This window comes from Mirounga leonina, unplaced genomic scaffold, assembly GCF_011800145.1.
Source record: "Mirounga leonina isolate KUSES-001 unplaced genomic scaffold, KU_Mleo_1.0 Mir_173, whole genome shotgun sequence".
Taxonomy (NCBI): Eukaryota; Metazoa; Chordata; class Mammalia; order Carnivora; family Phocidae; genus Mirounga; species Mirounga leonina.
The window spans coordinates 47,363,839-47,435,927 of NW_023270447.1; the positions used below are offsets into that span (position 1 = coordinate 47,363,839).

The following is a 72,089-nucleotide window of genomic DNA, read 5'->3' on the forward strand; positions in this document are numbered from 1 at the left end:
TCTTAAAAAAAAAAAAAAGAACTGGGTTTGACTCCATCTTTTCATTCAATCTTATATACAAAGAATATTTATGGAGTATCTAGTAGATACCAGGTACTGTTCTAGGTGTTGGGACGTATCGGTTAAGAAGAAAAAAGATAGAAATTCTTGCCTTCATGGAGTTGTCATTCTAGCAAAGGAAGATACACAAAGACCAGTAAAGATAGTAAACAAGGAAGGTATACTGTATAATAGACAATGTAGAGCAAGATAAGGCAGATTGGTACTGTAGAGAGAGGGAAGGGGTATGAAATTTTAAATGGAATAGCCTTCAATGAGAAGGTATTGTTCAAGCAAAGATTGGGAGGTGAGGAAGCAAGCCATGTGAATATCTGAGCTGGTGGGCCATCCAGGCTGAGGGAATGGCTAGTAAAAAAGCCCCACGCAAGAGTGTGTCTGCCATCTGCAGGACCAGCAAAAGAGCAAGAGTGACTGGCGTGGGTGAGGGAAGAGAGGAAGAGGTCACAGGGAGCAGGAGGCCCATCCTAGAGAGCCTCATGGGCCATTGGAAAAAATCTGACTTCTAAAAGAATCATTCTGTGTTGAGTGAAGATTTCAAGGGAGGGCAGGAGTAGAAGGAGGGACCAGTTAAACAGCTACTGCAGTCCTCCAAAGGAGATTAATGGTGACTTGGACCATAGTGAAAGCAGTGAAATGGTGAGAAGGGGTAGAATCTGGACACATTTGACAGACTGGATGTGGGGTATGACAGATGCCTGGGATAAAGACTTCATTTTCCAGTCTCTCCCGATGGTAGGTAGAGTCATCTAATTCTAAGTTTTGGCTCTTGGGACATAAGCAAAAGGAGGTGGACAACTTCTTAAAGGAAGGGGCATACCCTCCGCTTTGCCTCTTACCTCTCCTTGCTGGCGACAGTCAGCTGTAATACTGGTAGCCATCTTGCACGTTGCCATCTTGGATCCCCCCAAGGGAGCCAGGGAGTGACCCAGGGAGGAGCTTTCATAGCAGTCCCAGTCTGCCCATGCGTGGCTTCTTGTGACATGAGAAAGGAAGACACTGCTGCATATCTGAGCCCTTTTACTTTAAATCTCTGCACAAGAGGTCAATGTCCACCACACCTAAGAGCATGGATGTGTGATCTTTATCTCACACGTGTCAACAGGACTTTATCTTGCACATGAAAGTCTAGGCCAACCCAAGGGAAATATTGTAATGGCAGAAATTAAACCTTTTAGAAGTTACAAAAAGGAAGTTGGAAGTGTGAATACCTTACTTCTCATAATGAACTATGTCATTCACAAAATGTTTTTTTTTTTATTTGAATAATAGTTGACATACGATGTTATATTCATCTCAGGTTTACAACATAGTGGTGTGACAATTCTATGCCTTCACAAAATACTTTTAACTACACTACTTTTTTTAATTCTTGAAACAACACTGTGAGTAGAGTATTATTCTCCACTTTATTGTGATCACCCAGTGGGTAGGGACTGTGTTTTAATCATTTTTGTATCCACATCCTCTGTGTCTTCAGTCCAGGGTCTAACATCCAAATGTGTTTAGTAGATATCTGATTAATAAATACATTTGCAGGGCACCTGGGTGGCTCAGTCAGTTGAGTGTCTGCCTTCGGCTCAGGTCATGATCCCTGGGTCCTGGGATCGAGTCCCGCATCCCACTCCCTGCTAAGTGGGGTGTCTGCTTCACCCTCTCCCTCTGCTGCTCCCCCTGCTTGTGCTCTGTCTCTCTCTCTCTCTGTCTCAAATAAATAAATAAAATCCTTTTAAAAATTAAAAAAATAGGGGCGCCGGGACAGTCGTTAAGCATCTGCCTTCAGCTCAGGTCATGATCCTAGGGTCCTGGGATCGAGGCTGGCATCGGGCTCCCTGCTGGGCTGGAAGCCTGCTTCTCCCTCCCCCACTTCCCCTGCTTGTTTTCCCTATCTCGCTGTGTCTCTATCTGTCAAATAAATAAATAAAATCTTTAAAAAAAAAATTAAAAAATAAATGCATTTGCAAATGCTTGGATATGAGAAAAATATGGTTCCCCTATTTTCAAGATATTCAAGAACATACCAAGATGTTAAGTGACTTGCTCCAGGTCATAAGAGATAAAGTCAGAAAGCTATGTCCTCTGAGGTGACACTTTGCTTCCAGATTTTACCCAAAGAAGAAAGGGGGCAGGAGCAAGATGGAGAAAGGGGATTGAGAGCTGAGGGAAAATAGAGAAAGGGAGAAGATGGGGTATAAGCAGAGACCTTACCCATTGACGGGGACATATTGCCTGAAGGGAAGGAAACAAAGGAACTAAGGATTTCCTCACTTGGATTCCTGGGGTGGCACCCAGCGATATGCTAAAGGCACATCAAAAGCTGGCCTCTCAGCTCTCTGAACCCCAGAGCTGCTCTGAGTCACTTTCCCGCTGGCAGATTCTGGACACAGATACTCTCTCTGGGTGATGGATCCTTCTACAAGTAAAGATCGTTTAAGAAAACCAGACCCACTAGCTGCTTATGTTTGCTGGGAATAGAAACGAGTATGCCTTTTTCCGTTAAATCCTTCTTGTGTGATTTAAACCCTTCCTGCTTGCACAACCTGCAAGGGAATTATTAGACCCCAAATTATTTTTTTAATCATTCTGCAGCTTTAAAGTTTGCCTGCCTTACTCATTTAGTGAGGAGGATGTGGGCAGGGCCGCATGATGTAAAGTAAGCAACAGGACCATGATATTCATCTCAGGCTGCAACCGACAGCACAGAATCTTGATGACCAGAAATCACAGAGCCCTCCTCCCTGGGCCGGTGGCCAAGGCTGGTCCCTGCTGGTCTTAGGCACACCTCGAAGGCAGGCTAGTGCCCATTTGAAGGAGGAGGTGTTTTGAACACAGACCTACAGCAGATGCTAGGGTCAAAACCAGTCCAGTGTGTATGGAGTGCGCGATAACCTCGACCAGCTGTAGCCTGAGGTAGCAAGATTTGTTAAGTACCTACCACATGCCAGACTCTGGCGAGGCGGGTCACTTCCTTTATCTTTATTTCATTTTGTTTCAGATCATTTCATCCATCCAGCAGCCCTCTGAGGTAGGGATCTTTACCCACCATTACAGATGGCGAAACGGGGACCCGGTAACAAGTACCTTTCAGATGCACCACGCTAGTAAATGCAAAGCTGCAATTTCCTCCTGTTCACTTTCTAACTCCACCGTTCACTGTCTACTCCAGCAAACATCACCTCTGCCATTCAGAGAATCCACCTAAACTCTTCAGTGAGCAGACAAAGGAGAAATAAAGACAAAATCCCTGTGGAGGGGAGCACAGGGTGGGTGTGCATCTCTCTGTACTCTCCTGGGAAGCACCTCAGTGACTCTGGGCTGCCTTCCTGAGGCCCCACAGCCAGAATGGGAAGATGTAGACCACAGGGGACCATGGGGAAGACAGCCCCTGCTCTGGGGCTAATGAGGTGTAACCACTGCACCCCAGGCACTGGAGCCATCCAAGGTCTCTGAAACCTTTTATGGCAGGTCCACTAAGCCTGCAAATCCTAGTGGCCATAGTATATTTTCAAAGGCTTAACCAGCTCAGTAAGAAGAATGCCCTGGAATCTTCACTAATTCAGTGAGGTCTGTTTCCAAGACGTGGGGGTTAGAGTCCAAGAATCTTACTGAGTATCATCTGGGCTGCTTAACAGAGGAAAATCACAGCAAGTTCAAGGTGTTGGTGACTGTGATGGAAATGGGCTCTAGTGAGCATGAAATTAAATCAAATAAAAGCATGGAAAACCTTGAAAAACCCCTTCCTGTCTTAAATGAAAACCACAGCAAATGTATATGAATAATTCCTTGATGTCCAGTTTTTTTCTAACAAAGTAAATCTTTTCAAAGTGTTAGAAGAGTTAGGGACAGCATGTGGCCTTTCAAACACACCCTTACATGTAAATAATTAATGCAATATCTGTACTGTCAAAATTATTTTACCACCACGTTTAACTAAACAATTTTTTTAAAAAGGTCCTTGGTTTTCTTATGAATGTGATAGAAAATAATCCATGGCATGGAAACACACATAGATGAAACACATTGTGGAAAATCACACACGATAAGTTCTCCAGTCAGTATGAACAAAACGACGGTAATATGATATTTTTGTTGATACTTAACTATAGTGGGTCTATTTCATGATACTTTGCAGGGTTCTGAAATGGATGATGAAATTCTTATCCCATGAAATATCCTATGTCAAAGCGGGTGAAGATACATAGAAATCTGTTCAGTTTAATTCAACAAACATTAGCTGAACACATTATCAACCATACATGTACCAGGAACTCTATCAAGTATTAGAAAGAGTCAAAGTTGAACTATTTCCCACTCCCCCTACTCCAGAGCTGTTGCGGGGGGCCGGTGGGGGGGAGATGAAATTGCAGGCATCAATTTCAAGTGATATATTTTCTCAAAGCTCTGAAAACAGGATGCATCTTACAATCAACAACATGTCAAAATGTAATTGGCAGCACTTTTTCTTTTTTAATGGCACATAAAATAATGGAATAACTTACTATCCATGTAAATGAAGTTTAGATTCAATGAACTATGGTAATTATTGTGTAAGACAGAACATAGTGCTAAAACAAAGAGGTCCAAAATTTCCTTTCAAACCTAAACATACCATCCCTTCAGAACTTAAGTCCTTAATGGGTAATGGTAAATAAGGTAGGAATGATTACACAAAAGCACTTACAAATTATTTTGTTCATAATAATAAAACACTGAAAATGCACTGCTATTTTATATAACTTTAATTAATAGTAATGGATATTATATAGTTCATTTCTATTTACTTTGCTTCCTCTCTTCTGGTCACTATAAATTTTGTTTTACATACCTGCTGATAATATGCACACTAAGAGCAGTTTTGTTTTCCAGAATTTGGTCTTTCACCCAAATATTCAATTTCGTCTTGAGTGCATGGCTCACAGTTACTACTCAGTCCATGGGACATTGATTTCCCAGAAATGAGAACAATGTGAATGCTTTTTTTTTTAATAGCATTTTATTTTATTTTTAAGTAGGCTTCGTGCCCAATGTGGGGCTTGAATTCATGATCCTGAGATCAAGAGTTGCATGCTTTACTGGCTGAGCCAGCCAGGTGCCCCTAAAACAATGTCAATGTTTATGATGAGAAACAAACAACAAACAAAACTTTGGGGGAAGATTTTTTCAATATTTTCAGCTTAGTGTATCTGACAGGTATTTCTCAACGAACAAACCTTCCCACTAGTTTTCTCCTCCTCATATCGTCCATATATCCTATGCTTCAGCCACAGAAGGTCGCTGCAAATCCCCAGCCCTGCCTTATGCTGTCCATGCCTCATTGTCTTTGCTGCTGCGTTTTTTTTTTTTTTTTTTTTGGCCTGGAATGCACTTTCCCTCTCTCTACACTTGGAAAGGTCTCGTTCAACTTTCAAAACCCAAGTCTAACCTCACTGTCTTATCTTAGGCTTCCCCAGGGAAGAAGGGTCTGAGACCAGGGCTTCAGACACTAATTTATTTGGGAAGTAGTCCCAAGGATTATGAAGGAGGAATGGAAAGAGCATGCCAGTAAAGGAGGGAAAGTCAATTCAAGAGTAAGTTATTGCTTTATTCCATTCTGTGAACAAAGGGGCTCCATGCTACAGGAATTTGCTCCCCATTGGTCATCCATTGTCTTGTGGGGTGTTAACACCCTTGCTTTCCCAGATTGTGCACGAATGCACTTTCTGCTGCAGAAAGTAGGAGACGTGTGGTGCTGTCAGGTTACACCTGCGTGAAGCTGGTTGCCATGGCAATCACTGGAGCAAAAGGTGACCTAGAGAGGATGAAAGGCAGAGCATAGAGGGGCACAGAATTAGCCTTGCCCCATCAGTCCTCCATGGTGCCAGGCACAGACCTCTGCTTCACGGCCTTTGTTCTGTTGCTTCTAATGATCCATTTATATATTGAGTATGAATTTCTTTTTTTTTTTAAGATTTTATTTTATTTGACAGAGAAAGACAAAGCGAGAGAAGGAACACAAGCAGGGGGAGTGGGAGAGGGAGAAGCAGGCTCCCGACTGAGCAGGGAGCCCGATGCGAAGCTCGATCCCAGGACCCTGGGATCATGACCCGAGCTGAAGGCAGACACTTAATGACTGAACCACCCAGGCGCCCCTTGAGTATGAATTCCTTATCAGTGGTGACAAGATCTTGTTCACATCAGAGGCTACTGAACCCAGCAGAGTCAACAGCAAGCAGCATATGGACTTAGGACCCCTCAATGTGGCAAAAACACACGTTTTAAATGAATGGGAAATGTTATGGCAGCCAGTCTATTTCTCAAGTAGTCGATATGACTGTTCAAATGAGAAGTTAGGATGCAGTGTGAAAAAAGGAGAAATATGTCAGGTGAATTCAACACAAAAACCAGAGTAGACAAAGATGTACTCATCCACCATACTGGGGAAAAGGAATTATTTTAACAAAAGTATCAGTTCTCTTTTGTGGGATTTTTTTCCTCAGGAAACCTGACAAAAAGAAACATCATATGGGTCATGTTATCAACCACTCGGTATATAATCCTAAATAAGTTTCAGTGAACTCGTATTGCTAATATCTACCTTTAATCTCAACGGATTCCCGGCAATGACTCCCTGATTCACTCAGAATGAAAACTAAAGTCCTTACAATGACACCTCAAGCTCTACAAACTGTGGTCCTGTTACCTGTCTGGCCTCCTCCCCTCCTGCTCTCCCTCTGCTCACCTTCCTCCACCGTGCTGGCCACCAACAGACACACTCCCACCCAGAGCCTTTACACTGGCTGTTTCTTCCACCTGAACACTTTCTCCTGACATCAGCTTGGCAACTCCCTCAGCTTGGCAAGACTCTGCTCAAATGCCACCTTCCCAACAAGTCCTATGCTGAGCCCCCTTTTTAAAACCTGCACCCCTCCACCACGCTGAACTCTCGGGATCCATATCCTGCTCTATAGTAGGTACTCAGTAAACACTTATTGAACTGAACGAAATGTCTTGAAGCTTTGAGATAATATGCTTCCTAATATAGAGGACATATTGTTCATCCAAACATTGGTTAAGGCATCTACTACGTGCTAGATGTGGATAACATGGACATGATCCCTGTCCTCAAGGAGGTCCCAGGCTAGTGTGGAGGCAATTACCGGCCAGTGTTGGGCTCTCTGACATAAGCATGCACTGTGGCTCTAGGGTCGCAGAGAAGGGGGTTTGTGCGAATGGGCAGGAAGATAAGCAAGGGCACAATGCTGAAGCTGACTTTTCACATAGAAAGGGAGCTACCTAGACAACAAAGGGAAGGACACTGGGCAGGATTTTGTGCATACATACTCGATCATGTGTGAGCTCTAGAACTGAGAGTCAGCGCAGGTTTACATTTCGTCTTACACAGCCCTTCAGAATCAATACAGACTGAATTTTTCCCTCAAGTTGGAGACTTGTCTTCTGCCTCCCCTGAATCCCCTCCAAAACAATAAAGAGGCAGGCAAAAAAACATCATACATCTCTCCTTCACTAATGAGAAGGGACTTTGGGACTCTATTTAGGTTTGTAATTGTTCCTTTCTCTATTGGGTTGTGTATTTTTTGTCAGGATCATAATGCAACTGTTATATACATGTGTGTATATTTATATTTATATTTATATAGTTATCATTTAAAATATCCATTGATTATGTGTTTATAAAGTAAGTTTTCTATACTCAATTAAAAAAAAACTGGCTTTATTTTTTTCTAGTTGATCCACTCATTCCTTCGACGAACAATTATTTTTTTTTAATAAATTTTTTTTTAAGATTTTATTTATTTATTTGAGACAGAATGAGAGAGAGAGAGCGAGAGCACATGAGGGGGGGAGGGTCAGAGGAAGAAGCAGGCTCGCTGCCGAGCAGGGAGCCCGATGTGGGACTCGATCCAGGGACTCCAGGATCATGACCTGAGCCGAAGGCAGTCACTTAACCAACTGAGCCACCCAGGCGCCCTCGACGAACAATTATTAAGTGATTATAATGTACCAGGCATTGTAGCTAGATGCTGTGGATACACAGAGGAACAGAAACACATTCCCTGCCCTGAAGAAGACTTCAGTAGTGCCGTAGGCAGAACTGTGAAAAACTAAGAACATGGAAGTGTTACATGTAGTAGGAGAGAAGGATTTAGGGCAATAGTCCCGAACTGCAGGTCAGATGTAGCCCACATAATTGTGTGTTCGGTTCAACAGTGTTTGTTTGTTTTTTTAAAGATTTTATTTATTCATTCATGAGAGACAGAGAGAGAGAGAGACGCAGAGGGAGAAGCAAGCTTCCCGCGGAGCGGGGAGCCTGATGCGGGACTCGATCCCAGGACCCTGGGATCATGACTTGAGCCAAGGCAGACGCTTAACCATCTGAGCCACCCAGGTGCCCTCAACAGTGTTTTTTAAAACTTTGAATGGTTTTTTACAAATTAATCCTGATTTCTGGCTTGTCTTAAAAGAAAAATCAAAAGACCTGGCCACTCTGAGCCTGAGATCCAAAATGGCAACAGTTGACCACAGCTGAGTCAGAACCAGCCCTTTCAGAGGGAACAAGAGGAGGGGAAAGGAGCACGGAAGGCAGAGCGCCTCTGAACGTGGAGGGGCCTGGAACATGGGAAGTGTTGCACATTCCAAGCACAAGGAATATTTTATTTATGGCCCATACTTCACTAAGCAGCCAACCATATACAAACCCATGCAAACGTCGACAATTCCATCCCCGTTTTGCCCGTGACAGTGTTCAGAAATGTCTGCGACATGAACAAGAACATGATCAAAGAATTTTACCTCTGGAGGAGATTATTTCATAGGTCATTTTCCAAGTGAAGAAGCGGCCATCTACAGGGGTTGAGTAATGTGCCTGGTGCAGTGCTAACAGGAGCCCGTAGCTGTTAATGGATTATACTAAAGGCCTGGGGGAACAGAGAGAAATGGCAACATAGAACAGTACAACGGGGCATCTGTTGTTTTCCTCACCCAGCATCCATTCTTCCTCCCTCTGGAAACAGTACCCTTATTTTGCTCTGGGGAGCCATCACACCTCCATCTTCCACGTGGTGCTGGTGGAACTGAGTCCACCTGGCTTCTTGAATGGCATGTGACCCAAGCCTGGCCACCAACACCCATCCTCCTGGAGCTCTTGAGAAAGAGGCCTAATCCTTCCACTGGGGGTTGCCGAGAAGCAATGCAATTCTGAATGATGCTATTAGAACCTAAGCTAAGACAGCATGATGTAAGGAAAACAACGATCAGCTACAGTTCCTTGGGTAAATCGCTTAACTGTTCTGAACCTCAGTTACCACATCTGTAAGTGAAAATAACAATCCCTTACCTCAAAGGGCTGTAAAGAAATAGTCTGTAAAATGCCTGGCACACAGTAGGAGCTCATTAATGTTGGCATCTTTTCTTTCCCTTCCGCATAATGTCAGATGGATGTAGCATTACTGTAATTAAAATGTAAGAAGTGCATTGGCAGACATTCCTTACAACATATTGAGAACAGCTTTTTCAGTAGCTACTTTATGTGATTTCAGGGAACTGGGGAGGGAAAATAAAATAAAATGCAGCTTGTTCTCCTGGAACAATTCAAGCCACAGCCAAGGCGTGCCAAGTGTAGCCCCTAAGTCTATGTCTGCATTCATCTATTATCTCACCTCTGCATAGATAAAAGTGGTTTTCCTCCCCACTCGCTGGCCATTTTATTTTTAAAATGGGAACTCTTGAATCCCCGGCAATCATTTAGCTGACAGTTTGGATCATAATGTAACAATAACATTAGTGAGCAGTTGTGTGACAGTTCCTGCTTTTAAAGCACTTTACAAATCTGAGCTAATTAGCATGAACGCTAACATGCCAGCTTTTTATGGATTAATATTGCAATTATACTTTGCTTTTTCAATAAAAATGCAGTGATCTTTTTTCACCAGAAATAGGGAGAAATGAAATGAATAAACTGCCTCTCCAGTGGATTCATACACAGTGCAGTTAAAATGTGAGTCAGACACTTTCTTGACTGAATGTTCCTCTATCAACATTCGTGAGGATTTACAGGTATGGCACCTCTTGCAAATTCTGTTTTAGGATCAATGAAGGAAATAAAGTGTATTAATGGGGGACCGAGAAGGAATTTGTAAACCCAAGATAAGTTTCCAACCTTTGAAATACACTTTCTACTTATTTCTAGATTTAAGCACCTCAAAAAAATCAGAAAATTATCTGATTATGATTTACTCTTACACCAAATGAGAAAAATACCAATTCATGTAGTATTGCGAAAGACCCTATTCCTTTTGTTGTGAATTAAAATATAATAGAGTAAGTATAGAGGAATAAAGACTTGGGTTGGAATTGCACTTCTAGTACTCAGCTATCTAACTGTAACTTTCTGAATTTTGGTTTCCTTACCTCTAAAATGTGGGATGGGGTGGGTTGCTAATACTTACCTTGCATGATTCTTGGGAGGTCCAAAAGGGATTCTACCTTATATAATATCCAGGATATGACAGGTGCTCATATTAGCCCTGACCCATCCTCTCTGTTTGTAATTCATCTTCCTCCCTTTCTGCTCTAAAATTATTCTGACATTCATTCAGTTTGTTTATGGTAAGCAGAGCACCATCATGAATTAAAATTTTTGTTAGGTATTATAAATAACTAAATTTAAAGGGACTAGGAATTTATGAAAGTTCATTTTGGTGGGAAAAATCTAAACATATGATCACTTGAAAACTCCTTTGAACATACTATGAGTCTACGGCCATACCACCCTGAACGCACTTGATCTCGTCTGAACATACTATGAAATTGTATAGATATCTCAGTTAAATTTCGTCATTTTGTCCTCTGTTCTTTGTATAATTTAGCAAAAAGTCATGTGAGGAGGTATAACACTGGAAAGGCTGCCTGAGACAGAAGCCTGTATGAGCACACTTAAATTGTTTCATTCATTCATCAGTTCAATATTTATTGAGCACCTCTGACGTGTCAGACACCATGCTGAATGTTGCTGGAATGAGGACTAGTATAAGGACTACCAGACAGAGCCTTTGTCCTTAAAGAATTCACAGTCTCACGGTGGAGGCAGACAAGTGAATGAACAGTTGCAATAATGTGAGCAATAAATGCTAGCATATGCTACTCAAGGCCAATATCTAATTTCTTGAGAAGTCATAAATTCTTTGAGAGAAATGGTGTTTATCCTGCCAACATGATTTGTAGAGGGTGAGCACTCAGTACGGGCAAAAGACCCAGATTCTGGTCCCAGTTCTTTGACTAGCTATATATCCTTTGATAGTCATTTCAGTTTTCTGAGCCTCAGTTTCCTCATCTGTAAAGTGTGACTGATGATAACAGTCCTCACTGGGTTATTGTAAAGATCAAAGGTCATGAGAGTGAATTTTTAATTAATTGCAAAGATCTCCTGAAGTAAGTCACATACTTAAATGTTTTTTGAATTTTAAAATAGAAGGTGTTTAGTACTTCACATAATCGCTGAATGATCCTTTTCCTTCCTTAAAACATGAAGGAAGGAAGGAAGGAAGAGAGAAAGAAAGAAAAAGAAAAGAAAGAAAAGAAAGCAAAGAAAGAAAGAGAAAAGAAAACCAGCCACCTTTCAGTCCAAAGCAGGTCTGGCTTTGATCTTTTCAGCACTCCAGGTAGATATTTACCATTATCCCCCTTTTATCAATGAGAGAAGTGAAGAGCCAAGAATCTGTCCAAGAGCACGATCTCGTCAAAGCCCAAGCCCGGGAAACTTCCCAAGGTCTTTACCAAGCCTCAGAAGACCGCGGTGATCTTTTCTCGGAAAGCCCCGCCTCCCCCTCGCGGAAGGGGCTGTACTAGGCTTCAACTCCGCCCCGTGACTCATGCGACCCCGCCCCCAAGTCTTCCACCTCTCGCGGGATCTCTCGGGAGGACGGATGGGATTAGGTCCCATCATGGCGGCTGAAGAAGCGGATGTGGATATCGAAGGGGACGTGGTGCCAGCCGCCGCACAGCCAGGGTGAGGCGTAGAGACCGAGTCTCACAGGGATGGGGAGGAGTGCGGGTGCGAGGAAAGTACCTTGGAAAGGCTGCGGGTTCAGCAAGGAACAGGGGAGAGGCAGCACATCCGCTGGGCCAGGGTCTCCTGGTGGCCGGGGAGGTGCCGCGCCCATCCTGTTGTAAGCTACTCCCGAGCCCAGGGGGCGTAGGTACCCGAGGCTGGTGTCGGATGGCTGTTTCACCTTTTACCAGGATGTTCTGAGAGCGCCGACTTCGCCGAGCACATTGCACTCTATCCAACAATTAGATTCCTTCTTCGATAATCTCAACCCCAGAATCCCCCTCCCCTTTGCCCCCTCCGGACAGTAACTGGAGCAAGAGCGGCCTCTGAACGGACCTGAGCTCAGGGATCCTTGTTCCATCGCTTGTAAGCCGTGTGACCTTGGGCGTGTCGTTTCATCCCTACTGACAGGTTTCTTATTCCACATGGGGTTAGTTGTGAAAAACTTCCTGAGAGTCAGCTTGACTTAAAGGAGAGGGACAGGACTTTAGAGTTGGACAGCTCTGGGTTCTCCAGCATTGGCCGGCCTTGTCCGTTACTAGCAGTGTGACCTTGGATCAGACAGGTAATTTACCTGAGCTTCAGACCGCTCATAGAAAACTGACAGTCATGGTTATTGTGAACATCAAATGAAGTAATTATGGGATGTGCTATAGCATACAGTAGGAGCTAGGTAAATGTTCTGTTTTTCACCATCTCCTTACCCTCGTGGAGATTATTGTGAAGACCTAGTGAGGGGTCACAGTTTATTTAATACAGATTCCTGCAGAACAGGCCAGTGTGGTTTCAGGCAGCATCCTCCAGTTTGAGAGATCTAGCCCTTTGACTGCTTGCTTTCCAAATAAGAAATTGATACCTACTATTTTTAAAATGTGCTTCCCCAGTCACCTTTTAGAATTGGAAGAGGCCTAGACTGGTCAGGAATCAAAAGACCTTAGTTCTAAACTTAGCCAGTTATGGTGCTTATAAATATGAACAACCTCTTTAGAAGTCTGTTAGGTTGAATGAACCATGTGGAATTGCCCATCTTAGACCATTTTTAACTTACAAAATGGCAATTTCATACAGTCCAACCTAATGTTAGGGACTCTGTAAATTATGGAGAACAGTACCCACCCTGCCCTGAGGGATTAAGATAGTGGGTTTAAAGTTCTACTGAACTCTAAAGCACTATAAAAATGTGAGGAGTAATTAAATTCATTTAGTCGTTCTCTCCCAGACCTTTAGACAAAGCAGTCCAAAGCTATACAGATGAGTAGGGAACTTTTATTAACAATCGTTGTTCACATTTGTGTAGATCAAGTTACCAAGTTAATCTTGACTAAGTGCTCTTACATGCATGATTTAATTTACTTTTCACAATAAGTCTATGTGTTAAGTAGGCAGGGATGCTTACCTGGAGTCCAGAGAGAAGTGAGTTGGCTTTGGAAACACAGAAGATCATCTGCGAGCATTGGCTCTGCCCCTTTTCCATAGGTTCTTCTTTATTTTTCTGATCGTGTTTAATTTTTTTTTTTTGCCTTCTCTTTTTCTTTCCTTTCTCTTACTATTGTACTCAAGCCTTAGGTCTACAGGTGATACCTATGATCATCTAACACTCATGCAAGCTGGATTACAAAGGTTATTGGTTCCTGATGGTCAGAGCCTTTGCCTTACCCAACTCCAAGGAGCATCATTAACATTATATTCTGGTGAATGGTGCCCCCTGAAGTGTGTGTAGGTAGAGCTAATGATAACATCTGTGGAAACGTTGAGGATTAACTGAAAGCACACTTTTAAGTACTTGCTAAGTTCTAGGTACCAAAGTTAGAAGGTGGCATTGAAACTTTGGTTTCCCTTTCACTTCTACCTTTCCTCCTCATCTTCCTTTTCTCCTGCTTGTCCTTTAAATCCGTGTTCCAAGGGGTTTGTCATAAGACTTCTAACTAACCACACAGTCCCTGGTTATACCATCTCTCAAGATTTAAATTTCTATCTGTTAGGCTGGATCATATACAATTTTGCCAATGTTCAACCATTTTGACCATAAGAAAAATGGCAGTTTCCTAAAATTCCACCTAATACATACTGATGTTTTCCATATCTTTCACCAACCCAAATCTCTCTCCTGAGCTTTAGATCCATTTATCTAATTCTCTGAATCTGTCTGTTCTTGGATGTTCCACAAGCACCTCAGTCTCAGCTTATAAACTTCCCACCACACCTGCCATCTGCCTTCAAGTTCCCTAGTTCAATAGATGGCACCATCCACCCAGTAACTCAGGGCACAGATAGAGACTTTATCCCTTTTCCTTACCTCTCTCCTTCCACCCCTTCTATAAGTTGCTAAAGGTCTATTGATTCTAAGTATCCTCTCAAATGTATTCACTTCTTCCTGTTTACACTGCTTGTTCCCTGGGTCTAAGTTACTGTCACCTCTCTAGTATTTATATAATCACTTCCTCTTAACTGCTCCTTATCTCTTTGGCCCCCTTCTATTCTTTACTGAAGTTAGACCAGCCTTTCTTACATCCAAATCTCATCATGTTATTCCCTTCAATCCCCGATTTGCTTTATGAGAAAATCCTCATTCCTCCTACAGACCTGGATGATCCATGTCCCACCTACCTTGTTCATTTAATCATTAAACAAATGTTGATGAGCACCTTTTCTGTGCCAAGGCCTGGGTATATAGCAGTTATCAAACTAACTCCTTGCTCTCATAGAACTAACATTCTTATTGCGTAAGACACAGTAAAACTTACAATGGGCCAGATGGGGGTAAGTGGAAAAAGATAAAGAAGGGAAAGTGGATGGCATGTTAGCTTTATCTTGGAAAAGTGGCTCTGAAACTACAGGACTTCAGAGGTCAGCATGGATATAGTGGAAGGACTGGATTTGAAAAGTGAGGAAGCCACAGAATTGGCAACCAATTGAATGTACATTGTGAGGAAAATAAGGGCAGGCCCACATTTCTGGCTTGGGCAGCTAGGGGGATGCATATCCTTTGTCTGAGATGGGGAACAATGGAAGAATAGCAGATTTGAGAGGAATTTCTCAGCTAAGGTTTAAACATGTTAATTTATGCCGCCTGTGGAGATTCAGGTAGGTGTCCAGATGCATACACCAGAGGTGTGGAAGTTGCTAATCCTTATTGAGGAACACTATAAAAAGACATTAAACCCGAAGTGAGAGGCGCCCAGGTGGCTCAGTCAGTTAAGTGTCTGCCTTCTGCTTAGGTCATGATCTTGGGGTCCTGGAATCAAGACCCATGTCGGGCTCTCTGCTCAGCAGGGAGTCAGCCTCTCCCTCTCCGTCTGTGTTCCCACCCCCACTCAAGTAAATAAATAAAATCTTAAAACAAAACAAAACAAAACATACCTGAAGTGGTACTAGTCCCCCTCTGCACTCTTGGCAGACCTCTCCATAAGCAAAGGTTTCCTTCTGCCTATGCAAGTCTCAGAATCCTTTATTTAGCATTCCTGGCAGCCTCTACCAAATCAGAGTTAACACATGAATTAAAAGCTTTTTGCCATCAGCAGCTGAGAGAAATTACTGCTTTTAGTTTATTGTAGATAGTCCACAATTTATTATAACCACTGTAGAACTAATTGAAGATTCAAAAGTATAAATCTTTTTGCAGTCTAAGAGGTACAAAATTCTTACCACTAGACTAGGTCTGGGAAAAGTCAGTAATTTTCTAGGAAACTTTATAACTTCAAGATATAAAAAAGCAAATATTGAATTTAACTATATCATTAATTCAGCCTTCCAAAACTTAACTGTTCAGCTTTTTTATGTGAGTAGTGAGCAGCGTGACTTTAGAGAGTTTTTATTAGTTCAGTGAAAAGAATGAGAATTAACAAAGTTTAATCCCCCATGGACATAGAAAGGCCCCAAATAACCCAAGTTAATTTTTTTATTAGACAAATTGTTATTAAAACATCAGATTTTCTTTTTACTTTACTGTCGAGTATTTTCCAATTTGACTCTTCGATCTATTTTTTTTTTTTTTCATTTTGAGGGCATTGCTGTTATTGATGGCTTTTATGCTTTAGATATAACTAAAAGAATTGATTATAAAGTGGAATTCCTATATACATATGGATGCTCATCAAAAAAGCTCTGGGGGCGCCTGGGTGGCTCAGTTGGTTAAGCGACTGCCTTCGGCTCAGGTCATGATCCTGGAGTCCCGGGATGGAGTCCCACATCGGGCTCCCTGCTCGGCAGGGAGTCTGCTCCTCCCTCTGACCCTCCCCCCTCTCATGTGCTCTCCCTCTCATTCTCTCTCAAATAAATAAATAAAAATCTTTATAAAAAATAAAAAAAAAAAGCTCTGAAGTGTTGGTTCATGGCTGTAGAGCATGTGTGGTTGCTGCTTTGGGGTACTTTTTTCCTCATGAAGTTATTTATTCTTGGGGAACAAAAGAAGTGAACAGACTGGCTGGTTGCAGTTGAGATCGGGTGAGCTAAAAAGGGTGGCTTAAAGCTACTCTATATTCCATAGGTTAAAGAAATAGAGTAGGCATTTCTGCAATGTTAAGTCTGTTAAGGGAAGAAGGAAATGAAACATTTGCTTAACATCCATACCCTGCCAGTTCCTGTGTTGTGTGAATGCTATTTATTAATTGGTATAATACCACTTTTTACCCATTTTCTTAATTATTACAGAAGTGATGAAAATACAGCATCTGTTTTACAAGATCACTATCTTGATTCATCGTGGAGAACTGAGAATGGTCTTATTGTAAGTATTTTATGAAAATAATCAGGTGCATAAGCTATTACTTATTGCCTGGAGTACCTCTTTTTTACTTGGTGCTAGTTCTCAGCAGTTACAGAGGTAATATACTGGAAACATTTTTCTTACTTTAAAAATAAAAGAAACTTATTTCTTTTGACTTTGAAATGGTCTGTTGGGAAACAGCTTTGGAGCCAGCTAGATTTAGGTACAAATCCTTGCTCTACGACTTATCAGATTTGTGAACCTTTGTTTCTTCATCTAAAAGACGGGGATCATTGCAGGGTTCATTTCTTTCATTTAGTGATTATTTATTGAATTCTTACTGTGCGTCAGATGCTGGACCCAGGTTTGGGGGATACAGCTACAATCGAGACAGACATAGGCTTGCTCTCAAGTTGCTTATATGCTAAAAGGGAATCAGGTAGACAAATTAAGTATAGACCATGAAGAACCCAAGATGCTGGCTCAGAGTAACAGGGTGGGGAACCTATTTTAGATAAAGTTGTCATTGAGGGAAATAGAAGGTGACAGTTCAGTTGAAAAGTAATAGAGAGGAGTAGATATGTGAAAAGCTGAGGAAAAACATTCTAGGCAGAAGGAATAGCAGCACAAAGGCTCTGTTTGAAAGCCAGTGTCTAGAATATAGTGGGAAAGTGGGGAGTGGCAGCTGTGACAGGGTTGGAGAGGCAGACCAGAGCTCTGTCATGCTTGTATGAAGCAAGAGCAGAATCAAAGAGTCCAGTTAGGAAACATTTGTGGTAATCTAAGCAAGAGTTGGTGGTAGATTGGCCAGAGGTTTTGGCAGAGATGGATAGATTTTAATTATATTTTGGATGTAGAATTGCTTGGTAGATTGGATATAGGATTGAGAAAAAAGGGAGGAATCCAGATGATTCCTAGGTTTCTAGGTGGAATAACTAGGTGACTCATAATGCTATTTACAAAGGTGGAAGCACAGGGAGAAACAGGTGAAGGTATGTGTTAGTGAGTTTTGAATATGTTAACTTTGAGAAGCCTACTGGATATCCAAGTGGACATGGAGGAGTGGGCAATTGGAAAAAACAGTCTAGATAGAGCTTAGAGAAGACACCTGAGCTGAACATTTTTAAGTTTTGAGAGTTGAAAATGAGTATGATCATTTAAGGAGAGATTGTGGCTTAAAGGGAAAAAGAAGTGTGGTGAGTTTTGGAAATAGGTGAAATATCTAGCAACATGCTTGCTACCTGATAGGTTTCATACATGCTAGCCATTATGACTTTATCGTGGGTAGGAGCCTGAGCCTTGGAATCCAGCAGTCTTGTGTGTCAAGTCTCTCCTCCTCCCCTTGAAACACTTGCGGTGCTATGACTGCATCGGTGAAGCAATAACCCCTGTCCCACAGTGTTATCCTGGCAATCAGATATGTCTGGGCATAGTAAATGGTAGCTTTATTATTCATAATCATTGTATCATGTATTTCATTTGATAAAACATAGAAGATAATTTCAAAAAGCAGTAAATAAAAAAATATACATTCTTTTTTAATAGCCTTGGACTCTGGATAGCACCATCAGTGAAGAGAACAGAGCTGTCATTGAGAAGATGTTGTTGGAAGAAGAGTATCCTTTAATGATTATGAGGAAAGTAAAGATTTCAGGGTGAAAAATCTATTAAGTGCAAGACTTACAAAAGAGATCATTGTTCTAGGGTGCCTGGGTGGCTCAGTTGGTTAAGCGACTGCCTTCAGCTCCGGTCATGATCCTGGAGTCCCGGGATCGAGTCCCTCATCGGGCTCCCTGCTTGGCAGGGAGTCTGCTTCTCCCTCTGACCCTCCTCCCTCTCATGCTGTCTCTTATTCTCTCTCTCTCTCAAATAAATAAATAAAATCTTAAAAAAAAAAGAGATCATTGTTCTTACTAGATGGGCCTTATTTGGCCCCAGACTGCAATTACATAATGTGTTAGCTACCTATGAAAAAAGCAGCATTTTATTCCTCTGTTTCTGTTTTACTGCACAGTCTAAGATCTAACTCAATATGTTTGAGTTTCTTTTTTCAGCCACCTCTATACTGTCTGAATGTTGAGTAGAAATTATAGAATGTTTTGTTTTATTTATTTATTTTTTTTAAAGATTTTATTTATTTATTTGACAGAGACAGCGAGAGCAGGAACACAAGCAGGGGGAGTGGGAGAGGGAGAAGCAGGCTTCCCGCCGAGCAGAGAGCCCGATGCGGGACTCGATCCCAGGACCCCAGGATCATGACCTGAGCCGAAGGCAGACACTTAACGACTGAGCCACCCAGGCGCCCTATAGAATGTTTTAAATCAGTGAGAACCTTTAGTCCATATCCAAGATCATTTAGTCTGAGCCTCCATCTACAGTTATAGAAGCTAAATCCCAGAGATGGTTAATTTACCCAGGGACACAATTTATCCACAGTTTAATCACTAGCTTCTTGTCCTTGTTTCTTTCATCTGTTTGATGATGGCAACTTAACCTCTTTGGGATTCCATTTTCTTGTATATAAAATGAAAGGATTGAACAAAATGATTACTGATTTTATGATTTTTTTAAAGATTATTAGTAATAGTCTAATAAATAGTGGTTTATTTTAGCTCTCTCATCTGTATTTTATGACTCTCTACCTCCTTTTTAAGCCAGAATTTCTCTGTTCCCTTTATTCCCAGTTATTGCTATGTTGATTTCAGAGTGTCTGTGTACCTTTGTCACAGGTTAACTCTTTTTAAAGGCTTTCTTACTCTCTTTCCCCAAACATACAGCTATAGCCTGCTTTTCAATAGAAAAATAGTGCAAGACTCATATATTATTTAAAATTTTCTGGTAGCCACATTTAAAACAGGTGGAATTAATTTTAATAAGATAGTTTATTTAACCCAGTATATTTAAAATAATATTTCAACATTTAATTGATAGACATTATTGAGGTATTTTACATTCTTTGTTTACATGTGGTATTGGCGAATACATTGAACAGTGCAAGTCTCAACTAATGAATACTTAAGTAGTAACGGGTTCACTTCCAGATTTAGAAGCAGAAATAATGAAGTAAGAGCTTTGTGAGCTCTTAGAGGACGGGGATCTTTTCTTATATCTTTGTCCTCAGCTCCTCGTACGTAGCATATTATCTGACATACACAATATATAGTCAATATTTGTTAAGGGAAGAACATGTGAGACTAATTAAAGAGTATTGCAGTAGGCTAGTTTTAAGAAGTTGGGAGAGGGAAGCTCTGTGGTAGATTTGACCTGAGTTATTTATATTAATGTAGGGAACACCCTGAACTCTATTACCTTTAGAACTAGGAAAACATACTCCCCAGTTAATCCTGGACAGCCAATCAAGTTCATCTACTACATTCCCCATGTTTTAGGAAAAATGATTTAAATGAAACACAGACTATTTCTTTTAACCACTTCTAGTAGGGAATACAGGAAAAGCTAACATTTATGTAGCACACATTCTGTGCAGGTGCTGTGTTCATGTGATTTCACCTGTAATATTTAATCCATATAACAGCCATGTGAGGTATAAATATTTTTATCATAATTTTTGCAGATCTGGAAAAGGTTTTAAGAAGAATTAGTTTAGCTAGGATTCAAGTATGATTTTCATGGATGTGAGTGCCTACTTAATATAAGTCACATAAAAATGATAGGATTTAATTATTATTTTAAAAGTTTCTTTAATAATTACACAGGTATTACTTATCTAAAAAATCACTTCCAGAAAAATTCTGGCTTGATCAAAAGGAAGATGATAAAAAATACATGAAGAGGTAAAATCAATTTTTAATACTTTTAGAAGTCTGAACTATATTTTTAAAAACTTGTTCACAAGTTTCCTTATTTTCTTTTTCATGTGGTGCAGTCTACAGAAAACAGCAAAAATCATGTATGTACTTATATGTTTTATATTTTAAAATTATAGGAGAATTAAAAAATTATAGTTGGCCTGTGGAAAAACTCTTGACCTTGGGTTGTACAAAAATATAAAATCAAAATTTCTTATACAGTTGTTGGAATGCCACAAGATAATTTTATGACATTATTTATATGTCAGAATTTCTTTTGTGGTCCTATATAAGCTATTCCACTGGATTATGGAAAAGATGGCTTCCTAAGGATTTGTGGGGAAATTTTTTAAAGCTGCTATCTAATATATTAGGAATTGGCTTGATTTCTATTACCTTGTCAGTTAATTTTCACTCATTTCAAACAAATTTAATTTGAATTTGTGGCTTTCAAAAATTATCTAGAGAAATCAAGTATTAACTATTTTATAAATATCCTTTCCCTATAATTGAAGAAAATTTGATGTTATTTAGTGTTAATAAACTTTCATGTTTATGATCCTTCAAAGGGTAGACTTACAGATTTACCATTGCCAAGGGTTTGAGCAGTGGGCAGACTTTGGCTTTTGCATTTTGCTGAATAAATAACAGCAAACAAGTTAATGAGAAGAGTAATGGTTTGCTTGAATTAAATTAATGAGCTTCATCACTATTTTAATTTCATAAGGACTGCATTTCAAAAGTAATAAACATAATGCCATAGTTTCTTTACTTCTTTTTTGGCTTGATATTTAACATAGATTATACGGAAGAATCAGATAATATTTCTGGAGCCAACTTAAACACTTAACATGCCTTTCAGGATTTGGAAATGTATTAACATCTGCCGCGTTGTGTCCAGTCTAAGGAAGCCTATTTGTTTGTTATCACACTGACTTCCTTTGATGTCTTTTAGTGTTATCTTCACTCAGACCCAAGGATTATGTCATTTGGGGCTCCTATCATCCTGAGCTAGAGAAGTATACAAGACAGGGTAAATCTGTCCCCCGGGTAGAGGCTGCAGCCTTTTCTTCTTTTTTAACTCTTAGACTTACAGTATTGAATTCAGCCTATGGCTATCTATAACCTTTAGCTGCATAAATACGGAATGTTCCATTTCAGTCTTTTTTTTTGCAATTCCTTTTTTTCCCCTCAGGGCACACTCTCCTACAAAAACAGCCAGTTACTCAGTAAAGTGGAAGATAGAAGAAAAAGAGCTGTTTGAACAAGGGCTGGTAAATAGACCAATTTTTAATTTATAGTAAAATAATTCTAGAAGCCAGTATTGATAGAATTATAAGGTTAATTTGTGGAGACCAGAAATTTCTTTTAATGATCACATCTTCAGTTTTTCTGTAGTAATGATGTTTGTAGTACAAGAGAATTCCTTTTAACTCATATCTAAGTTACTAAAAGATTAAAATACATTTGGATCAATATTTTAGATAATTTTCATCCCCCCCCCTTTTTTGGGAATAATAAAACCCAAGATATTAAGCTCTGTCTGTATACATCAACTACCTGGATTAAAAGGCAAAATTATTTAGTTATCTGATGTTTTCTCTTGGAAAAAAAACCCCAAAAAACAACAGGAAAAAAAAACCTTGATATTTGGAACTGTCTGCATAATCAGCTGAGTTCTTTTTTATTCAGATATTTGGCATTGTGCACACAGTCTGAATATTTTTTTAGTGGATATAGTTGAAAACCAGAAACATTTCTTTTGCATGAATGTTTCACTGAGATCTATTTAAATATCCATAAGTTACGTAATAGAAAAAAAAAACGTGCGCCCGTTTGTAATTCTGAAAATTCTCCTATTAATATGAAGAAACTTTTAAGAAAATATTCAGAATTTTTTTTTCTAATTATTAGGAGTAGGTTATATCTTTTCCTGTAAGGTACATGTTACCCAGTATTACACTAATTAATTTTGAAATTACATATAATTTATATATTACATATAGGATATTTATATAATATTTATGTGGGTTTTATGAATGCAAATCGAAATGTCATTGTTAACATTTCTTACAGATGATGGGAAATAAAATGTATTTGTATTTTTATAGATATCGCCATGACATCTATATATTCTGTGATGTCTTTATATAAATAAACTATCTTGAAGGTTTTATCTCCTCCTCAGGTTTTTCTCCTGTACTGTTGATGTTTTTTATATTGGTATTTCACTCTGTTGCATGATTGTCATTTTTATAACCTAACTTTAATTAACCAGTCACTTACTTAAGATTACTTACTACTTTGGTGTTTTGCCCCTTACCAAAGGCTATCTGTGTGTGTGTGTGTGTGTACACACACATACAAAAGTGGGTTGTGAATTTTTAGGTTATTGTTGACACTTGGAATGATGGGGCTACATCTGCATGGCTCAAACTTCAAAGGGTATTTAAAGTTATAGGTGTTAAGTCTCCCTGTCATTCCAGTCTGTGCCTTCAGTTCTCTTTGCCTCAGGTAACCATTGTTATCTGTTCTCTGCGTGTCCTTCCAAAGATATTTGTCCCTGTATATGCCAATATGTATTTATTTATATACATATGTAGGTATCTATATACATAAACAGATATTTTAAACCTAGAATGTTTTCCCACAAAACTAGAAGGAACTGTTGGTTGTATTTCCAGCCTTTTTTTTTTAATTTTTAAATTTTATTATGTTATGTTAATCACCATACATTACATCATTAGTTTTTGACGTAGTGTTCCATGATTCATTGTTTGCATATAACACCCAGTGCTCCATTCAATACGTGCCCTCTTTAATACCCATCACTGGGCTAACCCATCCCCCCACCCCCCTCCCCTCTAGAACCCTCAGTTTGTTTCTCAAGAGTCCATAGTCTCTCATGGTTCGTCTCCCCCTCCAATTTCCCCCCCTTCATTTTTCCCTTCCTACTACCTTCTTTTTTTTTTTTTTTTTTTCAACATATAATGTATTATTTGCTTCAGAGGTACAGGTCTGTGATTCAACAGTCTTAACACAATTCACACTGCTCACCATAGCACATACCCTCCCCAATGTCTATCACCCAGCCACCCCATCCCTCCCACCCCCCACCACTCCAGCAACCCTCAGTTTGTTTCCTGAGATGAATTCCTCATATCAGTGAGATCATATGTGTATTCCCAGCCTTTTTAACTTACTGATATATTTTGCTTATACACTGAGTTCTCTCAGGCTTTAGAGAAAGGAATTATCTGGTACCGAATGATGAAGGAAAATTTTTCCTTCCCTTTTGGCATAGAATTGTCTCTTTGCTCTATTTTGAAATTGGTGAGTGTTTTCTTTGCTCCTCTTGTTAGTGTACCCGCTCCAATTTTCATAATGCTCAAGCCCCTATAATCCCAACTGGTTATACTTTGTCCAGATCTTTGATGTGTCCAAAAGTGCTCCATCCTATGAAGTTACTCATTTGCCTTCATCCCACAATGAATATAATTGTTCAGTAAGTTGATCTTAGCTAGGTGTTAGTTAATAACAATCTTAATTAATTTATATTTACTAAGAATTTTCCTAGAAATGCTTTCAGTTTTAAGAAATTGTTCTCATGTCAGATATTCTCATGAATCTCAGAAATAAGTGTATAATTAATTTATCATTTGGGTCAGGTTTTGAAGATGATTTGCCACTGTAACCTGTAAATGTCATAACCTGTCGTGTAAATCTGGCCCTGGGATCAGCTTCCCTGAGTTGTGGAGATATGGTGAAGATTTATGTATCAAATAGTAGACTTGATACCCAAAAATTCCTTTTAGCTTTAAAATTATATTGCATTCCTTTCTATACTTCAGAAAACACCAGAGCTCCCTCAGGGTTTCAGTTTTTTCCCCACCACAGCTTTGTCATTAGCGGGCATAAGCCTTTAACAGTACAGGGGTATAGGAAGATGTTGGTTGCAGGTTGCTTCATTTGTGATTCATTTGTTCTTCGAAGTCGGTTTTCTGTGATACCTGTGTAGAGTAAAAGTATCTGCTATGGGACAGGTAATGGATATTGTGCCAGATGGAATCTGGGTAAAAAAAGATATTTTGAAATTAGTGTCAGAATGTAATCAGTTCATTCTATAAATGGAAAATGGAACCTGCCTCTTTTTCAGGCACTTGTTTTTTTAGATTTGGAACATCATAATGTGCAATATGAATACATACGGTTAGGAATCCATAAAAGTTGTGGATCTTCATTTAGATAGCTGTAAAAAGAAAACTAATTCCTAAATCATTTTGGTCAGTTTTCAGACGTCGAGAATCCAAAAGAGTATGGGCTTTGCTTTTAAGAGTCTTAGCTTATATATGTGGCTTCATTGTGTACTTTAGAAAATAAATAAAGATGGGTTGTTCTTTTAGGTTTTTTTTTAATGTGCAGTTGCTCGGACTATTAATGAGTAAGTTAATCAAAATCAATTTCTTTTCCATTTTGATAACTAGGCTAAATTTGGCCGAAGGTGGACCAAAATTGCAAAGCTAATTGGAAGTCGCACTGTTTTACAAGTTAAGAGTTATGCCAGGCAATACTTTAAAAATAAGGTAAGCAGGATATAAATATCCTAGTTAATAATAATATTTGTAATAAATAAAATTAGGAAGCAAAAATAGTGCTTTAATTTGGGCATTAATGTCAATTTTCAAAGTTTTCATAGTGAAAGTATTTTATATTCATAAAGTACTCAACACATGTTTATCCTCAAAAATCTCAAAGCATAGCTTAAGTGTTTTGAGTATTGCGATTAGAGGTCATTGTTTCCTGGAAAATATCTTTTCTTTTTAAAGATTTGCATTGTAGCTTTTTTTGTTTTTATTACTATTTCTTTTATTAGCAAGATGCCTATTTGTAAATTCTGAGAAGAGTTTGACTTAAAAACCAGTCTTTTCAATATGTGAGTACAAGACCCGGTCCAGAAAAACAAGCCCATGAGCTCTAGAATGGTGTATTTGAAAATGCACATTGTTAGGGTGCCTGACTGGCTCAGTTGGCAGAGTGTGCTACTCCTGATCTCGCGGTCATGAGTTCAAGCCCCATGTTGGGCACAGAGCTTACCTCTGTCCTTGCTGCAAGAGAGGTTGGGGAAGTTTCTGGATTTTACTTGGAGGTTTAAAGCTCATAGCAAAATTGACACTGGATGTTCCAGAAGCTTGGACTGGCTCCTGCTCTGTTTTGTTCCTGCTCCATTCTCATGGCGGCAGCTTCCACTACATTCTCAGGACTCCACGGTCTGTGGCTCCAGCCTACTTCTCTGCTGGGCCTCCTCCTGCAGGCACCCAGGACATCATGGTAGCCTCAGAACTTCTGTCCAAAGATTTGCATTGTAGCTTTTAGGAATGATTAGAGCTTAGGGACCATAAATGCTAACATGATGCTAAAATCTGTTTAATAACAATGAAACTTATAATTTTTATGAGGAATTATATGAAAACTTCAGTAAGTTGCAGTGTTCAGAAAAGCATAGTTATGGTCTAGTTCTTTAATCTTTCTAGTAATCTGTGCTGTGTTCAACCATGTAGTTTTGATATTTAGTAATTTTTAATGTTCTCTGCTTGAGTTCTGGGAACATAATTATATAGAATTTGACAGGGTCTTAAGTGAAATACGCTATTTTCTTTCAATGCAAATAATGGGTTTTATCCTGCATACAAGATTTATAGAACTTTGTGTCATTTGAGTATAGGAAGTAAAGAATGGAATGGATTCATTATACATCAATCATCTGCTCCCCTTTTAACCAAGCAAACGTATTTTCAAGGCAGCCTGGCAAGGTTAAGGTATTCTGGAAGAGAATAAAGCTTAACTTGGTTATTCCTGTCCCCATGCTTCTCAGACTGGAACATGCAGAGCATCTTGGGGTGTCAGTTTTACTCAAAGACTTGGGGTGAAAGGATACATCATGATGTTAAAAGAGACATTCATATGAAATATAATATGAAATCTTATCTGAATTTTTAAGGTAAAAACAAGAGACTTCAAGTAAATAGCAAGGTTGTTAAAGGCTATTCCAGGTCATATGTCCAAATCTCCTTTTCTCTCCTGCTACCCTTTCTTCTCTACATAATAAGCCAATTAACCTCAAATACTAGATCCTAGGATTCTGTTGTGATACAGGATCCATAAGTAAGCTCTTTTTAAGAGCTGTCATCCCTTGGGTATGCCAGTCACGTACAAAATTTTTCAAAAACCGTGTATGTGAAGATTTTATTTCAAATCATTTATATTCATTGATAGTCATTTTCTTCTCCATGACTAGATATTTATGCCTATAATAGTACCTATGGAAGATAATGTCATGCCTTAAATTATAAGCTGTATAATATTGGAGCTACATTAAATGAACCTTTGCAAAATAGTTTGTTTCTGTTATATCTGTATTTAAATGAAAAATGAATTTAATTTACTAAATAAAGATACGTGACATAGATTCCCTTAAATAATGGGCTGTTTCGCATTATAAAAAATAATCATCTGAGGTATCTACATTCTAAGAAATTAGCCATTAAAAATATTTTAATATCTTAAAGAATACCTTAGTATGATAGTTGTTGGTTCATTCTCTGTGGTTGATCTGAGACAGACCTGTTTTAAACAATACTGAAAAACAAATAGCAGTTGTACAATGTCATAGGTCATGATTATTTGATTAATACCATGAATGAGTCAAATATAGTGATAGAAATTTGAAATTATGACATTTTACATTTAAAATGCAGTTGTAAATCCTTAGAAGAAAAGCACAATAAAGGTGTAATACACCATTGATGTGTACTCAGTTTAATAATACAGTATTTATTATATGTGTGCCAGTGGTTAAATTTTTAAATGTTAATATGGGGATTTTATCTTGATTTTTAATAAGGTAAAATTAGATGGTCCAGAGAAGGAAACACCAAATGAGAAGAGCAGCAGTGACCTTCAGATTAAAAATGAAGATGAAGGCACAAAGGCATGGACGCCATCAGGTTTAAGGGGACGTGCTGATCCCAACTTGAATGCTGTAAAAATTGAAAAGTTATCTGATGATGAAGAAGTAGACATCACAGATGAGGCAGATGAGTTGACTTCTCAAGCTCCCCAAAAGAATCCTAGCAATGATGTCTTATTAAACATTCCTAATAGTAAAAGTCATGAAACCAGTCAAGGGGAATTTATTGCTTCCAACCAGGAAGATTCTGTACCTGAATCTTCCAAGGAGTATTTTCAGAATATAAAGCAGGGAGAAATGGAAGCACTTTCAAGCTCAGGAAGTAAATTTTGGACTGAAAAACAGAGTGTTAGTGACAAAAAATCAGCTGAGTTAAATGATCAGAAATGTAATAAACTGATGAAAAACTCTGAAAAACATGATGGAAATGGAATAATAGATGCTGCCAGGCCGTTGCCTTCTCCAGAGCCTTGTGAAGTTCAGGAAGACTTGAGTGATACTGAAGTGCTTCTTCATTCTTCCTGTCAAATGGAGGAGAGCCATGAGGAAGAAGAGCTGAAGCCACCAGAACAAGAAGTAGAAATAGATAGAAATACCGTTCAAGAAGAAGAAAAACAAGCAATTCCTGAGTTCTTTGAGGGGCGCCAAGCTAAAACACCAGAACGCTATTTGAAAATTAGGAATTACATTTTGGATCAGTGGTAAGGAAGAATTATATTTTAGATACTGTTGTAAAACTTACGATGCTCTAGAGTATTTTAATTAGGCCTATGCAGAATTTAGTGTTTTACATTGCTAGTGATGCAGAGAGCTTGAACATATGAATATATTTTAATAGGCAAGACTTAAAATTTCTCACAGTGAAATTTTCTTTGAAAGCTTTGGTAGATATTGTTATCTCTAGCTATCTCAGCCCATCTGTCTATTCATTAAGAGTATTTGGTCCTGGATTAAAAGGATAATTTGCTTTAAGAAGCAGTTTCTTAGGATAGTGTTAGGAAGATACAGAAAACACTACTGTACTGGAAAAGGGGGAGAATGTCTTTCCTAGTTTATCATGTACTTGTAAGTACAAAAAAAATTTTGGTGACAAGGGTATTTCTGTCATTAAATGTGGCTAGATTACAGAAACCATTCTAAATTGCTATAAATGCTTTCTTTCAGCTTTGATCTGGTAACATAATGTGTTAATAATCCCTTCATCCAGCTTCAGGATGCAGGAATTTTCTGATATGTGAAGTTTATCTTGTAAATTGTCAAAATTTGAATTATTTAGCATTGGATAGGGCACAAACCAAAAAACTTCCCACCTTATTAGCATAAGTGCTCTGCAGATAATTTGAATTTTTCATGACATTTTAATTAAGACATTATCAAACATTCATAATTGTTGTTACTGCTTCAGGAGATACTGAATTGTGTATCCCATTACAGAGGACTTTTGCTGTAACTTAGGAAGATTGTCCAAGCAAAACAAATAACCAGGCTTATTATATCAGTAACCTTCATTGCCCACACAATATTAATTTGGCTTTTAAAGATAGCTCTATTCTAAATGAAGGACTTTTGTTCTTGTTCTTGACTGACTGATGGTTGAGATGGCTAAAAGTAAAATTTCTGGGTAAGGGTGGTATCAAATGAAAGAAGAATTATAAGGAACAACTGATAGTTGCATAGTGCTTTACAGTTACGGAAAGCTTTTCTATGTTGCTTGATTCCTCACAACAGTCCTATAGAATAGGCAGGTGGTATTTTCTGTGTTTGATAGATTCTGCGGCCAGGAGAGGTTTAGGGGCCTGCCTTTAATTATACAACCAGCTACTGACAGAAGGACCTATGTGAAGGTCTCAACTCTGTCCATCACCCTCTCCATTATTTCACATTGCCTGTTCATTCACACTATGGAAGAAGATCAATCAAATTAGATCTCTATGGGTATCTAATTTTGTTTTTGGAAATAAGAGGATGAATGGCCAAAATTGAAGGACTACAAAATAATATCTCAAAGTTTTTTTATCTTTATGAATCATCAATAAGTGACCTAATGGTGCTTTAATTAATTTCACTTACTTGAATTTTGGATTCTCAATAAGGCAGAATAACTTATATTGATGATATAAATTATATGGCAGTAGTTTCCTAATGACATTTGCCTTAGTTCATAAAACCAGTTAAATGTTGTTTCAATATAGTGATTTAGCAAAACAGTATGAAAGCAGAAAGAAATGTTTTGAACAGGAACTCAAAACTATTCTCTTCAGAACTAGAAGAGGGGACTGGAGGTTTGTTCAGCATCATGCTAGTGCTGAGCTCTGTTTAAAGACTTTTGATTTGGGTAATCTTTAATTAAATCAGTACAGTTTTTAGATTCCTGTAAATTTTTGGTAGCTGGTTACACTGTGCTTATTCCTGTTCTCTTGGCTTCATTTGTGCAGTTTCCTTTCACACTGAAGTTGAAGTGAAAAAACACTGAAACCTCAACTTTTCAGTGGAATTTCTTTTTTTTTCCCCTAAGATTATATTTATTTATTTTAGAGAGCGCATGTGAGTGGGGGAAAGGACAGAGGCAGAGGGAGAGAATCCCAAGCTGACCCCCTGCTGAGCACCGGCCAATGTGAGACTCAGTCTCACAACCTTGAGATCTTGGTGACCTGAGTGGAAACCAAGAGTCAGATGCTTAACCGATTGAGCCACCCAGGTGCCCCTCCAACATCACAAGTTAACTTTTTGCCTTCCCTGAATGTCTGTAGAATTAATGATTTTAAATTTGGTTTCTGCTTAGACAGGCCTTCCCTGAATACCCTGTCTAAAATAGTCTGCACCTAGTTCTCTCACTCTATCCCCTATTCTTACTTTTTCTTCCTAGCACTTGTTGCTACCTGCCATTATAATATATATTATTTATTTTATGTACATATAATTCATTATATATATTCTATCAGCATGTAAGGTCAGGAACTTTATATTTATCTCTGGATCCTTAGTGCCTAAAACAGTGCCTGGTGTGTAGGATGCAAAATAAATGTTTGTAAAATAAAATAAAGATTAAATACCTTTTATATGATATATATGAATACTTGGTTTATAACGTCCGTATGAAAATCTTGACTTTAACTTCCATAAATAAGTACTTTAATCCCCCTGACTTGTTTTCTTATCTCTAAAGTAAGAATAATAAAAGCTGCTTTGTAGAGTTATGAGAATTAAGGTTGTATAACTATTAGTACTGGCGTAAGTGTTCAGTAATTGTTTGCTACTATGAGTAAGTTCTCCATTACTCTTAACCTGTATCTACTGTGGCACAATAAGTATATTCGGTAAATATGTGTTTTATTATGTAAACCTTTTAATTTTTTCATAGTCTTTGGGCATTTCTTGATTCCTTTGAAATCCCCTGTAATATCTGTTTTCCATGGAGAGTAAGCACTTGGTATTTATTGGTCTAATGTTTAAAAACCAATAAACTTTTAAGTATTTGTAAGGTAGCTTATAATTAAAAGATACTGTCCAGCAAAGTAAAAGTAGATGAACCTAAGTAATATATTAAAAAATAAGGAAAGCCTAATACTAAATACTTTAGATATATTATCAGAGTGCCCTTTTTATTCAAAGATGAGGCTTGAATTTGGATCTGTAGACAAAGCTTCTAACTTTAAAATCCTGGAATAACTGGAATTTATTACATTTCATATGGGAAAGAAATAATAATAACAATCACATTATACTCATAAGTTATTGTATCATTTAAAGATATTTAAAATTTGGGTTTTATGTATTAGCATTGTTTTTACTACACATTTACAGATTGAGGGGGGTAAATTTTTAAGATATTTCAAATATTAAAAGTTTTCCCCAGAAATCTTTTTTTCATGTTTTTATTTATCCAAAATAACTGTACTTCCATCTCTTAATTAGGGAGATATGCAAACCGAAATACTTAAATAAGACCTCAGTACGTCCTGGCCTGAAGAACTGTGGGGATGTTAATTGTATTGGACGGATTCATACATACCTCGAGTTGATAGGAGCAATCAATTTTGGATGTGGTAAAAATAAAAACCCAACAACATCTTTTACTCAACATTTTTTATCTTTAGAGCACCCATTAACTTCTTCGATGGTTAGAATTCAAGCAGATTTTAGTATAGATAGAGAATTCAGGAAGATGCTATGACATTATGAAATAAATGTATTATTGAGGTTTTTTTTTAAACAGATTTCTGTTGATTAAACTATATTTTCCGGTAACCTACAGTGAAAATTGGTGGTATGAAAGGGAAAAATATGCAGTCTAAGTAGTAGAAATAATTTAACAGTGCTGCTCTTTGTCAAGTAAAAGTAAAGTCATTTTAAGAAAAATGTAGTAATAGCCCATTTAATTTGCAAAATCTGTATTAATGCTAGAAATACTGTCTAGCAGTGTTTAAATAAAGGAAATAATTTATGAGCCCCTACACTTAAATGTAATAAAAGTGCCAAAATATTTTTCATGGAAGAAAGTTTCTTTCACCCTAGTTTTTCTCAAATTTAAAGTCAATGAATATGCATGATTTTAAATGTTTTCTTCACTTCTATTGAATTAATGTGACACAAACATTTTGAAGAAAGATAACAGTAGTTGCAAAGTGATAAGGTAATTAGAACTTTGTAACCCATGGTTTCAGAGGAGTATATTGTATATTGTATGTGTATGGGAAGACAGCTAACCAGAATGTTTCCTTTCAGAGATTATTTCATAGAGAGAGAGAATTCACAGTCTGCCCTGTGGTCTGTCCTTCATTTCAGTGTCTTTGTTTCCCCAAGCACTGTATATGGGACTGACTGGTCAAGAAAGCTAAGGTGTCACAGCTTCCTCAGCCACAAAAGAAAAATCATGTTTTCAGTATTAGATCTTTGAATTCGGCAAAGTGGCCTTAGCACTCAGTTAATTAGAAATTAAATTACCCATCTCACGAATACCCCATTTTACTGGGATTTCCTTAAGAGTCTTTTACGTGAGAACTTCCAAGTGATTGTAGATTAAGATAGATGCTCAGGTGTAACAGAACTTAGACATTGGCTTACAACTTACAGTCAGTGTAGATGTGTCTTCCTAGGTAAGAAATGAGTTTCAGAAAGTAATAGAGTGTTTTGTTTTTCCTGAATTCCAATAGAACAGGCTGTGTACAACAGGCCACAACCAGTTGACAAAGGACGAGTCAGAGACCGAAAAGCTACAGGGGAAGCGTACCGGCTTGCACGGCGCCTGCAGTCTGCGGTAAGCAACCACCCTTGCCAACACAGCGCTCCAGATTGCTCCTTGCCCTGTTAAGTGAGGCGTGCTTCCTTCTCGCCAGCTGCTTAACAAGTGGACATTTAGTGGACAAACTGGTTTTCTCTTGTATTTCACCTTAGCCGTTCACTTTCCTGGTTCCCATTCAGTTCCATGTTAGTTTAAAAGTCAAAAACCAAAAAAACCTCACGGGTCACTGGCCGACTTGACACAGAAGCATTGTGCTTTGCTAGCGTGGTCTTAGACTGCTGGTTCTGGTTTCTGTATCTAGTGTGTCTTTTATAACCATACAGTTAAACTCTTTTTGTCCTCCTCAGTTACTTTGTTAGTTTAAAAGTCTTACCTTTGAGAGTCAGCTTTTTGGAATAGCTATTCGAACTATTGTAAGCTTTCTTTGTTAATTCTTGAGGTTAGTGAGTTTTAAAATTTCTTACAATTCATGAGTCTTATTTTTTTTTTAAAGATTTTATTTATTTATTTGGCAGAGAGACACAGCAAGAGAGGGAACACAAGCAGGGGGAGTGGGAGAGGGAGAAGCAGGCCTCCCGTGGAGCCCGGAGCCCAACGCGGGGTTCGATCCCAGGACCCTGGGATCATGACCTGAGCCGAAGGCAAACACTTAACAACTGAGCCACCCAGGCGCCCCACCTGAGTCTTATTTTAAAAATGGGTAGTCCTACAAGTCCTCTAAAGGGCAGAGTCATATTGGGTTCTTGTTGGTTTTACTAATAAAATAGGTTAAATTGGTAATAGGTGAGGCAAATGAAGAAAAGTGCCGATAATAGAGTGGGTATTTTTCTCAGAGTATTTAGGCCGTAAACCATTTCTACCTAGATTTACTGTAGTAAAAAAGGATGTTTTTAGATATGGTTGCTGGAAAGGGTGCTTTTTATATGCTGGCTTCTGAGCCAGTGCATTTTAAAGGCTTCAGTATTGAGGTTTACAAAACTGGGTATTAGTAATTCAACTAACTTTGTACTTTTTTATTAATTATATCCACTAGGCAGTTTTTCCCTTTCTAAGGCTGAGAAATAATTAATTTGCTTCTAGTTTTCAGTAACCTACCTCTTGCTGTGGGTTCTTGCAAGTTTTCTACCACAAGTGGTTGAAAGGGAAGTCATTTTCTTGGTGGTTCTTTTGGTCTTAAAAATATCTTTTGTCCTAGTGTTTAACTCATAAAGGTGAAGAGAAATTAAACTTCAAGAAGAAATCCAAGTAAAATTCAGAAAATCATTACTGATTTATTTTTGAGCAGAGTGCTATTAAAGATAAATTAATAAAATAAAATTTTGTCAGGCATTGCCGATCAGAGATTATATTTTAATGAAGAAATTAATTGATTTTTAGAAAAATATCATTTTGGTGTTGTATATTAGTGTGCTGTGATTTCTTCGAGTTAACCTTGTTACCTTTTGCTTTATTTTAATCTTACCCCAGCGCACAAGGAGACGTAGGGTCCGAGACCCATGGGGAAATTGGTGTGATGCAAAAGACTTAGAAGGACAAACCTTTGAGGTAACTTTGACCTTTGCAAATAGCTCATTAGTGAAAGTTGTTCTCTCAATTATATTTGTATATCTTAATACCACATGTATTACACTCGTTTGTGTTGGTGTGTGTGTGTGTGTATCCTTCCCATGTTAATTTGCTTGTCTAGAAGTCACCAATAAATAACAAAATAGAGGCATTGGTACACTTAACTAGGAGTTTGATTAATTTTTTGTATTTTAATTATCTACCTCTGCATTCTGGTCTCTAGCTCAAGAATAATCTGCCAATGTGCCAGGAAGTTGGTATGCCTAATTCATTTCAGTAAACATTTATAGAATGATGTTCTGATAGACCATTTAAAATAGTGTCCCACACATTAGACATAAATTGAATTACAAATATTAAAGTATTTCTACTAATAGAAACTGGTTATAAAAAGAAACAGGCAATGAATGTGTGTGTGTGTGTGTGTGTATTCTATTTGTGAACAACTAGTGCAGTAGAATGGAAAGAATGTGCGAATGGGTGCTTATTGGCTTTGTTACCTTGAACAGTTTCTTAACCTCACTAAAATTCAGATTTTTATCTGTAGAGTGTGGGTAATATCTCTCTCAAAGAATTGTTGTGAGAATTAAGTGAAGTAAACGGGATAAAATGTGTGGAGGTCCTAGTACTAGACACTTAATAAGCCTTGCATATACCAATTAGTAAATGTTACTTTCCTCCTGGATTTCAGTGCAAAAAAAAAAAAAAGAGGTTCTCCTCTTTTTCTCTTCCCCATTCCCTGTCCTCAACCTTACACCTGAGCACCAATCTAGGTACAACATTAGTTAATGCCTGGTTTCTGCCTAGAAGGAACTTAATTTCTAGTAGGAAAGATGACCTGTGATAAGTTACATAAGATTGGTCTTAAGAAATGTCAGGTCTTCCCCAAAGGTTGTGATTAGAGGAGGTATCACAGAAAATGTGATATTTCATCTGTGACATAAAGGATGAGCCAGGAGAATTAGTACATGAGGGCATCCCAGGCTAAGGGAGCGGCATAAACAAAGGTACAGATGGGGAAAAATACCAGACATATTCTGGAAAAGATGCATAGTTCATTTGGACTAGAGTATAAGAGTGGTAGTAGAAGTGGGATGAAAGATGTGTTCTGTACTTACTATTATCAGGGTTTTATAAACATTAATCAAATCAATCATCACAATAACACCAGGACATTGTTGTTATTACTACTTGTGTTCCCATGTTAAAGGTAAGAAACTAAAGCACAGAAAGCTTCAGTAACTTGGCCAGGGTCGTCACCCAGTAAGTAGCAGAGCCAGGCATTCTATCTCCAGGATCTGTGCCATTTATCATTATGTTGCGATGTCTCCTGGTTGGGAAAGAAAACTCTTAACACAGTAGGACTTGGTGACTAGAAATGGGGAATAAGTAAGAGGAGGGACTCAGGTGATTCTGAAGTTTTTGAACCTGGGTGACTGGTGCCATTAATTGAAATAGGCAAAACAAGAGAAGGAATAAATTTTAAGTTTGGTGTGGCTGTAGATTTCGATTTGTTAGTAGAAAGAAGGAGACACATCTACATCAACATAGTGGATCTCATTCTCACATGCCTTTAAATATGGTTTAAAGAGTTGTTTTTGTTTTAATTCTGCCTCTCAGTGGCTGATGGACTCTGATCAACCTGTGTTTTATGTTTTAGCATCTCTCTGCTGAGGAATTGGCAAGAAGAAAAGAGGAAAAATGTAAACCTGTTAAATCCTCAAAAGTACCAAGACCAACAAAAAGGTATAGGGTTATATAACTATGATTTCTTTAATTTATCACAAATGATTAGGAAATGAATGGAAAAAATATCTGATATAACATTATATTCATATTAAGTTGAAAAATACTAAAATTTTTGAAATTTTTTATTTCACTGATTATCAATTTGGAAGACCTTGAGCAAAAGTTTTAAATTTATTTGGGTTTAGTGATCATAGGATCCAACATATGCTGTAAAGGGGCCTTAATTATGACAGGTAGTCATTCAACTCCTTAGACATTATAAATAGATAACCTCTTGAAATGACTAGTTCTTTCTTTAGTTGGTGTGGATTGTTAGCAAGGTTTCTTGTTTTTGAATAATCTGATATTTATAACCTGTAATAATAAAGGTCACCAAGTAAGTTAAATGTCTTGATTTTCTAGACCCTTACTTTCTGCAGATGCCCCATTGAATAGACTATAGTTTTGTCAGTGTCCCTTTTAAAACAAGATATCTAGGAATGGCACTAAGTCATATTCAGTGGAAAGAGCCCTGATGCTTAACCAGGGGTATGTCCCCAGGTAAGTTACATAAGGCCTTAAGCCTTCAGTCCTCATTTATAAAATAGTAACTATAATAGCTAACACTGTTAGTTAGCTAAATTTTAAGCACTTCATGTATATTAACTCATTTAATCCACATAACTACCCTATGCAGTAGTTAATATCATTCCCATTTTATAGGTGAGGAAACTGAGGCACAAAGAGCTTGAGCAACTTGCCCCCCGTGCTTGTTAGTGGCAAAGCTGTGATTTAAATCCAGGCAGTTAGGTTTAAAAATCCATACTGCTAACTATTACATTATATATCACTTCTATAAAATAAAAATTAAAACTTACAGTTGTGAGAGTAAGTTAAATGAGATAAACTATGTAAAAAAGATAGTCATCCCTAAGCTAGGACTCCTCATCTAGTATCCAGACATTGGATTTTCTGAATCTAAATGTGAGACATATTTATTGTGATTTCCAGGTCCTTGTTCCAGTTTGTCAGGATCTTTCTGAATCCAGATCCACTTTTCCCAATTAGCCTTCGTAGCTTTGAATCATCAACATTTCAATAAGCTTACCTCTTCTGTCATTGACCACTGATTAAAATGTTTAAATGAGATAAATGTAAGCCTCAGACATCATTGTTCAATCAGCTGTACATTGCTACAATTAACCTGTGTTTTTTCATCTTATGCAGAAGAAAAATCTTGGCAGGTATCTTGCTTATATTCAGATAGAATATATTTGAATCTTTATGAGTCTGCTAGTTTCTAGCAGATCAGTCGTATCAGAAATGAAATTTAGATTTACTTATCATGACATATTTTCATAGATCCATTATTATTATTCTTAGTAGTCACCTCTTCACTTGCTAAAGGCTCAAAATCACCTGTTTAATAATCTTTTCCAGAATTTTCCAATATTTACATCTAATTTCTCTGCTTCTAAAGTCTGCTTTTTTGTATGTTTTGAAAACAAGCCCAGGGCACCTGGGTGGCAGGTCATGATCTCAGGGTCATGAGATCGAGCCCCGGGTTAGAGCCCCACACTGGGCTTCGTGCTGGGCTTGGAGCCTGCTTGGGATTCTCCCCTCCACCACTCACACATGCATACATTCTTTCTCTCTCTAAAAAAATAAATAAAATGAAAACAAGCCATTGCAATAATTGCCTATTCAAAGTCCTCCACTAATTTTTCCATTCTGTACAGTTCCTCCAACAAGATCAGTGGGGTTTCACATCATGCTTCTTCAGTGCTCTGGGATGCATACACTGTCTTTCTATTCTTTTTATTCATGCACTTTTTTATTTGAGGATCTTTCCCCTTCATTCAACAAATATTCCTGAATGTTTGTTATGTATCAGGCACTGTTCTAGGCACTTGGGATGCAAAGTGTCTGACTTTTGGAACTAACAGTCTCTGGTAGAATGGGAACTGAATAGTCCTGCTGTTTTCTAGTCCTATTAACATGAACATATTCCTTGTTTGTTTGGGTTTTTTCTTTCTCTGAACATAGCCTAAAAAAACTTATTAATCATTCTTAATATCTTTCTCAAACCTCAGTTCTTCACTGGTAAAAGCCTTTCTAACATTTCTCTCGGATTTATACGTGCTTTTGTATTCTACCCTTGCTTATGTGCCCCTCTTTTTGTCTTTTTTTTTTTTAACTCTTTCATTTTAAAATAAGTTTATCATAGAGCTTTTTATATACATTAATTTCTTTAGCAGAACTGCTTCTTGTTTATTCATTCAGCAAAAATTTATTGAGTACCTACTCTATGCTAATATGGTACTTACAAGTGTTTTTGAGAAACTTTCCTCTTTCTTGAATTTTCTTACCCATATCATGTCAGGGAGTTGGTTACATTTTCTTCAAACTTTTTGAAACCTGCTTTCAATGTAGGACACATGTGTGGGTACTTATAATGAATATTCTTCTCTGGGTGTTAAAAGAAATTAAGGCAACAGAATTACTTTCTCTCAAAGGTCCTGTCATTTCCCATCTTTTATTGAGTCCAAAAAAACAGTGCTTCTTTCAAAAGGGTTGTATGGAACGTCCTTAAGAAATTCTCCTAGTTTAGTATTTTTCTGAGAATTGGGGTTTAGATTATTGATGCACATTTTCTAATTTAAATGAATGTGATTTTCCTGATCTTGTTATTGAGATTATATTAGAAATGATTTTTTTTTTTTTTTCTTTTCCAGCTCATTTGATCCCTTCCAACTGATACCATGTAATTTTTTCAGTGAAGAAAAGCAGGTACTATTTATGCATCAGTGAATGGCCATAAATAATGCCCCCCTGTCAGACATGAAGTATTTCTTTTTCTGTGTGTGCAAGGCATATATATATATATATATATTATATATATATATGAAAGATTGGATAAAGCAGGGTACATTAAGGGTCAAATGAGTGATACAAATGGGAAATGAAAGCGCATTTCTCCATGCTAGGATTTTAAATGATAATATTTTAAAAATCTCTAGTTTGTGCTGAGCCTTGGTGGTGATGAGAACTTAGTGTAACATGTGAAGGAGGAAAGGGTGGACATTCCAGTGAGGAAGAACAAAATCTCTATTTTTATGCTCCCCCATTTTTTTTTTTTTTTTATATTTCAGGAGCCATTTCAGGTGAAAGTGGCTTCAGAAGCACTTTTAATAATGGATTTGGTAAGGATAATCTATTGTGCTTACTTACTCTGATTTCTATTCTTGTGTATTTTTATTGCAGGCTTAAGAGAGAGTATGGAAGACGTGTATTTTGGATCTTAACTATCCTCTTTTACAAGGAATCTAAAAATAACTCTTTTCTTTTGGAGAAAAGCCAAACAATTGCATGTTTCCATATTTTAGAGAAAATAAATTAATGTGAGTTTTGCAGACTGTTTATCATCATTAACCCTATATTCATTTCCTGGTATCCTTTGTCTGCTGCCTTCTAGATAACTGCAACAAAGCACAGCTACAATTTGGAGGCTCCTTGTTTGCACTAAATTCCAGAGACCTCCAACAGTTGTGTCTGTTTAGGGCGTTCTTCTATTATATCCATTATGATACCTTTCCTGAGTAAGGAAAACAAATGGTATCTTCATTTTGTAAATTTAAAAATAGCATCTTGAAGTGTTTGAATGTTTGGTTCAAAGCTTCTCAGCTGGCAGTGAAGATAAATCTGAAATCCTAAATTTCTTTGCACTGAGCCTAGCATCTGATTCCTCCACTATGCTACTTTATTTTAGAAAAGCATAGTTACCGTACTTATAAATGACTCTCGTGTGATAAGTGAGTTTTATTCTGATTTTTTTGTCAGATGGATTTGTATGTTTGGGCTAAGTCTATTTTGTATTTCTTTTTAGCATGCTCATGTTTCTATAGCAGAAGTGATTGGTCTATTAGGAGGAAGATACTCAGAAGTTGATAAGATAGTTGAAGTAAGTTCTCACCTTTAAAAAATTTTTTTAATTATTTAGTACTGCTGCCATACCAAATATTTTTATAGATTTCAGTGGATATAATTAAAATACAGACTTTTACCCGTGATGTAAATGAGACTATGCAAATGTGGGTTAGATATTCCCAGGTGTAAATTAGCATTCTGTATATTGAGCACCAGTTTCCTTAGAAAGAGGGAGCACTGCCAGCCAGGCCTCCTCATTGCCCTCACCAATAAAAAGCTACAACTACTTTAAAGCCAGGAAACATGCACCTACCCTATAGTTGAAACTTCTCTGTTGCAATTATTATCATAAATAATGGGAGTCATTGGAAGACTGTGTTTGTACAGATATTATATGGGCTAACTTGGAGAACTAACAATTATTATGGCCTTGTTTGAGTAGAAACATGGATTCTGAGTTTCTATATACAACTGCACTTTTAGAGTGTCATTCATTGCAGGTTAAAGGCTGCTTGTGATACTGTCAAGTACTTTCATTAGCTTAAAGAAGTTTCTGTATCTACGTATGAAGAACTAAAACTTTAAGTAATAGAATTAACAGGATTTCAGTGTAACCGTATAAGGATTAATCTTTTCATAGGTCTGTGCAGCAGAGCCATGTAATAGTCTGAGTACAGGACTGCAGTGTGAGATGGATCCTGTCTCACAAACACAGGCCTCAGAGACCTTGGCTGTGAGAGGTTATAGTGTTATTGGATGGTATCATTCTCATCCTGCCTTTGATCCAAATCCTTCCTTACGAGATATTGACACTCAAGCCAAATACCAGGTGGGCTTCTAGGTCTTATGTGTACGTTGTGTGTAAATAATTGTACTTTTTCTCCTCCTTCATTGCTTTCTATTAAATAAATGTATTTTTAACATTTCTAGCAAAGTATTGCATTTCTAATATTATTTACATCTGGAGTTTTGAAATAACTTTGCATTTTTTCTGATCACAAGAGTAATATGTGTTTATTTAAACATTTGGGAGATCAGCTATTTGTTTAGTTCAGACAAACCATCTAAGTAACAGTGATAAGTACTGCCAGAGCCTTTAAAAATTTATGGGAACTGGGCACCTGGGTAGCTCAGTCGGTTCAGTGTCTGGCTCTTGATTTTGGCTCAGGTAATGATCTCAGCGTCCTCAGATGAGCCCCACATCAGGCTCCGCCCTCATCGTGGAGTCTACTTGGGATTCTTTTCCTCTTTGTCTCCTTCCCCCTCAACACCTCCCCCTGCTCAAGCTCTCGCTCTCTCTCTAAAGTAAATAAAATCTTCAAAAAAAAATTGATGGGAACAACTAGGATAGGGACTGGGTATGAGTGAAATAATCATTACCAGTCTATTTTACATCTCTGGGAAAGATGAAGTTTTGTTTGATTCTAACAGTTTATGTTAAATAGATGAATGTTTTTGCTGTCAGCAGCTGTTAATAAATTATTACCATATTGATAAAGATTATAGCTGAAGCGTAGTGAAAATAATTTGTAAACATGTTCATGGCAAATATAGATTTTGCAGGCCAGGTGATGACCCTTAAAAGGGGTCATTTCTGGTCACTTCTGGTTGGGTTGAGCACATTTTGGCCTAAAAAATTTAGAGTGTGGAATGATACATATTTCATTTAGTTGCTTTTTGGATGTGAAGTTTTTAACACACCTTTTGTCCCTTTTTCCCGAACCATTAGGTGTTTAAGATGTTGGTATGGGTAAATACTGATTTTTAAATTTATGCAGTCGAGACTAATTATATTTTTCTTTTAATTGTAGAGTTACTTCTCCAGAGGCGGTGCAAAGTTCATTGGAATGATTGTTAGTCCTTATAATCAGAGCAATCCTTTACCTTATTCCCAGATTACCTGCCTGGTTATAAGTGATGAAATTAGCTCAGATGGCTCTTACCGTAAGTTTTCAACAAAAACAACTTCACCTGATTTCTTTTTTTTTTTTTTAAAGATTTTATTTATTTATTTGAGAGAGAGAGAATGAGAGAGAGAACACATGAGAGGGGATAGGGTCAGAGGGCGAAGCAGACTCCCCGCCAAGCAGGGAGCCCGATGCGGGACTCGATCCCAGGACTCCGGGATCATGACCTGAGCCGAAGGCAGTCGCTTAACCAACTGAGCCACCCAGGCGCCCCTTCACCTGATTTCTGCCATCATTTCTTTGAATCTTACATATTAAAGAATTTATAATTATGCGAAACTATGTGATGGAAAAGTTTGTACCCTCAACTAGGGATCACTGTTTGCACACCATGTAATGCAGCCATCCTCTTCCCTTTGGTGATATCCTTCTAGATTCAAGCCCCTACTCTGTTACCATGGCCACTGGGCAAAAGGATTACAACGTGGAGAAAAGTTTGGGCCAAGCAATGTCCATGTTAAGTACAGGCCTACCTCCGAGATATTGCAGGTTTGGCTCCATATTGTAAATATCACAATAAAGTTAGTCAGATGAATTTTTTGGTTTCCCAGTGTATATAAAAGTTATGTTTACTCTGTACTATGGTTAAAAAATACTTTTGCTAAAAAATGCTAACCATCTGAGCTTTCAGTGAGTCATAATCACTAATCACAAATCACCATAACAAATATAACAATAATGAAAATTTTTAAATATTGCACGAATTGCCAAAATGTGACACAGAGACACGAAGTCAGCAAATGCTGTTGGAAAAATGTTGCTGGTAGACTTGTTTGACCATAGGGTTGCCACAGACCTTCAGTTCATGAAAAAAACAATAGCTGTGAAATGAAGTGCAGTAAAGTGAAGCATAATAACCTGAGGTATGCCTGTATTAGAGATGCTCCTGTAAGCAAAATACACAGAGTCTCTGTTTTCAGGAAATTTCTTATGAATGCAGGCTGACTTTCTCTGCAATGGCATTCAAATGGGGAAAAAAATGAAAAATGACCACCCTGTCACCAGCTCTCCATGGCCTCTCAGTTTTAGGCTTAACAGTGCCTGACTAGTTTCCTTCTCTTAGTTTCCATTCTGTCCCAAGAAAGACTGTGCTTTCTTGGGCTTAGGCCATCGTATGGTTGGGTTCATTTGGGAATTAGGTTCACTTGTGGTCCAGTCAGCTCTGGCTGGACAGGGAATAGATGTGGCAGACTAGGGAAGGGAGGGGAAAGGAAGAGGCGAGTGTGCACAGAAAGGAAAAGACTAGAAGGAACAGTGACTTCTGTAGGCTGTTTATTCTCTCTTCTCTGTCCACCACCACGGCTCTCGTTCTCTGTCCTCCCTTGATGCTGTCACTGCACACTGTACCCTTAAAGGTAGACGTGATACCAGACTTGTTTTTCTGTCCTCGGTCTCTAGCACGAGACCTGGCATAAAGCAGGTACTGAGTGAGTGTTTGTTTAACAAATTAATTTTGGTTTTCATAATGTCACTTAGACCCCGTCTCTTTGGTAAAGACCCTACCATTATCCCCATGTCATTGCAAGTAGTTGCTCTGCTCTTTGTACACCTGCAACACTTGTTTCATGCCTTCACGGTGCTTTTGTCCTTTAATGTATCTCTTCAGCATGTCTCACTAAAATGTGAACCTCAGAGAGCCCAAACTGTCTTTGTCTGTGTAGCCCCAGCAACACCTAATCAATTGCCTTGAACTTAGGAAGTGGTCAGCACTCTACTGGTTTTTATTGAATGAATAGTATTGACACTGACTTCAGTTCAAAATGCCCATTTTGAACATAACATTTGTATACAATATTCTTAAGCCCAATATAAAAAGTTACAAAAGGAGTAATCACAATTAATTTATTCTCAATTTAAGTCATCTTTTTAATCTCACAGTCTGCTAGATTTAGGGAGTGAGCCTGTACTCTGATGGTATCAGAGTATACAGAGAATATAGTAGCTACCAGTTACATAAGACTATTTAATTAGAATTAAATGAAATTTAAAATTCAGTTCCTAGAATTCCGCTTCTGGCCCAAAGGAAGTAACAAAACCTCCCTGAAACAACCACAAAACTGGACAAATGTATAAGACAATGGTGTTGAGGTCATAACGTCAGGCAGTGAGGGGATATGATTGCTGAGAGACGGGAAACAAATGAGGAGAGCCCCCGAATTACCCTAGCTTGCTTACCAACTTAACAGAGTTTCCAGGTATGACACAAGGAGGAGAACCCTACCCAGAGGCTGGCAGCCTGAGTTGAGGTGACAGACAGACAAATGCAACTAAATTTGCAGGACAGGGGACCCGAGAGCAGAAAAGTACATGGAGAGCCCGACTCTGGAGATTTGACAAAGGTACGAATTTAGTATTGCAAGAAAACACAGACCAGTGCATGTGAGGAAGAAAGTACCCCAGTCAGGGGCAGGAACCACTTGAAAGGATGAGAGAGGACAGTACTGGACGCTCTCATAAGCTACGATTGGACAGCACACAGGATTCAGCATTATAATTGCAGAAAGTTCTGTTGAGCAGAGTTGTCACTTAAGTGCCTCTTAACACTGCTTACTCGGTCTTAGTCCTAGGCTCTTCACTTTGCTCTTCTTGGAAACATTCTGGTTCAAGAATTAAAGTTTTCTAGAAACCAGGGGATGTCTTGTGTTACTGTACTTTTAACTTAGGTTCTCTCTTCCTCGCCTTTCCTGGCGTGGCCTGTCCTTTCTTTTTTCCTGTTAGGTATATACCCAAATTCTACCTTTAAAATGTCTCTAATGGATAAGCATTTTCTATACTTGTATTAGTCAGGAAATACACTTAGTGACTAGTTTTCTTCTGATATTTTAATGGATTAAAAATATTTAGTACAAAAGGAAATTTGTACTGATTTTAGTGCCATTTTTTAACTTAGAAAAATATTCTTAATACCAAACAGAGCTGTATAGTTTGTGTATGTGCGTGTGTGTGTTTTCATGGTTTTCCACCAGCACAGACTGAAAATGCATTATTCTTTATTCTTATTTTTGGCTTTCATTAAGAGTAGGAGTTGCTTGCCTGTATTCAGACCCCAGCTCTGACATTTATTGGTTATTTTACCTTGGGCATATTACTTAGCCTTGCTCATTCCCTTTTGCCACATCTATAAAATGTGAAAAAAATTACTACCTTGCTGGGGCACCTGGGTGGCTCAGTCAGTTAAGCATCTGACTTTGGCTCAGGTCATGATCTCAGGGTCCTGGGATGGAGACCTGCGTCATCTCCACCACACTCAGCAGGGAGTCTACTTCTCCCTACTTCTCCCTCTCCCTCTGTCATGCCCCCCCCCCGCCCCCACCACTCGTGCGCTCACGCTCTCTTTAATAAAAATTACTACCTTGGAGTTGTGAAAACTGCTGGTAATATATGTCAGGTGCTTAGGAAATAATAGATCTTCAGTAGGTAGTTGTGATTATACTGTTGTCTGTGCTTTTAAGTAATCCAAGCATATCAAGTAAATTATTGATATCACCAAAAGGAGTTTGCTTAATATCTTGTGTGCTGTAATGTGTCACTCTTCTTAAGTTTTTGGAGGGAAAAAGTGAAATGGAGGAGAATTGAAAAATGAAAAAAAAGAAAAGATCCACCTGAAAAAAATGGGGGTAAAGGCCTTTTTAGAACATATTGACAAAGTATGCTTATATTGTAAGGAAGTGTAGTCGTGATGTTTTTTCCTTTCATTTTTTTCATGCCTTCTGATTTGCTGGCATTGTATTTACTTGAAAAGCCTTATATTAACAAAAACCCAGTTGAGAGGCAGTATATTGTAAAGTTAATAACAGAAACTCGAGCCAGACTGCCTGGGTTCAGATCCTGGCTCTACCTCTTCATAATTATATATATGCTGATGAACAGGTTATGTCTTTATCCCCTCCCCCCCCAAAAATGGGGGGACAATACTGGTAGCTAGTTCACTTAAGTGGCCTTACGTATATAAAGCACCTTAAGCCTGCCATGTAGTAAGCATTATGTAAGTTTTACTATTATTTTTATGGTATTGACCTTTGGTAATGAATCAGCTGAGCTTTTCTTTTAATACGTTACAAATAAAGTTACAGGGGGATTTTGAAGGTTACATGAGAAATTTCCAAGTAGGCTCATCCTTGATACTTTTCCTTTGTAGCTGTGTGCATGGTATCCACCCCTTGGGCTCCTTTCCTCCAGAGTTTAACTTGACAGAGAAGTGCAGTTGCTGCTTCTTCAGAGTTAATCCTATTCCCTGGCTGTTGTTAGATTAGCACCTACAGGGTGGTAAAGTGAATGTGAGCTCAGAAGCCAGGCCAACCTGCTGGGGCTTAAAACACAGGCTCTTCCACTTCACCAGCCTAAACAGGTTGTTTCACTGGTCTCAGCCTCAGTTTCTTTGTTAAATAGGAATAATGTTTGCCTACCTTATAGCATTGCTGCAAGCTTAATCTGTATAAAAATAAAAATCACTGGGATGAAATATGTCTTGTTTTGCGTAGCTAAGTGTCAGTTTAAGCCCGTGTTTCTGGCACAGTCTTTAACAATGCCCCCTTTCACTCAGAAAGTTTCCTGGTTTGGATATAAATTATGTAATCACCCTGCCTCTCAGTTCCTTACATTATATATATATATATATATATAATTGTCATGCAAATGGTACTTTTACTTTTCTTTATTAGTATTAATTGCTTGCTTGGCATTAATGTGTTTGATGGACCAGGTTCAGCCAGGCAGTAAACATTTAATGAATGCCCACTATGTTTAAAGTGCTGTTCAGCTGGTCTGCCAAGTTGCGGGGATGAGGATTTTAGGTAATTAAAAGGAGATTGGGGACTTAAGAAATAGCTGATGACAGTCTGCTTCTTTATGCTTTTCTAGGTTTACCTTACAAATTTGAAGTACAACAGATGCTGGAAGAACCTCAGTGGGGATTAGTGTTTGAAAAGACAAGATGGATAATAGAAAAATATCGGTTATCCCATAGGTATGTACTGTGCTTTGAGATGGTTGCACATCTGCAGTGTTTCTCATTAAATTAGGTTTTAGAGAAAACCCAAGTTAAATATAAAATTATGATATATAGCATCAGTGACAGTTTATTACAAAACTGATCAGTTTATAGTATTTGTTTCATCAGTTTGTTTTCATATTTCTTCCAACAGCAGTGTCCCTATGGATAAAATCTTTCGCCGGGATTCTGACCTGACTTGTTTGCAGAAAGTAAGCTGGTTTCATTTTAATTGGTTCTATTGTTCATGGATTCTAAAGCTATTCATCTTGATGTGTTTTCCCATGATGCCAGATGCTTTGTGGATACATTTTCTGTGTATTTCTTTATTGCTTTTTCCTTTCCAAAATTAATTTCTAAGAGATCATTAGTAATGCGTTTTGTTGCCCACACTTGCATATAGAAATAATACTATTCTAGAATAAATTTGTGTTGGCCGATAAATTTCTTAGCAGATTAATGTACACAGTGGAGAACATTTTTCTGATTTTATTAAATTCAGAAGCGCCATGTTTCCATTTAGGTTTAACAATTGATCATTTTCAAGAACAGTATTACAAATCTAATAGTTACATTTAAGTGGTCATTTTATTGAACTTTCTGGTAGGATATAAGAGTCCTGAGTTCTTTTATTTCACTTCTTGTTTCCATGAGTATAGTTAAAGACCAGTATGGCAACACCTTTTTTTTTTCTTGGTAGCAATTTGAGAATAGAAAATTTAAACATACTAAGTTTCTTTTTAATAGTTTTTACCCCCTTCTATTAAAGCCACTTTCTCTTTGTTCTTTTGGAAGATTAATATGCATATTTTTTAGGAAACAGACTCTATCTCGCATCCTAATTTTGAAATAGTAGAGTCCTGTGTATGTACACAGATTTTTATTCTACAGGATTATTTTGCTTTGTAAATGTAACTACTAAAAAAAAAGAAGCAAAGTCACAAATTTGTCCAAAGTAGAAAGCATCACACTTAATATCTCAGGTTTGTGTCTTCATACAAAATCATAAAGGAACTAGCCTAAACATTTCTCAACAGTGACTTCTACACTTTGGCTGTATGATTATTGATCATAAATTTATCTTAAACCACGTTTAAGGAGACTTTCTCATTTGCATATTAGAAAATGTGAGATTTGGAAAGGGATACAATAATGATAGTAATGCAAACCCTCTTATACTTTTTGTGTATTTTAAATATAAAATTTTTGTTTTCAACTAGCTTTTGGAGTGTCTGAGGAAAACTCTGAGCAAAGTGACTAACTGCTTCATTGCTGAAGAATTCTTAACTCAAATAGAAAATTTATTCCTTTCCAATTATAAAAGCAAGCAAGAGAATGGAGTAGCTGAAGAGGACTGTGCTGTGGGTCCAAAGGAATTGTTAATGTAATTATTTTAAAGGAAGACCTTTTAATCTTGACACAGTAGATCCTTCTTGAAATTATTGTAATTTAGCTAATAGTGGCACAACTTTAATATTTTTCCTCTAGTTCACAAAATCCAAACTTTGCCACATAAATCCTATGACACTTGTTTTCACACAGTGATTGTCAGAGTGTGGTGTGAAGCAGGGTCTGCTGCAGTCTGCAGTCCTTCCCCTCCCCCCCCCCCCCCCCGCGCCCCGCCACCAGCCAGTGAGTGCTGCAGGAGACTTTGAGGGGCTGTCTGCTTTTTTGTTGTATTCAGGTTGATAAATGCAATATCTCTAATATTTATTTCTCCCCAAACTAGTCATTCTACTCTCGGTACCTCACATCTGTGTCTCATTAGGAACACTTCCATTTTTTCCATGTCTTTTGATGAGATTTTATTTATGGTTGCAAATGAGATGTGGATGGATGGTCACTGAGGTAATGAACATGGTTGAGAACTAGTGGTGTAATAAATCTAACAACACGCTGTAGGAGGCCAGGGGAGGCCTAAGGAGAAAATCTTAAACATAGAGAAGAGACCAATGGAGAGAATCAAATTGCCAGTTTTTCATTATAGATATTTGTTTCCATTTTATTTTACAGCAATAATACTACAGGCTGTGCCATTTTCTCAGCTAGCTGAAACATTTAATATGGATTTTGGATACATAAAATAATTAGCTTCAACTATATGTCCACTTACTATGTGTGATAAAACCTCATTTAATTGGAACACAGATAATCATAACTCTCAAACTAGATTTTTTTTTTCTACTACCTGCTATCAGGAGAAAGAGGCAAATTTTAATAATGCTTAAATATTAAATCAGAGATTTAATTTTAAAAACAAAAAAGCCTTCCAGGACATATTACATATATAGTCCAGTTTCATAGACTTTCTAAATGTAGAACAGAAGTGAGCAAAACTTTTTATGTAAAGGGACAGTTAGTCAAAAACTTAGGCTTTGCAGGTCACATACTGTCTCTATCAGACATTCTTTGTTGTATCTTTTTTACAGTCCTTTAAAAATGTAAAACCATTCTTATTACCTCATGAGCCTCACAGAGAATGGGTTGCTGGCCATTATCTTCCAACCTCTGCTCTAGAGAATTACAAACATTTATAATTTATTTTCAGGTATATGAACCTGAGACACTGAAAGGCCTTATTTACATCATCTTCAAACAACAACAAAACTTAAAATTATGATTTACATTTAAATATATTTTCAAGTAAAATTAGCAGTCATGCTGCCTGATTTACTCAGATAGATTTGAGTTTATTTCTGTGAGCCATAGAACTGATTTACACCCATTCTCCAAGCACTCTTACTAATAACAGTTTTATTACACCTTATCTGGATATGATTCTGTATTTTTACCTTTTTTGGTTGTAACCATTAGCCATGGAAGAATATGGCAGTGTCTGAGGGAGCAATGAGCCAGTTCTAGATGGCCTACATCTTGGCTCAACCCTGTGACTTGGGGGTGGGGGTGGAGGGTAGGGGATATAAGTTGACCTCTGAACCTAAATTCTTGTGTAAATGAGTTCTAAGTTATCTTCCTAACAACCTTCCAGGTCTAAAATGCATTTCTTCTATATGTAGTTAGAATAAACAATGAAACATAACTTATAACACAATTACCTTTGGGATTTGGGACCGGGGGTGGTAAGAGCTGCAGACCAAACATCAGGAAACCCGAGTCCTCATCCTCATCCTAATTTTGTTATCAGCTTTGCTCTGTAGCAGTGATAACATCACATAATCTGTCTGGACCTCAGGCTCTTCACCTGTAATCCACGGGTCTAAATTTTATGACTTCGTTTTTCCTTCCAAGCACAGAAAGTCTGCAATTCTGTAAAAGGTAGTAATTGATTCCTTTGTAGTCTTCCTTTTGACATGTTTTCCTCATTGTACATGAGGAACACATCCTAGAAGTTGGTATGAATTAGCTCTTGATTGACATTTCCCTATAATAATGATTAATTTGGGTGATAGAAAATAATGGAAATTGTTAAAAATTCTGTTCTCAAATCTGGGTCCCCTGCATGCCGGTAGTTAACCATATTTACTAACCTAAGCCATACCATGAGGAACTCAAAGATGGTAATCCTCAGAGTTTAGAATTTGGAGAGCACAATTTTCTAAATAATATTTACTGAGTGTTTTTTTCTGATGATAGATATATCTCAAAATATTTTTTAAAGAACAGAAACATAAATAAAAATATATAAATCTTATTATCTAGAAAACCACAGGTAACATTTTAGTATAAATTCTTCCCCCTTTTTTTTTCTTGGACCATGCAATTTTTTTTTTTTTTTAAAGATTTTATTTATTTATTCGACAGAGAGAGAGAGAGCAAAGTAGGCAGAGAGGCAGGCAGAGGGAGAGGGAGAAGCAGGCTCCACACTGAGCAGGGAGCCTGATGCGGGGCTCGATCCTGAGATCATGACCTGAGCCGAAGGCAGACGCTTAACTGACTGAGCCACCCAGGCACCCCGCAATTTTAAAGATTTTATTTACTTATTTGAGAGAGAGAGTGCAAGAGCATGAACACAGGGGGCGGGGCAGAGGGAGAAGCGGACTCCCCGCTGAGCAGGGAGCCTGGGATCATGACCTGAGCCCAAGGCAGACGCTTAACCAACTGAGCCACCCAGGTGCCCCTTGGACCATGTAATTTTATCTGTGGTATTTTCCTCCCCTCCTCCCTTGTACATTCTCCCTGTTTCCTTTTTTCTCTTATCGTATTCTTAAAACATTTTTACCACTGCAGGTGCCCACATTCCTGTCACTGCCAACTTGGGCTACTTAGGGTAGTCAGAGCTAGGGCCTTGGAGAAGCGCAGAAGTCTGGAACTGAGGGGCAGTGTAATATAGGAGGTTCAGGAGGCAGAGACCCAAAGGGAAAACCTACCTCTGGTATTATTTACAGGAGTGGAGACAGGACCTGAAAACACCCAGATCTCTTCATCCTGATTCGATTCTTAAGATTGCACAATGATAATAAAATAATGAACTTAATTTTTTTTTCTTTTCCTGCTTGGCTAGTGGAAATTGACACTAGTACTTCTCCAATATTAGACTTAGCTCTTTTAAAAATCTAATCCCAAAGTAATTCAAAAAAGAAAAATCAGTGGAATAAGATCAACAAGATCAGACTCTCCTTACCCCTCCATTATTTTCTTGAACTATTTTCAAAGCCACATTAGGTAGGACTTAGACACTTTTGCCTTCTTGGATGTCTTCTTTCAGAAAATATTAAAAATTCATTACAACTGCATTTGTATAAAATGAATCTAATATTGTATATTTTCCTTCTGAAAACTTCCTATTGTGTTTTTTTCCTTCTGAATTTAAAAGAAATGAAAACATTTTTATGGGCCTTCAAAGTATTGTGGGCCGGAGGCACGTTGTCTGAAAGCTAAGATGGCCCTGCCTGTATTCTGAAGGGTATCGCTGGAAAAATGGCAGTCATGACCCTGTCCCCTGTAAAACCTATCTCACAAACCCTAGGGCCGCTTTGCCACCCCAGCCAAGAACGTTGCAATGCCTGGGGCTTTAGAGCTCTAGACTTGAACTTCGTTCTTCATTGACCTGACCACAGTTTAGGAGTGTTGCTTGGAAACAGTCATCCTCAAAAAAAAAGATAGACAGTGATTAGTTTTAGCTTTCAGATAGATATTTTTGTTCTGACCCGTAATTTATAGTTTTGAAACTCATGCCACATATCCTACCACCCCTATTCTTTCATTTCCCTCAAGCCCCGCTCCCTACTTTTTCCCCACTCCCTCTACTTACCTCTCAGAATGTAGGTACAAGATGGTTCATTTAGCATTTAGTAAAAGCAAGGCCGGAAGGATAGAGTTGAACAGATCCATTCGTATTTTATGGAAGTCGATTAATGCTGCCCCAGCCTTTTCTCCAAAACTCTCCTCCCCCACCGAAGTGGAGTGAGGTCAGTAATGTGCAGACTGATCAGGGTCAGAACCTCCGCAGCTGCCTGGGCAGCAGGGCAATGGCAGCCTCGACAAGCCAGCCTGAGCAGGCCTCCTGCTCTTCAGTTTGCCTTCTTGTTTGTCTTGCTGGGTCCTAACGAGGTGAGCTGGAGGACTTGGGGTAAGTGCTGTAGGCAGGATGCTCCAGGACTGATGCTTTGCACAAGGACAAAGAGACCTAGGGACACCTGACCACCTGACATATAGCTCCCTATCCTCGGGTCAGCAACAGGCATTCGGTGGATGAATTTCTCAGAAATTAAGTAAGGGTACCCAAATTTTGTATTTTTTCACCTACACTGTCCTCTACCAATAACAAGAGACTTAAGTCCCGAGTCATACATCATGGTATTTAGGAAAAGTTAACTTCTAACTTTTCCTCCAAGCACAAAGGAAAAAGCACATTTTGGTCATCATCTCTATCAGGATTAATACAAAATTTAACAGATTTGATCAGTATCCCCAGTTTACCAGCTGTTAAATAGTTTTCTTAAAAATTAAGATCATATTTTACAATACTTTCAGAAAATCACTGTGGAGAATAATGTCATATACTTTAACTTACTCAATTCCTGACCTTTTCTTAAATGGTTTTATGTGTGCTATTCTTCCAAACTGTTTTCTCTGTTTTTTCATTTGCCCTGTAATTTGTGCTTTCCAGCTTTTTCTGAATCTTGTAAGCCACCTTAAATTCTTTCTGGAACAAGGCAGAGAATAAATATGTTAGCCCCCTAAATCAGGAGAAAATAAAAATTTCTCAGAGAAGCTGTGATTATACCAGATGTTGTATACCAAAGTAAATTCGAGAAGGTAAAATTAACTCATGATATCTGGGTTTTTTGTATTTTCTCCCTTTGAATATATTTATGAATATATTCATAAGAACTTTAATTTCAGGGAAAAATGCCTTATGTGCTGTCTTTGAAGTTCCCTAAAGTAGTCTCTTAGGATTTAAGAAGAATGTTAAATATGATTTCATAGTTTGTACTCCTGTTTCATAGGTTGCCACAGAACATTTGTTTTGAGCTATGAATTATAAAATAGTATTTAGAATCCAGCATGATTTAAATAGACTGGTCATAGATCTTTAAATTTGTGGATTTGACATGTAAATTGTAAATTGTGTATTATGTATAAGTATATAAGTTTACTGTGATTATTGATAAACCTGTTGCTGTTGTTTTCCCCAAATGTTATTAGTGTTTATGGATTTCTTTTATTACTTTGAATTTTGAAATGTTCTGTAATGGAATATAATGACTTAAACTATTTTGTACATTTAAATATGGTGCCACATTGTCTAAATCTATATTAAAGAATATTGTAAATATTAATGTTTATACAGTTATGAAAGCTTTTCCTTGAAATGGTTGAATTCTTCTTCCTGTACTAAACAATGACATAAAATATCTGATTTTAAGCTTTGAGATTTTAGCTTGTAAAAATTAAAGGGAAACATTCTGAAGATTCTATATAAATAAAATTTTGAAAAAAGTGGTGAATCATTTGGTCTTTTTCTAAATTTTTAGCAGCATACACACTGAATTGCAAATATGCCCCATTAATTCAAACATTGGTTTAGTGTCTATTATGTTGAGCATTGTAGGGGACACAAAGATGAGTAAATCTTGATTTTTTCCGACAAGAAGCCCATTACCTAATAAGTAAGTGGGAAACACATAAAAGCCAACATAAGACACTAAGATACAAACTGGAATTGATTATAAATGCCTATAAAAGACTTCAAGGGTAATAGGTGTTTTTTTTTTTTCCTCTTAAAAGATTTTATTTATTTATTTGATAGAGACAGAATGAGAGAGAAAACATGAGCGGGGTAAGGGGCAGGAGGAGAAGCAGACACCCCTCTGAGCAGGGAGCCCAACGTGGGGCTCCATCCCGGCACTCCAGGATCATGACCTGAGCCGAAGACAGATGCCTAACCTACTGAGCCACCCAGGTGCCCTGGGAATAGGTGTTTAGACAAATGAGAGATCATTCTCTAGAATGTGAGGGGTGAGATTGATTTCTTGGAAGAGATCTACCTTTAAACATCCTAGCAGGGTTTAGTTAAGTGACATTTGGAGAGAGATGTTCCAGAGAGAAGTGTCCTTAGCACAGGTATGGAGATAAGGAGTGAGAAATACTTGAGAATGGTGAGTCTTTGGCCAGAGGGTAGAGTATATGGAGATGCTCATTAGGTAGTTCACACTGAGTCAACTAAGGATACAGAAGGTATAAAATAAGAGAAAATCTCACCTTAAAATCAGAATTAACTCATTGACTGGTCTTTAACTTTCCAGTCTTTTTTCCTAGCAAATACAAAACCTCTTGAAGGAGGACTTTTAACTACTTCCATTCTGACCTCAGTCTGTACTTTCTAATTGATGTTGTCCTTCATTGCTTATCTCTCTCTTTTTTTTTTTTTTAAGATTTTATTTATTTATTTGACAGAGAGAGACACAGCGAAAGAGGGAATACAAGCAGGGGGAATGGGAGAGGGAGAAGCAGGCTTCCCGTGGAGCAGGGAGCCCGATGCGGGGCTCGATCCTAGGACCCTGGGATCATGACCTGAGCCGAAGGCAGACGCTTAACGACTGAGCCACCCAGGCGCCCCCATTGCTTATCTCTTAACTCGGGCAAAAGACCATGTGGGTAAAGCATCCCATGATGAGGACCAAAACTACCCCTCAAATAATAGGGACTGCCCTGACATCAACAAGACCCCACATGATTGACCCCAAGATGATGATTGTCTTGACCCTTACTGCCCACCTGCTCATACCTACCCACTTTGCTCCACATTTTCCTGATAGACACCTACAAGTATTTTCAGCACTTTGGAGACAGACTTTGAGCCGCTTGTCTGCTGTCTTCCACGTGGTGGCCTCATTGAAATAAACTCCTTTCTGGTTTCACCACCAGGGCTCTTGCACCCCTGTGCCCCAGTTGCAATTTTCTTTTAAAAGATTTTATTAGAGCACAAGCCAGGGCGAGAGGCAGAGGGAGAGGCTGAAACAGACTCCCCACTGAGCAGTGAGCCCGACGTGGGGCTTGATCCCAGGACCCTGGGATCATGACCTGAGCCGAAGGCAGATGCTTAACCATCTGAGCCACTCAAGCGCCCCGCCCCCACAGTTGCAATTCTTGGCAAGCCAGCCAGGAGCTGTATTTTCAGTTTGCCCAGCCCCCTGGGGATTCTGTAAGTGGGTCCTGGCAGCACGCCGGGCTCAGCTGTTTACGGAGCCATTGGCTGTGGTAGGTCAGAATCAGCTACTCATGGCGAGTCCACCCGATGCGGAGGACAGGAAGTCCTGGGCAGCTGCTGAAACCTATTTTGTTGTGAGGACTTTCTTGCTTGCCCTGAACTGCATCGACTGCCTTCACTGCATTTGGGGAAGCAGAAGATACGAGTTGAAGAATCAGTGGGCCCTAGAAACTTGTCTCCTGGTAAGTTCCCCCCATAAGTGCACACTGGATCCCATCCTTCCTTAGTTCCCTGCTGTTGGTTCAAAAGAACCATTTGTTTCAGGTTTTCATAACTTATTTGTCCAGGCTTGTGTCACTTGAGTTGTGGCAGGGGCTGTTCTAAGTTGTGAAGGTACCATTGGGAAAAGGAATAGATGTGAGGGAGATTAACGGGTGTGTGTGTGTGTGTGTGTGTGTGCAGATCTCTGTTGGAGTGTGTGTGTGTGTGTGTGCAGATCTCTGTTGGAGTGTGTGTGTGTGTGTGTGTGTGTGTAAGATGGGAGATGCTAACTATCCCCTCCCAAAGCCCTCTGGGGAGAGTACTGGCTGACTGGTCTACATTTAGTTATAATCCTATGACTAAGAAGATGATTTTTTTATTGCAACACTGCCTGGCCCATGTATGTGAACCTCAGAGGAAGGATGGCCACTGAATAGGCTCTCTGGTATTCCTTCCTCTCATTCAGTTACCTCCAAATGGGTGGGTGGGGAGGGTTGGTTTGGCTCTCTTAGTTTGTTTAGGAAGCCGTTCGGTTCAGTTGGTGAAGCTCTGACTTTCGGGGAAGAATGAATGCTAACACAGGTATTCTGAGCTTCATTTAGTCATAATCGTGTTTCTTCTGTGTCCTTCCTGAACTTTTACCTAGGAAGATGGGGAATACGCCTTCTGTTCCCAAAGAAAGTGCATTAGGACATATTTTGAATAATTGGTGCAAAGGGCTTAAAATCAACGAGAGAAACAGCCTTTTTAGCAGTAAGTAGGGAGAGACAGGAGACAGACTAAGGAGTGTCACTCCAAACTTTGAATCTACCTCCAGCCTTGTCAGTGGCGCCCTTGCCCCTCGCCCTGTGTCTGCACCCTACCTGTGCCTCTCACACAGTTGGCCCCTCTGCCATCCTCCGTGCCCCCAGCACGATCACTCCTGCTCCTCCTGCCATCACTATTGTGGAGCGAAAGCACCCCAAGCTGTCAGGCCACCTCCTTATGGGGTTCAGACTGGAGCACCTCCCAAGTCAGCAGGAAGGGGCCCAGGGGCTCAAACTGCCCACTTCAGATTACCCCGCAAGGGCCCCAGGTAAAATTCACAGTGGAGAATAGACTGACTTGCATTGAACACAGGTGTAACAAATCAGCATCAAAGCTAATTTAACTTTGCTGGTTTAATTAAAATAGGCATGTCTTTTGGAGTTATCAACATCGAATATAATACAGAGAATCAACTTCTCTTCTGCCTGAACTAAATTCATGTTTTATCTGTTGCAATTTGACTTAAAATGATGGTTGACTTTGTGTGTTTCATAAAGCTTTCATGGGTAATTGTGAAGAGCAAGTAGGTTGACAAAAGGTTTATAGTTTTCAACATCTTTGGTAACCTAAAACTTTGAAGATTTGCTAGGTTAAATAATAAATTGGTTTGAACTCAGTGGATAGCTAAATCTTTTCCAAATAAGATAAAATACTGAAACATTCATTACTAAACATAGCTTTATCTGCTTTTGGCTTCTTATTACAGAGAAACCAAAGACACTGCATTCAGCTTTATGCTTAATTGAAAGATTATATTATGGAGAAGCACATGTTTCTAGAAATTAGGAAATGTATTCATAAACTTCTGATCTAAAGAATTCTGGTATAATAGTACACAGTCGGTCACTACTTAGTTTTCACTGGAAACTAAGGTTTCTAAGTAAAAATTCTGATAAACATAATTAAGACTGCCAGAAAATTATAAAGAAAGCAACTTTGTATGCAAGGAAAGTAAGCTATGATTTTGATAAGAAAGGCATGAGGAACGGGAATACATTTTTGTTGAAAAGAAAGTAATTTTGTCCTAAAATGAGACTGGTTATTTAGAGATAGAAAGGACAAAATCTGAATGAAAAAGAATGTTGTAGAGGGTTTGTGAAGGGGAATCTCTGGAAAAGAAATTTATGTGTGGCCAGGACTGAGTTTGAAATGAATGAATTTTTAAAAATACACTAGTATAAGACTGGGATTTGGTTTTTCTCTCGGTTAAAAAGACAAAGTTCTCTTGGATTGTTGGTCTGTTCTTGATAAGAAATTGTAAACAGTTTTTTTCTTTATCTGCCTAGAAAACCAAAGTTTCTATGTTGTCTTTATCAGGTTGTTAATTCCTTTAAAAAAGTTAAAACGTCTCCGTATTGAAAGAGCTACATTTTGCTAACAACTGTGTAACCTTTTGTATTTATCTTTACAATCTCTCTCTTATTGCCACCTTGGTTAAATAATTAAATATTGAATTTTATAATTCTCTGAATCCTATGTAAGCATGTGCTTTAAAACCTTCTGAGGTTTTTAACAAACTTCCCAAGCTTCAAATTCTAAAGGGAGTCTTTTTGACTAATGAGGCTTGTTTATTTGGTATGTTAAGTTACATGGAAACATTGTTAAACAAATGGTGATAAACCTTCCTGGGTTATATTATATGGGTAAATGCTATAACTGTTCTAGAAAGTATATGAAATCCCTGAAGTTTTAATAGGTCCTGATCTAAGGTCACTTGACATTCTAAATATTGAAATGCGTGTCACAGAAGTAAGCGGACTTCCTCGTCAACTGCATTATAATGAACTCTCATCAGATCTTTAACCATGCCCATGGTTGGGTCTTTTGTCATTTATAGTTCTTGTTCTGATGCTCTTGCAAACTGTTTCATCCTCAAGGAGATGCATGAAAAGGACTTTTGACAAATACAGTTTTCTGATACCTTTAAGATGGTAAAACTAAGCTGAGTAAGAATTTCCAAAACTAGAGGGAAAGCTGCATTCAACCAAAACAAGAATTAGTAACATGGGACTGAATGAATTGAGGAAGATGATTATTGTTTTTGTGACTCTTGTTTGAAACATTGCTGATTCTCTAATGTTTGCTCTCCCAGATTCCAGATTAAAGGAAACTTTTTCTCTTAAGATATCTATGATTTACAGAAATATGATAAAATATTCCTTTGTAAACAAATTGAAACATTTAACTTTTCTCCCTACTTGAACCCTCCAGAATTCAGAAACTCTCAGTGAGTATTCTTTCATGACAGTTATAATTATTTGCCTAAGTTCAATAAGAATCTGTTCTCCTTGTAACAGGACACCATTGAAAACACTGGTTATATTACCAAGGCTTTGACTGGAAAGTCATATTTGAAAGAGACGTGCATAGACAGACATGACCAGACAGTTTTAAGGAACTAAGGTTGACTCTATGGAATCAATAGAGCCCTGTCGAGATGTCGGCCTGATACCTTGCTTACAGAGTTCCCAGCAGTGACTACCAGTGACTAAAGAATGTCACTTCCCGGCAGGTGCAGGAACCTCAAGATATTCTGGGGGACCTCGAGAAGAGGAATTCACCCAAATCTATAGGTATTGCAGGCAAATCTGATGGCAAGCATTTGGCATGGCTTCTGGCTTTGAGTGGCTTTTAAAAGTTCAATCAGAAATTCCTTATAAAAAGTTCCAGCAAAGCATATTTAAAAAGAACTTACATCATCAATCACTAATCTTGCTGTGATATGTAAATAATTAGGCCAAGTTTGTTAAAACTGGACTTGTTTTACAACGAATTAGTCATAATTTGGCTATTTTTGATGGAAATGAGGGTGATTTTAGAGAGAAAAATTAATGTTTCAGTAACACACACCTTTGTGGAAGTCAGATGCTAGTTCTAATTGTCTTTGAATGTTTGTTGTTTGCCTAAGCTAGACAACTTGAGGTAAACTCCAGAGAAATTGCCACAATAGTCCAAGTAAAGATGATCTCCGTTACTCTGTCGGGATAATAAAAGGACCCCATGGGCTTATGATTATTTCAATAGCTGGACTATGAGATCGACTCCCCCAGTGGTGTAACTCAGCTGTCACCTTGACTGATTTTATGTGCTGGGATGGCAAAAACACTCCTTAAAATTCAGAGCATACCTCCACTTTATGGGGTTCACTGTGGACTCATGAAAATAGTGAATGGAAGATCGGATTGGACGGTATACTTGAGATAAACTTCATTAATTAGAAAGTACAGACTGAAGATATCCCCCAAGATGAGTCATCTCCAACTTGCCAGTGGTTCCTTGTAATGCGATATTGTTAAAAGCTAGACAGGAGGCAAAGAAGGCTTCTTGATGATCTTATCCCTCAACCATATTTGTCCAAGGAGCCGCCTCTCCTGGTGTAGAATGTAGAGGCTTTAGCCAAGCATCCAGTAGCCGCCTTTAATCAAACCCAGCATACAGTCACCCTCCAAAATGAGGCAACCACACAAATTCGAAAACTAGTCCTCCACCACCAAATGGCCCACAATATCTTGACTGCAGTCCAAAGAAGAAGCGGTGCTCTCATTAAAACAGAATGTTGCGTATATATTCCAAATTACTCGAAAAATGGAACTGAAGCCATGAAAGATTTAAACACATCACTGCTATAGATGCCCCAGCTCGAGATCCTTTTAGCAGTTGGCTAAATTCGATTCTTTCCAAATGGAAATATGCTCTGCTAAGCATTGCTATATTTCTTGTTCTTTTTCCTTTCGGTGGTTGTTTGAATTTGTGTATTTGTTAAATGGGAGCCTGAGCTATTCACACAAGCTTGGAGATGCCCTTAGTGTCTATTTCAGGAGAGACTCAAGAAATGAAGTTCTCCTACCTGTCAAAGTCTTCCATTCCAAAATCCCTACGTCATCCCAGTCAGCAGAAAGTAGCTACAGAAGACATGGTTGTCCTCCCTTCTCCTTCTGTAGAAATGGAATGGTGTTTTGACAGTGGGGCCTCGAAAGACGTCATCAACTCCCTCCATCCTGACCTTGATCTGTACTTTCTAATTAATGAAGTTCTTCTTTCTCGCTCATTTCTTAACTCAGGCAAAAGACCTTGTGGACAAAGCATCCCATGATGGGGACCGAAACTACCCCTCATATAATAAGGACTGCCCCAACACCAGCAAGGCCCCATGTGATTGACCCCAAGGCAGCAATCGACATGACCTTTACTGCCTCAGCTGCATGCACCCACCTGCCTTTGTCCCAATTTTCCTTATATAAACCTAGAAGTCTTTTCAGCACTTTTGAGAGAGTCTTTGTGACTTTAGTCCACTGTCTTTCCAGTGTTGGCCTCACAGAAATAAATTCCTTTCTTGTTTCACCACCACCCATTTCTCTGCCTTTGGATTTTGTCAGTGGCGAGTAGCCAAACAAACCTGATGTATTTGGGGGCCCCTGAGCCAGGTGCTCTTGCACCCTTGGGTCCCAGTTACACTACCTATTCACAAAATAACAAGGACCAACAGGGCCATACCAAATATCTTTGGTTTCTGTCCTTTCACTGAGGACTTCTTCTTATAACAGCACATAAATATCCATTCATTCTTTGTAAGAGGTATACAGGATTCGACAGTACAGATTTGCCATCACTGATTCAATCAGTTTTTAATTGATGAACTTTAGGTGGTTTCCATTATTCTATGAAAAATAATTCTCTTTTTTTCACACACTTAATATTTCTCTGAATAGATTCCTAGAAGCTTAGATGCCAGATCAAGATCTATGTACCCTTTAAATGTTGTTAGTATCTGCAGAAAAATCTTCCATTTCTATAAACTAATTTTCCTCACAGTAATACAGCCACATTTATCATTTTGTTTACAGAATCAGTTTGAACTCAAGGCTCCTAAATGATATAATTTAGGTGGCAAAGTACAATAAAACCCTAAGAGTTTTAATTCCACAAGACATTTATTTCATTGGAAGTTCATTCCTTTGTGCAGCTGTTATGGATGCTTGCTAAAAACATTTGCTCTAATTTTCTGATTGTGACCAGCATCATGCTCAGCCAATAGCTGCAGACCAACATTGTTCCATAATCCTATTTGTACTGTAATGGGTTTTCTTATTGTTGCTGATGTGTTTCTACATCACTGACTCTCAATTATCTTCCCACAGAGTGCTAGCTTAAATAAAATATTGTCAGTGTTTGCAGAGAGATATAGCTAAGTAAAAAACTTGCTTTGGGGGCTCCTGGGTGGCTCAGTCATTTGAGCATCTGACTCTCAATCAGGTCTTGATCTTGTGGTTTTGAGTCCTGCGTTGGGCTCCACCTTTTTAAGTAGGTGTGGAGCCTACTTAAAAAAAAAATTAAAAACCCTTGCTTTTGTCTTCCCATATCTTTCCTGTTATCAAATACAAGACTTATCAATTAATTACTCTGATACCTGTTACTGGGTATAATCAGTGATTCCTTTCACTTCAAAATTCAGAAGAACTGGAAAGTTTCAGAAAGCAGTTTAACTGCTTAGTCAGTTTTTCTAGATCAGTGATTGTTGGACTTCGTTTTGTTCCCAAACACCTGACAGATATGAGTCAGCAGTAATTGCAGTGTCTAGACCCATCCATAACCAAAAGATTGTCTACATCGGGCCCATTTTGTGTAACAAAATTAAATAGTTCAAAGGAAATCTTGAAAAGACCTTTTTCAGAACAGAACCGTTCTCCTAATCAGAAAAACGTTGAGTAAACTAATTCTATGTCTTTCCTAACTCCTTCTCCTCCCCCCATCCCCCCCCACAGAGACAGAGAGAGAGAGAGCTTTTATGAGATCAGTTTGCTCTGATACAATGCCTCAAATTAGATTTCAGCATCATGCAACTGGAGAATATGTTGAGATAATTAAAGCTAGCTGCTATACCAAACCACCCTTAATTTCCAGTGCCTTAACATAGTAAAACCTCACTCACATGAAGTCTGTTGCAGGTGATCTGATTGGGTGGCTCTCCTGGGCAGCGCATCTCCAATAGGTAATTCAGGTACCCAAGTACTTTCCCATGGGGCTCGGTCATCTTGTGACTCCACGTAGCTCAAGTGTCATCTCTTTGAGGACAAGGGGAATGAGAAAGAATGGGGGAACACACTTGATATTTAACTACCTTAGCTTGGAGGACACACATCATTTTTGCTCATAATTTCTTGGTCAAGAACTAATCATATGGTCCCACCTGGATGCAAAGAGGGACTGCTCGGCGGAGTCCTGATGGGGCAGCTGCTTCTGCACAAAATTCTACCCGATGGAAGGAGAACATGAATCTTGGCTAATGACCAGCCATTTCTGCTACAGTTAGCTAGAGCTGATTTTATAAAATGTTACAAACTCATCTTCAAATGGGCCCTAAACTACTGTGCTTGAGACCCCCCACCAGTTCATAAAGAAAAATTGACATCAGGTTTGTTTGAAGCCAGAGCCCTAATAGTAAAAGAAATTGGAAAACATATCTTCCTCAAATCAAAGAATCTGAGAGCCGGAAAGGACCTTGGAAATGTTTGAGCTTAGAGTCCTATATCCTAATATAAGGAAACAGGTCCCCAGAAATGAAGCACCTTGCCCAAAGTCACACAGCCCATTTTGTAGCGAGACTACCCCGAGCCAACGCCAGTTTGGCTACTGCACCATCCTTTTGAGTGATGCCAAATTATTTTTAATTTCATGGCACAAAGAACTACTGTGAAGATTTTATGTGAGATTCAAATGTTCGATGTAATTTATGTTTTAATTTAAAATGTAATTTTGTCTTTTAGAACTGCAAGATCTAATAAACGCCTGGAACATGACTTTTATGGAAAAGTTGACTAAACAATTACTATTAGAAGGGATATAATTAATGGTACTTTACTAGCTTTATCTAAGATTAGCTATATTAGCTCGATCTAAAATTAACGAACCCCCAAATCCTTGCTGTGTGCTTTATAAATCCACAAAACTACAGTTGCTCTTCAGTCATCTTAATGAAAATGTTAACTCCGAGACCACCAGAGGGCGCTCTGTCACAGTGTATGAGCACGATGATCTCAGCCCTGTAAGGTTGACCGGCCCAACCATCAGAAAACACTGCCCAGATAGATGAATTTGTGAACGTTGTGAAACATTCTGTTGTCTAGTTCCTTGATGTTGTGTGGTCTAGGGGTGAGTTTCCTTGTTTCATGGTCTCTCCGGGTCGGCCATTTCCATTCGTGAAGGTATTTTATCCTAATAGCATCCATCCATTTATAGATAAATACAGTGCTAAACACTTTATGTACAGTATCACATTTGATCCCCACAAGAGCCCGGCAAGAAGTGTATTATCCCCATTTTAAACTTAGCCTCAGAGTGTTTAAGTAACTAATCCAAGGTCATGCAGCCAGCAGTGACAGATACAGAATTCAGACTGAGATCCATAGGATTCTAAAATCAGCTCACCAAAGTATCATAGTATTGGTTTCAAGCTGGAAAGAACCTAAGAGACAATTTAGTTCAAATCTCCTCATTTTTGGACGAGAAAACTGATACTCAGAGATGAGAAGTGACTTGTCTAAGTCACAGACTCAGTCAAGGCCAGAATGGGAAGATCACCATCTTCCCATTGCCCGTGCTCCTGGATCACACCTCATGGGAATCCCTGCCTTCTCTGGGAAACCCCAAAAACTCCTGTGCTCATAGATCCTGCACCATGCTATACCCCAACACAGTAGGTGAAGCCATGGGATTATTAGTCTATTACCTAGACAGAAGAAATGGACCTACAGATAGAAATTTTGCTTCAACGTGGTTCTCTGTCTTTCCCATTATGACCAAGCCAAGAACTGAATTCGTAGGAAGAACACCTTGCATTTTCAAAAGTAATCTCTCTGCTTCCAATAGGTCTCCTTCCACCCTCTACACTGCAGCCAGATGTGGGTGTTTTTTGTTTTGTTTTGTTTGCTATACGGAGCACAAATCTGAGCATCTAAGTACTCTGCTGAAGATTCTCCAAAGGCTCGCCAAGCTTTCTGCACCAGGTCCAACACAGATGCTTAGAAGACTCTTAGGATGTGTCTCATCCGTTCTCTAGTCTCACCTCTTGCTAGTCCTCCTCCCCTTCCAACATACACACATGCACACACATGCACTCTTTGCTCTAATCATACTGAACTATTTGGTGACTCCTAACACACATAGCTCCGCCCAGCAGGCTTATACCCTCCTCTGCTTTTGCATGGAACACGTCCCCTAGTTCCACCCTTGTCTTCTGTGTGACCTTCAAAATTCAAGCCTCCCTCCCACCTAGAAGCTTGCCTTGACTCTCCACTCCAGACTGGGTTAGATCCCTTCAGCTGAGCCCTCCGTTGCGGCCCCGGGCACACTGGCTTTTCCTTGTCTCTTTATGTTTCTGCTGCCTTCACTGGACTATGAACTTCTGAATAGCATGGATCCTGCCGTTTAAAACTGTGTATCCCCAGCGCCTAACAGTATACCTAGCGTAGGTTAAGAAGGCATTTAATGGCAGTCTGATCATTGAATGAATGACAGAAAACAAAAAGAACAGAAGACAGATCCTTTGGGGGAAGGCCAGTTGTATTACACTCGGACGCCAGATTTTCTCGTTTCCTACCAAAAGGAGGAGAGAACTTCAGCAGGGCTCTCTTCGGAAAAACCAGCCCCCGAGTTAGGGCAAAAGCGGAGAGCCTGGGAGAAGCAGCAGGTCTTCATTAGGGAAAGAGCAGTGCGAGCTTCTGGTACTTACTCAACTGGTGAGCGAGGGCAGCTTGCTCCAGAAGATGTGTTCTGCTCTTTCCTCAAAATCACCAAGGCAGGTGGCATGGGAACGCTATGACGTAGTGGCGCTTTCTAATCAAAAGTGCGCCGTGAGCTGGATAGTTCTGAGGCTCCTGTGGTGTTAGCACTCTACTTCCTGGGTCTTCTTATCACTGCAAGCTGGGGGAGGGAGGTGCTCCGACATGCTCATCCATCACCTTGCATTCCTTCCCGTGGCACCTCCACATAGAGAAAATAACGGGAATTAAAAAGCAGGCAATGAGGTAGCGCCCACTTTAAGATGACAAAGGTGCCTCGGTCGTCTGAGGTCAGGCAGTGAAAGGGGCTCTGCCTTCTCTGAGCACGCGGGGCCAACGGGGAGCATGAGGGCGGCATCCTCACAGCTGGCCAAGCAAACGAGGAGAGGCAGCCGCAGCTCCCGTCCCAGCCCCTTCCAAGCCCTTTCCTCCCTGTGAACGGTGCCCTTGCGCCCCAGCTTTTCAGCCGGGGGGCCCCCCCCCCCCCCCCCCCAGCCGCCCGGCCGCCCTGCCCAGCGGTGCACAGAGCGCATGCGTGTGCTCTGGGCCCACCCGGCTCTCCGGACCCGGACGGAGTTGGCCTCGCCTCCTCAGGAAAGACAACAACAGCGACAAAAAACCAGAACAGCCAAACCAAAATAGGCCTTTGCAGATCTGGAGGGCTTTTCTCCTGGCTGTCGAGCAAAAAGAAAAGGATCCTGCCCCGCCCCATGGTTCGGGGGTGCACCTGCTCTTCCTCCGGAGCCCCGCGCACCGAGCCCAGCCCCGCGTCCCGCAAGGCGCCATGCAGCTGGCGGGGTCTTTTGGTTTTGCAGAGAGGCGGGGTCGTGCCGTAGGAGCCCCGGATTTCTGGAGAAGAAATTTCCCTGTGAGATGGAGAGCAGGGTTTGGACAGTCGGAGAAGGGAAGAAGGGTGCTCTGGGCCAAAGGTGCTGGGGGAGCAGTGGGAGCGGAGACCAGAGAAGCCCACGTGGGAGGAAAGGAAGATTTCTGCGAGGCTGCGGTGCGTGGTGTGTGGCCAGAAGCCAGGGGCCAGAGCATGAAATGCATAAATGGGGTCAAGGAAAGCACCCAGTGTAAGACTGGCGCCCACCAGGTAAGAGCTGACCACCTTTCCCGTAACGGAGGCTGGAAGCCACGCTGGCGGTCGGGCCAGCGGGGCGAAAGCAGCCGAGGCACGTGTAATGGGAGCCTGGTGCCCAGAGGAGAACGTGCAGATCAAGGCACCCCGCACAGTCGAATGCACCCGGGGCCTGACAAAACCGAGGGCAGGAACATCCCCCATGCAGGAGCTGAGAACCCCTCATTCTAACGTCCAGGGAGCACGAAGGGTGGGGATCTGGAAGATGGCAGTCTCGGGGGGGCAAAACCCCCAATGTGGTAGCGTCCCAATACCCATGCGCAAACCCATAAGCCTTGACTGGTAGTAGGAGGTAGACAAGGGGGCAACGCGGTGGGAGGCGGGCGGAGATGAAGGCCGACCCCAGGCAGAGAAGGCGAGAAGTGGGGCTGTGTCCTGGCACCCTCAGACCTACAGAGACCCCGAGAAAATGTCACCGCAAGTAGTGATTTCTCCCCCAGGGAAAGAAATAGGACAGGGACTTGGGGTCCACCCTGTAGAGGACGAAGCACAGTCGGTTGTCATTACTTGTAGATCCCAGTTATGGTCTGTAAAGTAACCCTAACACTGAGCAGCCCCTTATTCATTCTCATAAAATGGCGGGGTGCCTTCACGTTCCAACATGCCTTCACATCCCCTGTGCTGTTCAATCCTCAAGGTGACCTGGCGAGAAAAGTACTGTTGCTCCTCCTTGTCCATGAGGGCCTCTTACCTACCCAGCTGCTCTTCTGAGCTCCCTTCTGTGTTTCCTACAACTGTAGAGCATCTCCTCTGACCACGCACAAGGAAGGGCTCCAGACACCACACGTCCAGAGAGGGCTTCAGCGAGCTCCCATCCCCACTGATCCAAACCAGACCCCGTTCACCCTCCAGATTTGCCCACGTCCGTTCCCAGCACCACCACCCTCCTCATCACCCACCCAGAAACCTGCAGGACAGCCTCTACCCCTCCTGTCCCATGTGCCCCAGTCTGTGGAGTACCTTTCTGCCTCTCTTCTCCAGACTACTCTTCCTGCGTTGGCATAGGCCCTGATCACCTCTCCTGGCTTATGTGTAGCCTGGATGCTCTTTCATCCTCCAGTGTTGCCAGCCTCGCTCCTCTCCAACCCCGGCTCTAGTTCCCTGCCCCTCCAGGCCAGACATCGCTGTGCTGACAGCATGATCCTTATAAATACCAATTGCATGGCATCCCTGTTCTCCTTTATACCACAAAATATCCCCCTATCATTAACACAATTTTCAAATTCCCTAGCTTATCATGTTCCCTTCTGTCTTTAACTCAGCTATTCTTTCTGGATCCATCACCCCTCATTCCCTGACTGGCATTCTATATCCCAGTCTTACTCAACTATTCAGAGTTTGCTAATGTGCCTCATTTCTCAAGATTCCATCCCTACTCCTGTGTCATTCTCTCTGCCTGGAATCTTGACTGACTTATATCAATTTCTCCAGCAAGCTTCATCTGACTTCCCTGGTCCCAACACAGGACTAGGCCCCATCATGGCATATTCCACTTAATTCCAATGCTTACTCCCTGGATATGAAGTTGTTTTCTCTCTTTCTCACTAGAGGGTGTGCTCCTTGAGGGCTGAAATTGCTCATTCCTATCTGCAGGGTCTAGCACAGTGGTTGTCACGTATAAGTGCTTAGTTAGGGTTGGATGGATGGATGGATGGGTGGATAGATGGATGGATGGATGGGTGGATGGATGGGTGGATAGATGGATAGGTCTCCTGTTCAAGTTGGCATGGCCCACAGATAAGTAACAAGGACTCAAAGTCAAACCTTCTTTCCATATTCTTACTTCTGTATTACCCAGCTTTGAAACCAGTTCTCCAAGCTCCCAGATTTCCCAAATTACACCTACCATTGCAAGCTGCTACCAATGATGATGATGATATACCTGGAGAGCTCTAGTTGCTCAGATGAAGGGCCCTGTGCCCGGTGAGTACAAGGTGGTAATTTGTCCAATAGGGTTTTTGTGTCCTGGACTGAATGTTGCAGAACCAGCTAATGAAATCTACATTGTAATTAGGGAAAATATTCCTGCACCAGTTGGAGAGATAATTACTGCCTAATTGTATTTTTCCCCAGTATTTTACCACAATGGTCTAGAAAAATAACTTAGAAATGTGATTTTTATAATTACCATTTTTTGAGAAATCTGTTCAGAATTATAATGATCACTTCACAGGTTTCAGAGCTAACTTTGAGTTTGGCACCATGGGCTTTGTGTACATTATCTCATTTGGTTATCTCAAAAACACTGTGATGTAGGTCCTATTTACCGTATTTTATAGATGAGGAAACTGAGCCTAAGATGGGTTAAGAATCTTGCCCAAAGTTACCCTTGGTCACAGGGTTGAAATAGAGCAGTCTGTCTGCTACTGAAGAGCATGATCTTACCCACTTCTCTGTGCTGCCTCCACAACTCTCAAAGGAATCAATTATTCAGTTAATTTGGAAATCCTTTATTAGTTTTTTTGTTTTGTTTTGTTTAGAGAGAGAGCGAGCGAGAGAGAATCTCAAGCAGGCTCCATGCTCAGCATGCAGCCCAACACGGGGCTCCATCTCACGACCCTGAGATCATGACCTGAGCCAAAATCAGGAGTCGGTTGCTTAGCCAACTGAGCCACCCAGGCGCCCCAGAAATCCTTTATTGTTAAATAGTGCCAGGCCAGTTTTAGGTGCCAGAGATACAATAGAGAACAAAACAAAGTCTTTGTCTGCATGGAGTATATGCTCTGGGGACAGAGGAAAGCAAATAATGAATAAATACATAATGTATCAGATATTGGTAAATGCTATGAACAAGGGTAAAGAGAGTGTATAGGAAGAACTATTTAAAGAATGGAGGCATCTAAATTCCAAAACAGTAGTGTCTTAGTCTCAGTGCCCTGGAGACTCACTCGGCGCTTGAGATTGAGTGCACAAGGTTGATTGGGAGGTGCTCACAGGAAATACACCCGTGAGAAAATGAGGACAGCAGGACTGGGCAGAGAGGAGGTTGAATATCTGATCTGTGATTACATCTGAGCCCCCAGCAGATACTCCAGTGAGTTTACACTTGAGGCAACTCTTCAAGGTTGTCCAATTGAGGCAAAGGGGACTGGACTCTTGTATCCCTGCATCAGCCAGACATTGGCCCTTGGCTACCGCCGGGAAGGAGGGAAGCAGCTCCGTGTGGCCAAGGGCGATGCCAGTGAGGGGCACTTTTTGGAGTCTTGGGTTTGTTTCTGGACTGTGGGTATTTCCCGTCAAGCCTCTCTGGTCAAGCCAGTGGCTGAAACCAAAGAGTTAACTGCCTAACCCTGTGTTCTTCATCTTTACAAGCCAGGATAGTAATAGCCCTGCCTAAAGTGTTGCTATAAGAATCAGAATGATAAAATGGTGATAAATGACCCTATAGAAATGTAAAGGGAGATTAAATGAAGTAAGGTTATCTATGCTTTGGAATAGTGTAGATTGTGTGTGAAAAAGAAATGATCTGGAATGACCTGAACTGATGTGGAGAGACTAGACATATGAGAAAAACAGCAAAGGGTAGGACAATATGTATCATGTGATATCACCTATTTTAAAAGACATCTGTTTGCATCTGGATAGAAGGTAAGTGGAAGGATATGCATCCAAGTGGGGACTGTGTGGGCAGGAGTCCACAGGGCTGATGGGGCCCAGGCAATGCTAGAGCAGTGCGAGGGCTGGATGGAACTGGCCTTGCTTCCATGTGCCGGGATGGACAGAGAAGGGATCGAAGCAGATTTGATAGGGAAGGTGGCACTGCGGAGGACACATCTGGATGTGACCTTAGAGATAGCTTGCTCTCCAGAGTTGCTTGTGTTCTGGAGTCAGCAAACCTGAGTTCAAGTCCCTACTCCACCTCTCACTTAGCCTGTTGACCTGGGGCAAGGCAATGTCTCTGAATCTGTTTCTTCATCTGTGAAATGGGAATAATAATACCCACCTTAAAGAGCTGTTGTCAAGATTAGACACGAGTCAATCAAACACCCATTCACAGGGGCCACTGTCATTAGCCAAAAGTGGTCACTTGATATTCCCTCGGGTTCTAAACAGAAGCAGGGAGTCAGAGGAATGACTTCCCTGGGCCAAAGTAAACACGCCAGGAGAAGCCAGCTCCCCAGATGAGCAAGTCTTCTGTCAGTGTGCTTCCAGGTGGCCAGATGCGAAGTCGATTCAGATATTCTTCTTGTGGATCAGTGGTTCACTTTGTTTTTAAAATATTTCATTGAACTAATATAGGCACATAGCTTAAAAAAAAAAAAAAAAAAAAAGTAGCCTAAGTCTTCTGATGAAACACAGCAAGCCCTTCACCATCCCTTGGTTCCACATTCCAAAGGCAACATCGCTTGTCTCATGGAGCTGTCTCACCGGATAGTTACCTCTGTATTCCTAAATAGTATGCTGATTTTACTATCTCCTATTTTATCAAATTTAGACATTATCTATTGTCTATCATGATCTAAACATTTAGCATTCCTTATACCAACCTCCCATCTCCCATCTGTCCCATAGTTTCAATTAAATCGAAAAATCAGGGTTTACATTATAATGACTATGTAATCCAGTTCTTTAATTTTTTTTCGAACTCCTCATCAGATCTTCCATCTACCTATCCTTTGACTATGGTTTTCAAACATACTGGGTACTTCATTGGTCTCATTACCTCCTCTCTTTGTTCCAACATGGAGACCTCTTTCCAGAAGCTTCTGTCCTCTGGCTTCAGACTACATGGACTGCTCTCTGGGCCTGTTGCACAGCTACCATAGGAGCAATGCTCTTTGTTGCTCTTCCGGATAAAACCCTCTATTTCTCTCTCCCTAGTTTTGCTGGGGCACATCCGTAAAGAAGGAACTTGGCAGAGAGCGGTGTAAGTTTTCTCTGTACGTCCTTTGGATTCCATATTTTGTGATTAGCCAATAGCCAGGTGGCTTTCTTCCTGGTAAGGTACTTCACAGCCTTGAGTTTAAACAGGTATATCCAAAGTACTAGATATTAATCCATTTACCTAACAAACATGGACTGGAAGCAAGGCCCTGTCCAAGGATCTGACTCAGTAAAACAGGGGCTCTGTTCTCAAGATGATTTTTGTTGGGGAAAATAAGTAAACAGGCAGTGATGTAACATGATTAATATAATAGCAGGAACTTGATACAGTGCTAAAAGAACATTCCCACTCCCCCAAAAGAGGATTTAACCTAGTGTGGGGAGCTCTTAGAAGGCTTCCTGGAATTGGCCTGCCTAAGTGAAGCCTAAACAATGAGAATGCATGTTTATTTATTTATACACTATGTAATTTAAAAATTGGATCTAGATATTTTGCAAAATACTTATAACTGTTCTGGTATACTGAAATCCTTCCAGTTTCCACAACTGTGTCTAGCTCTCCTTCATTTTATGCATTTCAACATTTTCCCCAGAGACTTGAAGGGTACCTGGCATATAGTAGGCTCTCAACACACAATTATTGAATGAATGAGTGTCAGAT

General features: G+C 39.4%; 1 protein-coding gene and 1 long non-coding RNA gene across 5 annotated transcripts; one reads left to right on the forward strand and one right to left on the reverse strand.

The window, feature by feature from the left end:
- Nucleotides 1–5,431: 5,431 nt before the first annotated feature.
- LOC118019359 lies at nt 5,432–11,865 on the reverse strand. Its single transcript, XR_004681667.1, has 4 exons — nt 11,669–11,865; nt 9,392–9,503; nt 8,848–8,972; nt 5,432–5,845 (listed from the first exon to the last, which is right to left on the reverse strand). It is a non-coding gene; the product is annotated as an uncharacterized LOC118019359 (long non-coding RNA).
- Nucleotides 11,866–11,971: 106 nt separating this feature from the next.
- On the forward strand, nt 11,972–48,610 carry MYSM1 (Myb like, SWIRM and MPN domains 1). Of its 4 annotated transcripts, none has more exons than XM_035018452.1 (20): nt 11,972–12,061; nt 16,754–16,829; nt 18,354–18,424; nt 20,525–20,602; nt 20,695–20,718; nt 21,813–21,891; nt 25,102–25,200; nt 27,519–28,285; nt 31,500–31,630; nt 32,738–32,841; nt 34,294–34,371; nt 36,053–36,138; nt 38,856–38,910; nt 39,273–39,323; nt 40,007–40,081; nt 40,688–40,876; nt 41,859–41,991; nt 46,875–46,980; nt 47,159–47,216; nt 48,225–48,610. In XM_035018452.1, exons 1-20 carry the CDS (start codon nt 11,979–11,981, stop codon nt 48,390–48,392), a joined length of 2,511 nt encoding a protein of 836 aa, XP_034874343.1. In that variant the 5' UTR covers nt 11,972–11,978; the 3' UTR covers nt 48,393–48,610. The 4 variants fall into 4 exon arrangements, with proteins under 4 accessions (XP_034874343.1, XP_034874344.1, XP_034874345.1 ...); XM_035018453.1 differs by having other exon boundaries at nt 47,162–47,216; XM_035018454.1 differs by lacking the exons at nt 41,859–41,991; nt 48,225–48,610.
- Nucleotides 48,611–72,089: the final 23,479 nt, after the last annotated feature.

Bases quoted from the DNA above. Each gene is read 5' to 3' on its own strand.
- MYSM1 (XM_035018452.1), top strand. From the start codon at position 11,979: ATGGGATTAGGTCCCATCATGGCGGCTGAAGAAGCGGATGTGGATATC. The intron at 28,286-31,499 runs GTAAGGAAGAAT...TCTCTTAATTAG, and splicing joins AATTACATTTTGGATCAGTG to GGAGATATGCAAACCGAAAT. The intron at 31,631-32,737 runs GTAAAAATAAAA...GAATTCCAATAG, and splicing joins AGCAATCAATTTTGGATGTG to AACAGGCTGTGTACAACAGG.